Source organism: Pelophylax lessonae, assembly GCF_965119305.1.
Source record: "Pelophylax lessonae genome assembly, chromosome: 11".
Taxonomy (NCBI): Eukaryota; Metazoa; Chordata; class Amphibia; order Anura; family Ranidae; genus Pelophylax; species Pelophylax lessonae.
The window spans coordinates 168126544-168187491 of NC_138778.1; the positions used below are offsets into that span (position 1 = coordinate 168126544).

Sequence of the window (60948 nt, forward strand, 5' to 3'; positions counted from 1 at the left end):
ACAGTTCCCCACAAATGTTTACTGTACAAACTAAGCTACATAGGTATGGATCATAGGGTGAGTACCTGGATTGAAAACTGGCTTCAGGGGCGAGTCCAAAGGGTGGTGATAAATGGCGATGTACTGGGAATGGTCTGGTGTGGAAAGTGGGGTCCCCCAAGGATCTGTCCTGGGACCAATCCTGTTTAATTTTTTTCATTAAATGATCTGTTGGATGGGAGAAACAGCTTAATCTCAGTATTTGCGGACAATACTAAGCTAAGCAGGGCAATAACTTCTACGCAAGATGTGGAAACCTTTCATGAACCTTGCAAGAAGACCTGAACAAAATAGTTGGGTGGGCAACCACATGGCAAATGAGGTTTAATGTTGAAAAATGTAAGGTAATGCAATTTGGTGCCAAAAAATGTGAACGCAAGTTACTTACTGGGATGAAAACCTCTGGGGGAATCTAGGATGGAAAAGGACCTGGGGGTCCTAGTAGATGAGCAAGCTCAGCAATGGCATGCAATGGCAAGTGGCTGCAAACAAAGCCAACAGAATACTGACATGTATAAAAAAGGGGATTCACTCAAGAGATAAAATAAAAATTCTTCCACTCTACAAGACTTTGGTCCAGCCAATCTTGAGTATGCCGTCCAGTTCTGGGCATCGGTCCTCCGAAAGGATGTGCTGGAATTGGAGAGAGTCCAGAGAAGGGCAACAAAGCTAATAAAGGAACTGGAGGACTTTAGCAATGGAGAAAGACTACAAGCATCTGGAGAGGAGACGCTTTAGAGGGGATATGATATAAATGTACAAATACCGTACTGGCGACAAACTTTTTAGTGAAAGTGAAAGGAATTTAAAAAGACACGTGGCCATTTACTAAAATTAGAAGAGAAACAGTTTAAGCTTAAACTGTGTAAAGGGTTCTTTACTGTCGGAGTGGTAAGAATGTGGAATTTTCTTCCACAAGCAGTGGTATAAGCAGGGAGTATCGATAGTTTCAAAAACTTATTAGATGGGCACCTTAACGACCACAACATACAATGTACTATTCACACAAACACACACATCATAGGTTGAACTGGATGGACTAGTGTCTTTTTTTAACCTTACTAACTATGTAACTATGTAACCTCCAGCCAGGAATTGTAGTGGCCTCTATCTGACTTGCTGATGCTGCTAGTGCACCCTGAGAGACACTCACAGTTTTCACAAAAATAAATATTTTCAGTACAGGAGATAAGCCACTATAACTCTTCAGAACTTAAAATGGTTGAAAAACCCTACATATACCCAGTGAAGTGACTGCCCTCAGGTGATACATAGAGATGAAACTAATTATTCTGCATATGTTGTACCTGTCTATCTTCAACCCTCTCTTCTCTACATTTGTTCAAAGTGCTGAATTATAAAGCTTGTCTAAGAGTTCAGAAAAAAGTAGGCGGAGAACTGAAGTTTAACTGTGCAGAGCTCAGTGAGGAGAGCTCTGAGAGCTGATTGGAGGGAAGGGACACACCCCCTCCACACAGCACACAGGAACAGAGCTGAGGCTGTCAATCTGCTGGAGGTCCCTCCCCTGTCACCATGTTTCTCTTGGTGTCAGGAAAACTTTTCAGAAGGGATTCATGCTGATAGATAGCAGAGGAACGCAGCAGCAGACAAAAGTGACAGTTGGTGCTCTTAATTGAGACCATAGAGGGACATGCTTTGTTCATATTTCATGTTTGAGGTTTACAAGCACTTTAAGGTAAGACAGGAATTTGCTTTGTTTTTATCCCTTTTGCATAATAATAAAGACTTGACTTTTTTTTTTTTTAACCTCATATTACAGTGGGTTGAGCTGTTCCTTTTTTGAAGGTTTATTTCATGTTGTACGTGTTTGCATGTTTCAGCTTTTCAGAAGCATGATATTTACAACAGATACTCTAAAACATACAACTATGGGTACAATCATCCAAATAGGAAAGTACAGTATGTGTTAAGACCAGTAATAAAATTTAAAGAAACACTACAAACAGTAAAAGTATAAAAGGAAAAATATTCTCCTTGTATAATGTTTGCTGACATTCTAAGCCAAGTTTACGTGGATAATATTTTAGTAAATGTATAATTTTGTAGCAATATACTGGGTCAGTCTAAATTGTTCCCATAATATAACCCCCAACCTCCTCTGCTTCAAAGAGGATGTGAAAAATAATATGTTCATTTTTGCTTCTTAGTGTAATCTCACTCCACTTGAATGGGGGAGGCAAAAACTACTATGAGTACAACTACTGGTCGCTTTTATTAATACCAAAGAAAACCAGTATGTTTTTGTGATCCCCACCAGAGCCTACATAACAATGGATTTTTACCCACACCCTATTTAACAATATATCATTAGTCAAGCCATCTGGATAAAACTAAAACAAAATGTTATTTATACATAACAAAACACATTTTAAAAACATATGTAAAAAGTATTGGCCTCTCGTCCTGCATGTGGGGGGTACCTTTTACCTGGGACCAGGTGGGGACCGCTTTCATGTGAGAATAAAACAGTATAGTTCCCCAGCTTAGAGGTGAGACTTACATAGTGTGCAGCAATGAAAGTACAGAGTCCTTCTGCAAGAGACCTGTCCTCTATCACTACACACCTTCACTTGTTGTATGTTGCATTTAGGAGGGACACCGCTGAGCCTATGACCTCTCCCCCTGTCCAGCGTACCTCTGTCACCTTGCTCCGAGTGACAGAATGGGGTCCCATCATTCATCCAGCACAGACCTCATGCGTGCACTTAATTAACTCCTTCCATTCTCCTGTACCATGCAGTCAGCTTCATGAGGTCTCTGTGCTGCGAGTGAGGTCTCTGCTACTTTTGGGCAACCGACCAATCCATTAAGGGAGGGAACCAGAACACTGAACACCAGAGAACCTGTCACCTAGCCTAGGTACCACACTTCATGACTGGTTTTAAAGGGGGCAGATGGTGACGGGATAATCACAGAGTCAGCTCTCCGCACTGTGACACTCTGCGTCCATGTCCCCCTCATTAGAGGTCCCCCATCAGTGTCCCCATCATTAGAGGTCCAACCATTAGTGTTCCAATCATTAGAGGTCCCTCCATCACTGTCCTCCTCATTCAAAGGCTCCCCATTAGTGTCCCCATCATTAGAGTTCCCACCATCAGTGCCCCCCTCATTAAAGGTCCATCTATCAGTGTCCTCTTCATTAGAGATCCCTTCATCAGTGTCACCCTTATTAGTGTCCTCCACGTTGAATTCCCTTACCGAGGGCTGGATAGGAAGCTGGGAGCCAGGACTCAGGAACATAGTATAGCAGCTAGGTCTGAAGGAGAAAGTTTGGTTGAATGCTGGGGGCAGACCAACCACGTGGTGGGTTGCTAGATGCCAGGGGGCCCTAGCTACCAAACACTAATGCTGGCAGCGGCGGGTGGGAGGTGGGACTGCAGTAGCAGAGCCACAGAAGAATCATTGGCTCGTGGCGCCCAGGCCCCCTACATGTGGCTGTCCCGTCTTATGGCAGCCATGCATGCGGTATGCCCTATAGGGGCCTAACTTAACCGATTCTTCCTTATGCACATTATACATGAACAGACACATGGTCATAATAGACAGCCTTTTAACCATATACAGTGCATTGCGAAAGTATTCGGCCCCCTTGAACTTTTTGACCTTTTGCTACATTTCAGGCTTCAAACATAAAGATATAAAACTGTAATTTTTTTTGAAGAATCAACAACAAGTGGGACACAATCATGAAGTGGAATGAAATTTATTGGATATTTCAAACTTTTTTAACAAATAAAAAACTGAAAAATTTGGCGTGCAAAATTATTCAGCCCCCTTAATTTAATACGTTGTAGCGCCACCTTTTGCTGCGATTACAGCTGTAAGTCGCTTGGGGTATGTCTCTATCAGTTTTGCACATTGAGAGACTGAAATTTTTGCCCATTCCTCCTTGCAAAACAGCTCAAGCTCAGGGAGGTTGGATGGAGAGCATTTGTGAACAGCAGTTTTCAGTTATTTCCACAGATTCTCGATTGGATTCAGGTCTGGACTTTGACTTGGCCATTCTAACACCTGGATATGTTTATTTGTGAACCATTCCATGGTAGATTTTGCTTTATGTTTTGGATCATTGTCTTGTTGGAAGACAAATGTCCGTCCCAGTTTCAGGTCTTTTGCAGACTCCATCAGGTTTTCTTCTAGAATGGTCCTGTATTTGGCTCCATCCATCTTCCCATCAATTTTAACCATCATCCCTGTCCCTGCTGAAGAAAAGCAGGCCCAAACCATGATGCTGCCACCACCATGTTTGACAGTGGGGATGGTGTGTTCAGGGTGATGAGCTGTGTTGCTTTTACGCCAAACATAACGTTTTGCATTGTTGCAAAAAGGTCGATTTTGGTTTCATCTGACCAGAGCACCTTCTTCCATATGTTTGGTGTGTCTCCCAGGTGGCTTGTGGCAAACTTTAAACAACACTTTTTATGGATATCTTTAAGAAATGGCTTTCTTCTTGCCACTCTTCCATAAAGGCCAGATTTGTGCAGTATATGACTGATTGTTGTAATATGGAAGGAGTCTCCCACCTCAGCTGTAGATCTCTGCAGTTCATCCAGAGTGATCATGGGCCTCTTGGCTGCATCTCTGATCAGTCTTCTCCTTGTATGAGCTGAAAGTTTAGAGGGACGGCCAGGTCTGCGTAGATTTGCAGTGGTCTGATACTCCTTCCATTTCAATATTATCGCTTGCACAGTGCTCCTTGGGATGTTTAAAGCTTGCGAAATCTTTTTGTATCCAAATCCGGCTTTAAACATCTCCACAACAGTATCTCGGACCTGCCTGGTGTGCTCCTTGTTCTTCATGATGCTCTATGTGCGTTAAACGGACCTCTGAGACTATCACAGTGCAGGTGCATTTATACGGAGACTTGATTACACACAGGTGGATTCTATTTATCATCATTAGTCATTTAGGTCAACATTGGATCATTCAGAGATCCTCACAGAACTTCTGGAGAGAGTTTGCTGCACTGAAAATAAAGGGGCTGAATAATTTTGCACGCCTGATTTTTCAGTTTTTTATTTGTTAACAAAGTTTAAAATATCCAATAAATTTCGTTCCACTTCATGATTGTGTCCAACTTGTTGTTGATTCTTCAAAAAAAATTACAGTTTTATATCTTTATGTTTGAAGCCTGAAATGTGGCAAAAGGTCGAAAAGTTCAAGGGGGCCGAATACTTTCGCAATGCACTGTATTTTAACAACAATCACATGGAGCAAGTGTTTTTACTGTGTCGTGTTATATTTATTGTATATCATTATAATTCCCATTCCCAACATCAGAAACATACGTGTAACTGATGTAATGTGAACTATTTGTATACCACTGCGGTTACATTCATCTGGTCCTCTTCTGTCTCTTCCCGTAGAATGGGGATAAATGTGAAATGAGTTGGCTTTATAGTCATATGCATTATATTCCATTAAAATCACGATGCCTTTATAAGTAAAGGTTTAGGACTTTTGATTACTACCATACTTAAGGTAGCCTCAAACAGTCCCGCAGAGGATGGCGCTCCTCATAGGAATGAATGGGATTGTGGTGTGCATACACAGACTGAAAAAGACTCAGATGGGCTACTTTATGAAGAGAGGTCATGCTCCTCTAGGCAGGGCAGCATAGTGAAGTTTACTAGAACTAGAAGAGGTAAGTATCAGACCAGATGTGTGTGTGGGGGCATGCCAAAGGGTCAGCTGTCCTTTAAAAATATTATCTCATAACTGTGTCTACTACTAGGTATTGCATTGTAAATGAAAGGCCTAGAGCAAAAAAAAAAAAAAAGTAAAGACAGGCATAACAGGGTGAATAGCAGAGACAACGGGGAATGGGTTAAAAGGGTCAGTTTAGCTTTGAAAGATTGTAGTTTCTTACCTGATTGGTAGTAACCATAAGCTGGGAGGGGTCTCAGAAGGTTAATGAGGAAGTGGTGAGCTGCAAGGGATCCGGTCCGCAATTTTTCAGAGGAGAAGAAACTTCCCCCCTCCCTCCAAATTGTTGGTTGCGGTTATTGTTATGTGGTCATGGCTGCCTGGCGGTGCTTGGTCTTTGGAGGATGTAAAAATTTAGGATAATAGAATGGTTTGGGACCCATTGGTGGTATGGGGTCCTCGTGTACTTTCCTGTTAACAAGGGGTTAGCTCAGAATATGTAAAATGGAGGTCACTGCGGATAAATAGGATTGTCTCCGAGCCGATGTGTTGTGGCTGTGGGCCTAAGTTTAAGCAAAGATTTTCCACAGTGAATAATGGAATGTGTTTAAAAAAAGAGAATAAATCAGCGCAAACACTCTAGAATTGGTGAACCATACACTAGATAATAAATATCAATCTTCACAAATGTGCTGAAGGTACCAAAGTGAACGTGAATAAATAAATATAAAACAGAAAAATTCAAAAATTCGTAAACCTAAGAAAAGGCTTAAAAGATGATAAGCACTAATGAGAATAAATAATACAAATTGCTGGATAATAAATATATATATATATATATATATATATATATATATATATATATATATATATATATATATATATATATCTTCAAATGGTGAAGGAAAAGTGACATGTGCAGGAAATGTGGATGTCCAAGAATGATAACGTAATAACATGTTAAAGTGATCTATAAAGTGATCAAAGATTAGCTGAATACAAATAAAGTGAATATCCTGTGCTGAAATGATCTATACAGTGATCAAGGATAGCTTGAATCGATATAAAGTGAATATTCTGTGCAGAAACGAGCAATTGTAAACAGTTCTATAGATAAAGAACTGATCAAAAGCTCCAACTGAGACAATTATTGTGAAGAAAAGAAAAAAAAAAAAAAACTAAATTTTGGCAATATGCCCTATGAAACATAGAAACATAGAAACATAGAATGTGTCGGCAGATAAGAACCATTTGGCCCATCTAGTCTGCCCAATATATCTGAATCCTATGAATAGTCCCTGGCCCTATCTTATATGAAGGATAGCCTTATGCCTATCCCATGCATGCTTAAACTCCTTCACTGTATTTGCAGCTACCACTTCTGCAGGAAGGTTATTCCATGCATCCACTACTCTCTCAGTAAAGTAATACTTCCTCATATTACTTTTAAACCTTTGCCCCTCTAGTTTAAAATGGTGTCCTCTTGTGGTAGTTTTTCTTCTTTTAAATATGCAGAGTAAACCAACTCCTCGCAAACATATGGCCCAATACCCAAGTGAGAGCTCTTCTCTTTTACGCAAACAACACCTTTCGAGATAGACTATCTATCAAATCAAGCACTGATGGGTCTCCGATTCCCCTATGGCAATATTTTCAAGTACGTCACTTCTTGACATCACTAAACAGGAATGGAGCACTTGCCAGAACCCCAACACCCTTTGAGACATTATGCATGGAGAAGTCTCCACAGAGACACTTGATTTCGACCACCTATAATATGATCTTCTCCAATTCACAAGCATTGACTAACAGAATCACATCTGCATGGGAATCAGATCTTAACCTATCCATAACGGAGGAACAATGGGGTAACATCTGCCACATCACTCATAAAAGCTCCTTAAACGTCTCCATGCAGGAAAGTTGTTATAAAGTGTTGACCAGATGGTATAAAACACCCACCCTCCTACACAAAATCTACCCTGACATTCCTCCAGTATGCTGGAGATGTACCAACCATCTGGGCACTCTCCTTCATATTCTTTGGTCATGCCCCAAAATCCAGCCGTTCTGGAAACAGATACATGATATAATCCCCAAAATTTCTAATACTCGTATAGAATTCTCTCCAGCTGCCTACTTACTTCACCTCTCAGACCTCCCCTCTCATAGGTACAGAAAGACCCTCATCCCCCATTTAATCAATGCAGCAAAATCCTGTATACCTATCCGGTGGAAATCGCAATCCCCCCCGGTAATATCCAGAGATGTATAGTAACGAAGTAGAACTACTTAAGTACTGTACTTAAGTACCGAAATGCGGTATCTGTACTTTCCTAGAGTAGATTTTTTTTCTCCTACTTCTACTTTTACTTCACTACATTTTTTCGATGATTTCGATACTTCTACTCAAGTATTTTTTTTTTGTGCTGCATAGTTACTCGTTACTTTTAAAAAAATTACCACTGCCAGAACAGTAGATGGCAGGTTACATAAAGCTCAAAAAAATGTGTATAATGTCATTTGTAAATCAGCGCATACGAAAATAAAGGCTGTGTATAATAAAAGCTGCTATACCAAATCTTTCCAATAAAAAGAAAATATGAAACAAACAAATAAATTGTGCTACAGCGCTTAAAGTGCATCAAGAAACTACTAACAAACACAACTTGGCTGTGCGAATAAAGTGCCTGTGCAATCGATATAATATCATTGTTGCCCCCAGTGCCCTGCCCACACTCCACACAGTATCAAAAATAAAGTGACATGAATGTGCTAAAGCCTAAATGCAGTGAAAATAATTATTCCCACAATGTAACAGTAAATTCAATTCATATAAAATATGACAATAAATCACAATAAAATAAGTTATGAAATAAGTTAGGTCAGATGCGTGCAACAAGTTGAAGTGTGTAAACCTATCTATAACGAAAAGTCCATAAATGAATTCCAGTGTGCAAATCTAAAGGGTCACTTCACTTGTCAGATGCTTCCACCTCCTTCAGTGCTCGAGTGACCGACCAACACACTTAATGGTGGTGGCACTGGTGGATAGCGTCTGGGTGGCACTGTGGCACTGGCACTGACTGCACTGGTTCAAAAAGCCATATATATTTAATTATTTCAATTCTCAATCCCATAGGTCCTCTCCTCATAAGATATTAATAACTTAAGATTAGGTGATGAACTTCTTGGCGGCCCTGGCAGGATGACGGGGACACCCGCCACTTCTGGAGCCGAGCCGCTGTGATTCCTCAACAAGTGACAGCCAGGAGATCTAGTGGCTAGTAGTGCTCAACAATACCGCTTTTATATATAAAAATGAAATAAAATATACTGACTCACAATTTAGTAGTAGGTAGCGTGTAGCAGTAGGCAGCACAACTCAATTCAATCAATCCCACAGCCTCGCTCGCGCCGCGGCCCGCGGAATCACTGTCATGATCATCAAGTTAAGACCACACTGGAGGAGCCATGCTGCCATTTTCCCGCTCGAGGTCTCTGCCTCTAGACATGTTGTGTGTCACTCAGACTCCACCCCTTAGGGCCTTACTGAGAGGAGTTGTGACACGAGCGGCGGGACTCGGAGCATTTTCTCCGTTATCTCATCTTCTTCTCTATGAGGTGAGTGAGGTGGACCGTGGAGAGGGCCTAATCCTTGACATGGCAAATGTGCCATTTGAGAATCAAATAATCAATATAAAATATTAATATATTATATACACACGGGTCATGGGTGGCTTTTTTGAACCAAGAAGAGTGAGACTGACGGCTATGATGATTTTCCGACCATCCATGGTCCATGGACCATAAGTGTTGCGTTGTGTTGTGGTGCCTGTGCTTCCTGTGGCCTGCCTCTGCCTGTGCGGCTGTGCCTGCACTGCAGTGGCCACTGGCAGTGGCACTTGACTTGAGCAAAGCAAATGAGCACTACTAGTGTGAAGGACAGGTGGTGGAAGCATGTTCTGACAAGTTCTTATAATGAAAATAATATAGACAGCTTTTTGAACCAGTGCAGTGCCAGTGCTACTAAGGTGAGAGGCAGAAAGAGAGGCTATCCAGTCCACCACTTTACTTCAGCAGATCACAGAAGAAAGGTGGAAGCATCTGACAGCAAGTGACAAGCACTTCTTAGATTGCACACTGGAATTCAGTTATGGACTTTTCGTTATAAAGTTTAGTTTACACACTTAAACTTGCACCTAACTTATTCACAATCACAACTTATTTTATTGTGGTATTGTGATATATATTTTATATGAATTAAATTTACATTGTGGGAATAATTTGCACTGCATTTAGCACAGACATGTCACTTTATTTTTGATACTGTGGGCGATGATTTTGAATACAAGAAGAATATATATAATTGCAGGCACTTTATTAGCATTTTTAGCACAGCCACTTTGTTAGTAGTTTTTGATGCATTTTTCACTTTAAGCGTTGTAGGTTTGATGAAGCTGGCCTGGCACATCATCATCATTTGAGCAAATCAAATCAAACCACGATTAAGAAGACTGCGCATTCTCCTGTTCTGCCTTTTGATCAGCTGAAAAGATGCACGAACCAAAAACACCACCTTCCACCCCTGGCCCTTCAACTTCAAGTGATCTGCCTGGCTGTGAGAGTGAGGAAGCTCAGGAAGGAGACCACCCCTGGCTTTAAAAGGGGAAGGGAGGGACATACTTTATCTGTTTTTTGTTTACAAAAAGTTACAGCCTAAGGAATTGTGATTGTCCTTTAGGTTAATCATTTGAATAAATCATTTGAAATAATAAAAAACAATATGATGTTCAAACTTTTGAATAAAAAAAAACAATGTCGCTCTTCAAAGTGCGGTAAAAATATGATTCACCCAATCATAACAAAAGTTATAATCATAAGAAAAAACTTGTTGAAGAGAAAGTGAGAAATAAAAAATGATAAAAGAACAATGCCCTATGAAGGGCGAACCACTGTCGACTCTTCAATGGTGTGAAAAAATAAACAAAGGCAGAAGAAGTGATAGTGAACAATATCACAATGTGACCGATAAATAAAGAAAATGCGTGGTCATCAAAAAAGTCCAATCCAATCAGTGCTGATAGATGAAAGAAAAATCAAGTTCATATCAGGTGAAATAACAAAACGTTTCCGGTGATTCCCAGTGCGGGCTTTAGTGAGCTAGGGTTCCACAAAATAGGTGTAATGGCCGCTCACCTCCATTAACACTCATACGAGCATTTCAGGTGTCACACGTCAACCTGTGGACCTTTGTGGGGTGTCTCCTTGGATATTATCCTCAAAGATATGGATGTGGTATGTGTATCAGAATCCAGGTCTTCTGGGTTGGCTTCAAACAGGGACTTGCTATAAGGCTCGTTTTTAGGCACTCATTTACCAGGAAACAAGATAGGAAGGAGATCTCATGGTGCAGTATGTTCAAAGAGTATTTAATAAGCAAATTAAAGGTTACACTTACAATTAGGAAGACAATCAAAAGCTTTTCAGTACAAAAAACTACGCGTAGGCACGTCAGTTCCGCCCTTTGAAACGCATATCCGGTTGCTGATACGCACGGCGTCCGGAAGTACCGCTATACGAGGGGTTTGCGGTCCCTACCTGCTTACGGACACTGTATCGTTATTTTAAATGTGAGTACTTTATGTTATATGCCTAATAAACAGACACATTTTGCAGTACATCACTATATTAGTGTTTTCTATCCATATAATCTCGGACATCATTGATAATACTTTGGAGTGCTGCCCAAGATCCCATGCTACATCGCTTGCCTAAATTACATTATTACTGGAAGGAGGAAGTGCATTTGATCCCAGAAGGAGTGGAGAGGCTCACCGCAGTTTTCCGGGGAACACCCCATTAATCCAACGCTGGTTACCCCTGTAGGGGTGCCGCTCTCTGGTGAGTGCGGGCTATATAGGAAGGGGAGCACGGAAATTCCCTCACCCGACACCTACAACCTGATCCATCACTGGGAAGCACCCCCTCCATCCATGAAAACCTTCGCTGGCACTTTATAGCACATTATCATTGCACCTTTTTGGAAGATCATTATATTGATCAATAATTGTGGACTTCTTTCACTCTTTTGGACTATCTAATTATCTGTGTATATTTATTCTCGGAATTTCTATAAGTGTTTTTATAGATTTCAAACTATTTCACTTGGCACGATATTTAATTTTTAGTATTTATTTTATATATTAATTTTTCACCTGGATATCCATTATTTCACTTTTTTAGCATTGACTGTTTTTTCTTCTGATATTAACATACCACTTGGCACATTTTATCACTTTACAACTGTCTTTTACTTGGATATCCACACTTTACATTTTTTTATCAATACTGCCACCTAGTGTTTAAACTATTTATTACACCAGTCACGACAATTACTTTTAGATTCACTTATTTTCCACTGGTTGAAATATATTTATTGTTTGTTGGCACTGCACATATTTTATTTATTTATGTTGTTTCATTTTACTGGTTTATGATTAATATTTATTAATGATATAATTATATCCTCTGTTGATTAAGATACATACTGTGAGATTACATTGAAACCATTGGGTATATATAAGGACCTTTAGTTACACCATTGTTATCACAATTTTTTTACACATTTTTTTACATCGTTTTTGCATTTGTCAGATATACCACTCCCTTGTATATATATATATATATATATATATATATATATACACATTTTTTAATACTATTGGCAACGCCAATTACCCTATCATACTTCTTTTACCAATTCTAGAGTGTTTGCGCTGATTTATTCTCTTTATTTACATTTTATTGTATGTGATGACACTACAGAATTAGCTGCAGACTTCTGGTGCTCCATTCATATATCTTCATTTCCTCCTCTTTATCCGTCCCCTTTTTCTCCTTTGGTAGCGCATAGGTCCACTTTTACAATGGAATGTGTTTGTTGCCTTCAGGGACCACCAAGCTTCCTTTCTCTGTTTTAACCACTTCTGGATCAAAAGATTTCCCCCCCCTTAATGACCAGGCCATTTTTTTGTGATTCGGCACTGCGTTATTTTAACAGACAATTGCGCGGTCGTGCAACGCTGTACCCAAATACAATTGATGTCCTTTTTTTCCCCACAAATAGAGCTTCCTTTTGGTGGTATATGATCACCTCTGCAATTTTTTTTTTTTTTGCTCTATAAACAAAAGAAGAGCGTATAACTGTGGCGGCTGGTTGGCAAGTGGTTAAGGAATATTATGTATTTTACCTTTAGTTCATTTATTTGTTACATTTTAACTCCAAACCTTGGTGGTACTTAGATGGGGTTTGGGAGGGATGGCCTAGCAGGCTTGGGTTAAAGTTGGGGGTCATCTTTTCTACACTTTCATGAGAAGAAGGTTTTATCTCACTCTCCTGACTTAGAAAGCCATGGGAAAGGATCTCTCTTGATATCCTTTTATCTCACTGATAAGTAACTCTTTGTCCAATACAGTTGCCCTGTTTGTAAATAGTTTCTAGCCTAGTGCTTATTAACACTGTTGTTGATACATCGAACATTTTACACAAAACAGCCCAGAACAAGGAAATAGTATACAGTATTTTGTGTTGATGTATCATTTTTTAAACGATGATTCTACAGTATATGTGTATAGCACCCTCTAGTGTGCTACTAGCAGTAGTGCAGATACATTTTAGTCTGGACCGGGGGTAAACCTGAGTCATGGAATCTGGGTTTAGGGTTATAAGAGTTGAATGACTCATCCTAACAGCTTTCTGGTGTGTCCCCCTGTTTCTAGAATATTGGAGAATAGTGATGAACCGAACACTGTTCGGTTCACACCAGAACATCTCAAACAGGGGAAATGTTCTAGTGAACATGTGAACTATGGGACACAAACATGAAAAATCAAAGGTCCTAATTTTAAAGGCTTAAATACAAGTTATTGGACCAAAAAAGTGTATGGGGACCTTGGTACTACCCTGGGGGACATGAATCAATGCAAAGTTTTTTTTTTAAAAAACAATCGTTTTTACAGGAGCAGTGATTTTAATAATGCTTAAAGTGAAACAATAAAAATGAAAAATTCCTTTAAATATCATGCCTGGGGGCCCCCCTTAATGTGCCTGTAAAGCAGCACATTTGTGCGATGTTTGTAGCCTGCTGCAGCAATACTGACATTTCAAAAGGAAAAAATGTCATTTAAACTTGCTCACGGCTGTAATGTATTGTCGGCTCCCGGCAATACAGATAAAAAAATGAAAAAAAAAAATGGCATGCCCCCCCCCCCCCCCCCCCCCAAAATCCATACCAGGCCCCTTGGGTCTGGTATGGATTTTTTTTTTTTCAAATAAATTTTATTGAAAATTTTCACAGTACAATAACTACAATCAAAACAACAGGTAATGAATGAATGAAGGTACAGTCGTATACCGACATTCGCGTTAATGCACCAATAATAAACTGAGAACAGGTAAATAGCAGTATTACTGCATGAAGGTGAGGGGGCGGGTGAAAAGTAGGGAACGTGGGGGGAGGGGTAAAGAATACGGAGGGCGGCCATGAGTAGTTTGAGGACACCTAAAGTAGGGATAAAATATGCAAATATTCAGATAGTAAAATGGGACCAACAATAGTGCCATAGGTAACATGGGCAGATGGATGGACTGACAAAACAACATAAGCAAGTCAGAAGTGATGTTACATTGATCCCGTCCTTTGCAGCTTAGCAAGATGACCAGTATGGTACGCTGGCCGATTATGAAGGGGTATAGATTTTAAGGGGAACCCCACGCCAAATTTTTAAAAAATGGCGTGGGGTTCCCCCTAAAATAAATACCAGACCCTTATACGAGCACACAGTCTGGCTGGCCAGGATGGGGGTGGGGGAGAGTGAGTGCCCCCCCCTGAACCATACCAGGCCACATGCCCACAACATGGGGGGCTCTGCCCCCCACCCCAAATCACCTTGCCCCCATGTTGATGGGGACAGGGGTCTCTTCCTGACAACCGTGGGCTGTGGTTGTGGGGGTCTGTGGGGGATCAGAATCTGGAACATGTGAATGGATATCGGGTACATCATACCCTTACCCATTCACCAAAAAAGTGTACAAAAAAAATAAAGACAAAAGCCAGTTTTGTAAAAGTCGTTTATTAAAAGATAAAAATAAAAAAATAGTGTCCCCCGATGATCAGTCACCCGCCCGCCCGAAAAAAAAAAAGCTCCAGCTGCTCCGGATGACAGAGCCCCCCTGCCCCCAAAGCACCCACCTTAAGGGTCTGGTATGGACTGTAGGGGGAACCCCACGCCATTTATTTTTTTTTGGCGTGTATTATTAACTATAGAATTCCACTTATAAATCACCTGCTGGCCAAGGGAATCAAACCCACATCCTCGCAATTGCAAGCCTGGTATTCTACCACCTATGCCACCGTCAAGCACACTTAGGCTAAACACACTCTCCCTGCCTAACTAACTACCTCCTATCTCACCCTACACACAGTGAATGAGATAAAAGTTTGGGAGAGTGTGTTTAGCTTAAGCAGGCTTAACGGTGGTGTAGGTGGTAGAATACCAGGCTTGCAATTGAGATGGCTGTGGGTTTGAATCCCCTGGCCAGCAGGTGATTTATTGGAATTAGAGGTCTGAGTCCATGATAATGTGGGAACTCGAAGTTCCCGCGAAGAAGCCTATTTGTTCTTCATTCGTGTAAGTTCAACTCAAACTCGAAGCTCATCACTATTGGAGAATATTCCAAAAATGAGTGGGTGGAAGCTAGAAGGGTTGACGTTCACATTTAGAGGCCCTTAGCCAATCCCCAGGAAGTGGCCCTTAGCCAATCCCCAGGAAGTGGCCCTTGCAGAGAGCTAAGAAGCCATTAAATAGACTTAAGCCATGCCGACAGGAAGTTGGATGGAAGATGGAGAAGCAGTGCTGAGGGAGTCTGTCAGTGGCCCTTGAGGGACCCCTGCCAGGGAGGGTGGCCTGGAAGGTTCCTACCACAGGAAGCAGTTGGAGGAAAGCTTTCTGGAGAGGCAGTCGGAGCAAAGAGAGACAGAGTGAGTAGATCAGCATGGTGCAGGGACAGACTGCCATCTGTAGCAGGTCTCACTTGAAGACAGCGGTGTGCTTAAGTCTTCATCTAACCTTGCCCTGGGAGGTCTCCATAGTGTGTCAATCGGGTAGACTGGGAAGAAGAAGCAGCCAGGTGGGCTAGCATTTCCTGCAAGTAGTAGAGCTGGGACCAGGGTCTTCAGGAAAGCAGATGGTGTTGCAGGAAGCAATTCACTCCACATGTTCTACTGTACCCAAAGGACTGAGAGTTCCTAGCCTGTAAGGGGCTGTTTCTGAACTAACTAAAAAGACTGTTAGCTCCTAAGGAGTGAGCCCAGTGGAGTTGTGGAAAGGATCAAGATTTGTGCAGGAGGAAGAAGTGGGAGTTGTAAAGAGGGAGGAAGTTGTCCCTGGTTTTGTTTATCATAGTCAAGTTGGGCATTCCATAATCCCTAACCCCATTCAAGTTATCATCCTCTAATAAAAACAACAAAAACAAGCCCAAGGACCGTTTTCTGTGTCTGGATGCAAGCAGGAAATGCTGTGTGACTAGCAGCAGTGGGGAACCCTGACATCTGCAACTCTTACGGGGTAGCGCTACATGTGTTCTGCCCAAAAAGTGGCAATGTAACAATGAGGTGTACTGGTTTACCTATATTACATCAGTTTATGTGCTTTTTTATTTTTTGCTAACCATGAAGTAACCTCACATTCTAATAACAAACACATGATGTGCTCATGACTAATAAGGCAAAAGAATACAACAGGACATTAACCATCAAAAGGTAATTAGCATGAAAGCTGTTTAAACATTGGATTAGTCATTGTTTTTAAGACCTCCCTATAATTGTACACCTCACTTGTGTTTCAGGAGACCAATAAAATGTTCAAATCAACCAGAAAAGGTTATATGATCATTTTGTGTTGTACAGTTACCGTTTTGGTGGTGTTTAGCTACATCGTTCACCTTAACTCCAGACAGGTAGGTTTTCTGTTGTAGACCTTACACCTAAATTGTGTTTGTGGATAAGTGTGTAACACTAGAAATGTTGATGATTTCCCATTAGCTTTCAGACTTTTACTTTCTCAATGCAAAAAATAATCTGGCACCTGCCTGTGGACACATTGGGTACACGGCAACAGAATCCAAAACCATCGACCAACAAATAGCAGAGATAATGACTATGATCAACTGTACAATTCCCCAAAAGGATACCATGTATTATAATGAAACCACCAGTGCAATGAATAGCATAGCAATAATATTGAACTATAAGCCTAATTATTGTGTTGGAGAAACCTTGCTTGTTCAGGTTGAGATGTTCAATTATTTGGGGAAAAGGAAAATGTATGGAGGAGACTTCTTACTGGCCCGGATCTTTTCACCAAAGCTTGGAGCTGGAGCTTCTGGAAAAATTGAGGATTTTAATAATGGAACTTACAATATTTATTTTACATTATTTTGGGAAGGACAAGTACAAATATCTATTCTCCTAATGCATCCCAGTGAAGGGGTATCTCTATTGTGGAAAGCGAGGAATATGGGATCCAGTTATGTCAGCTACACAGGAAAATTTCTTGATAAAAACAAGGAAGTGCATACAGAATGTGGCTTTTACTTGAATTCCCAACAGGAAAAATGTAAATATGTGGACAGAAAATATAGAGAAGTTTTCTACTGTATCAAGTTACCAGCAGTACCTTGTGAGGCTTTCATATCATTAAAAAGTGTGAACACACGTTATACATACCTCACCAACACAAACAAGACTCTGTTTTCCAAGTAAGTACTTGTTAAGATTACTTTTTATGTCACATAACTCCTCCCTGCTCCCTCTCCCCTGACAACCTCAGCAGGAGGGGCCGAGAATCCCCCACTGACATCAATCGGGAAGAGAGGAAGAGAGGAGGAGAGCGCCAGGGAGGAGAGCAGCGAGGAATCATGTGAGCGCCGAGCGGCGCTGTGAAATGAGGTAGCAATGGGCATATTTTTTACAAAGCACAGACACTGCAGCATAGGAAATTTTCTAACAGAGTGGATTGCATGTACAATACACAGTTATTTCAGCAGCAGCAGGAGGGGGGGGGGGGGGTTCCCTGGCAAAGAGCAGACAGGCAGGGAGGGAGGAGTGAGAGAGGACAGAGGAGAGCTGCAGATAGCTGCAGATGATGGAGGCATGTAAACTGACCACGGGGTCAGGGCTCAGCAGCCATGATAAACCGTGGTCAGTTTACAGGGAGGAGGGCAGAACCAGGCAGGATCAGCCAGGTATTTCAGGTGATACAGGGGGCAAAATTACACAGCACAAGCACTGTGCTGTTTAATAGTGATGAGCCGAACACACCCTTCGGTTCGCACCAGAACATCTCAAACAGGGGAAATGTTCTAGCGAACATGCGAACTCCATTAACCACTTACCGCATATCAACGTACCGATACGTCGGTACACTTTGCGGGTTTATACCGGGTTACTGTGCCGCGAAAGGCGGCAAATTAAAAAAACGGCTGTATGCAAAAATGCCGTTTTCGGCGTTTTGCATACAGGGAAGTGTAGTGGAGGGGTCTAGGGTCTTTTAGACCCTCGATCCCTCCATAAAGTGTACCTGTCACACATATTGCTGTCACAAGGGATGTTTACATTGCTTTTGACAGCAAAAAAAGTGATCAGATTTTTTTTTTTTAAAAAAAAACCTGTAATAAAGTTTAAAAAAAATAAAAAATAAATAGGAAAAAAAAAAAAAAAATTTTGCCGCCCCCGTCACCGTTAGCTCGCGCACAAAAAAAAACGTATACGCAAGTCGAGCCGCGAATGAAATCGCTGTTCAAACCCCACATGTGAGGTATCGCCGCGATCGCCAGAGCGTGCGCAATAATTAAAAAAAAAGATCTATACTCTACCTCTAAACTGGTAACCGTTAAATAAATTTAAAGCGTCGCAGATTGAGATCTCTATTGACCGTAGTTTGTCGCCATCCCACGGTGGGGCGCAATTTTAAACCGTAACATGTTGGGTATCTATTTACTCGGCGTGACATCATCTTTCACAATATACAAAAAAAATGGGCTAACTTTACTGTTTAGTATTTTTTAAATGCAGTAAAATGTGATTTTTCAATTTTTTTCCAAACAAATGGCGTTTTAAAGACCGCTGCGCAAATACCGCTTGACAAAAAGTTTTGCAATGACCGACATTTTATTCTCCAGAGTCTTTGATAAAAAAATATACATAATGTTTGGGGGTTCTAAGTAGTTTTCTAGGAAAAAATACTGCTTTTAACTTGTAAAAAAAAAGTGTCCGAAATAGGGCTGGGGCTTAAGTGGTTAAAGTCTATGGGACACGAACATGAAAAATAAAAAGTCCTAATTTTAAAGGCTTAAATGCAAGTTATTGCCCAAAAAAGTGTATGGGTATGGGTATGCAATCTGAAAGACAAATGGGAGCATCTACATTTGATACTGTAGTACAGTCAGGCTGCAGGAACAGTGCTAAATCTGCTCTTCTTTATGTGCTTTTCTACATACTAAGTGCTGCAGCAGGGGTTAAAATACACTGTGCTCGTAACATGCTATGTGAACAGGGCTGTTGACTGATCTAGACTGCAGGGGGAGTGTTGGAATACTGGAGTTCAAAGCCACTGCATTGCAGGTGAGAGTGCAGCTCTCCAGCATGCTGGAAGCACAGAATAGGATAATTAATTCTGTATATGCAGTCTCAATTGCCAATAAACTTTTTGGCTCTATTAGTCAATAAAGCCACTTATAACATTGAAAGACTAACAAGGAGATTTGAGAGACAAGAGCAAAATTAGACAAGCTGAATTATTTTAGGAAATGTTGAGATTTGCCTTGATCTTTATATTAACTGCCTGACATTTATATTTTTGGACCGAGTGTTCACACGTCTTTCTCAGTATGGGTTGAAACTGAAACCCAGCAAGTGCCACCTGTAGTATGGTAAGCAACGGGTTAAGTTGCTGTCTGTAAAATGTTACAATTATGTATATGTCTGGGAGCTGGGTGTGGCTGAAGTTAGTTGCATGCTGATGTGCAGTGAATAAAGAAGCAACCTGTACAGCTTGTCTGTGTTAATACACTACATTTTGGCGACGAGGATGGCTAGCTTTCTGGATTTACCGGCTATCGGACCGTTTGATGTGTCTGGAGACCACACTAGTCTCTCACAGCGCTGGGACAAGTGGAAGAAGGGATTTCAGCTCTATGTTATAGCCACAGGAGTGACTGCACCTGCTCAGAAGAGAGCCATGCTGCTGCATCTAGCTGGACCTCAAGTTCAGGACATTTTTGAAACCCTGGGAGCAACAGGGGAAGATTCAGACTATGAGACAGCTATGAATAGACTGAGTGAGTACTTTGAGCCAAAGAAAAATATTCCCTATGAAAGATATAAGTTTAGACAGGCTGTGCAAGAACTGGGAGAAACCACAGACAGTTATGTGACTAGGCTGAAATATCTGGCAAAGTCTTGTGATTTTGGGACTTTAACTGAGGAGATAATCAGAGATCAGGTCATAGAGAAATGCACATCTGTGCACCTCAGGAGGAGATTATTGAGAGAACCTAGTCTCCAACTTACTAGTCTGCAGGAGATTGCAAGAGCCATTGAACTGTCTGAGCTCCAGGCTCTGCATATTGAAACCAAGAACACTGCATCTGTCAATACAGTCTCCAAACCTACCTATAATAATAGGAATATCTGGAGTAGGAAAGAGAGTTTTCCAAAGAGGACTTTACATATCACCTGCAATAAATGTGGCAGGGCGGGACACACAAGTCAGGACTGCACTGTGGTACAGAATAAAATGTGCTATGCTTGTGGAAAGACAGGTCATTTTGCAGCTGTGTGTAGAAGTACAACCAGAGATAACAAAACCAAAGGACAATCTGCACAAGTAAATGTTATAGCTGAGGATAAAGAGAGTGCTCCTGACTGTGAATTTATATTCTCCCTGTGTTCTCTGCAAGCTGGGACATTAACCATTAAGATTGGAAATACAGATGTGTCAGTGTTGATTGACTCTGGAGCTACATGCAATGTTATGGACTTCTTGGCACAGTCTTAATGGCAGAGAAAATCACCTTAAATTGTGTAACACCACTAAACAGATTTATACTTATGGCTCCAGTACACCACTGCAACTTAAAGGCAAATTTTATACCTCTGTTCAAACATATGAGACTGGTCCTCCATTGCAGACCGAATTCTATGTTGTAGATGGCACAGGGTCGCCTCTGCTTGGTCGTCAAACCGCAATGGCACTAGGGGTGTTACAGATTGGCCGTGATGTAGGCAGTGCAAGAGTGAATATGGTGTCTCCTGCTATTTCTGCATTGAAAGAGGAATTTAAAGATTGCTTCTCTGGGTTTGGAAAATTAAAGGATTTTCAGTTGGAGCTTCACATTGATCCACATGTAAAGCCTATTGCACAGCCAGTACGCAGACTTCCTTATAGCCTGAGATCACCTGTTGAGCACAAACTGGCAGAGCTGCTAGACCTTGACATTATTGAACCTGTGGAAGGGCCCACTCCGTGGGTATCGCCGTTAGTTGTTGTACCAAAGGGCACAGATATTCGGATTTGTGTGGACATGAGATGTGCTAACCAAGCTGTGCAGAGAGAGAGACATCCAATTCCCACTATTGAAGATGTTCTACATGCAATGAATGGGGCAAGTGTCTTCAGTAAACTGGATTTGAAATGGGGTTATCATCAGATTGAATTGACCCCAGCATCTAGAGTCATCACTACATTTGCAAGCCATAAAGGTCTTTTTAGATACAAGAGGTTGATGTTTGGCGTATCGTCCGCACCGGAGGCCTATCAACATGTGATTCAGCAAGTGCTACATGGTTGTGAAGGCACGCATAACATTTCTGATGATATAATTGTGTGGGGAACAAACACACAGGAGCATGATGAACGTCTCCGTGCAGTGCTAAATCGCTTGAAGGAGAAAGGGTTAACATTAAATGAGAAGAAGTGCACATTTCAAATGAATAAAATGACTTTTATGGGCCATGTGCTGTCTGACAGGGGCATTGGTCCGGAGGACTGTAAAATTAAAGCTGTGTCTGATGCCAGAAATCCTGAAAACCCTGCAGAAGTACGCAGTTTTCTTGGGCTAGTGAATTACTGTGCCAAGTTTATTCCAGATATGGCGACTGTCAGTGAACCATTGAGAGTGTTGACTCGCAAAGCAGTCCCTTGGAAGTGGGGCTTTTTGGAACAAGGTGCATTTGATGAACTTAAGAGACGGCTGACTTGCGCCACAACTTTGGCTTATTTCAATCCTACTGCACACACCCAAGTTATTGTCGATGCTAGCCCTGTGGGGTTAGGCGCCATCTTGGTTCAGAGACAATGCACAGGCGATTACAGGCCTATTCAGTATGCAAGCAGATCCCTCACTGATGTAGAGAGACGTTATTCTCAGACCGAGAAAGAAGCTTTGGCTGTTGTTTGGGGATGTGAAAGGTTTCACACCTATCTCTACGGCCTTGATTTTGAAATCATCACAGACCACAAGCCTCTGGAAGTGATATATTCGCCACGCTCAAAACCATCCGCCAGAATTGAGAGATGGGTTCTCAGATTGTTACCATATCGCTTTACAGTGCGGTACAGACCTGGACCGACTAATGCGGCAGATGCACTTTCCAGATTGCCTCAGTCTTCTGCACCTGTTCATAACCTGGCAGAAGAGTACATTTGTTTTGTGGCTACTAACGCCATGCCTCAGGCATTGACACCGCGGGAGGTTGAAGAATTGTCATCTGTGGATCCGGAAATTGCTCGGTTGAGAAAATGTGTAAGACAAGGGGTTTGGGTGGATTGTGACCCAAGCTATCACAGAATCAAACAAGAGCTGAGTATTGCAGGACAACTAGTTCTACGTGGCAATCGTATTGTGATGCCTAAAGACTTACGGAAACGTACATTACATTTAGCCCATGAGGGCCATCAAGGCATTGTACGCACCAAACAAAGATTACGTGAGAAAGTCTGGTGGCCAGGAATTGACAAGGATGTGGAACGTTTGGTTTCTTCATGTCGAGCATGTCAGTTGGTGGGCAGCAAACCTAAACCAGAACCAGTAACTCACACTGTTCTACCTGAGGGACCATGGGAAGATTTAGCCATTGATCTGTGCGACATTCCATCTGGACACCATCTTTTAGTTGTTGTGGACTATTATTCAAGGTGGCAAGAGGTGGTAGTTCTCACTAAAGCTACATCATCAACTGTAATTGAGGGGTTGGAGAGCATTTTTGCATCTCATGGGTTGCCTAAACGGATTGTGAGTGATAATGGTGCCCAATTTACTTCTCAGGAATTTCAGGATTATCTGAAATCAAATGCTATTGAACATCATTGTACAACTCCATACTGGTCACAGGCTAACGGGGAAGTGGAATGCCAGAATCAAACCTTGCTGAAAGCTTTGCGGATTGCTCATTTAGAGAGAAGAGACTGGAAAAAGGAACTGTGGCGTTTTCTTTTGGCTTATCGCACAACTCCGCATACTGTCACTGGCGTTAGTCCTGCGGAACTTCTTTGTGGTCGCAAATTCAGGACAAAATTGCCAGACATTGGGGGTCCTCCTACAAGTCAGAAACCTTTTCGGCATATTGATGAGGAAAGGAAGATCCGGGCTGAACAGTATGCAAACCACCGCCACCATTGTCAACCTAGTGGCCTTCAACAGGGTGATAAGGTGTTGCTTCAAAGTGATCGGTTTAACAAACTGGCTCCGTCCTTTGAACCTGAGCCTTATGTTGTAAAGGAGAAAAGAGGTACTCAAGTGGTTTTAGAGGATTTAGATGGACACACAAAAGTGCGTAATTCCTCATTTGTGAAGAAATTTATTGAGTCAGAAGGTCAAGTATCGGAAGATGGCGAACAGGCAAAGAGTAGTGATGATACTGCCAGTGATCCAGACTTCAATCCACAACCATCCACATCGGAATGGCCAAGAGAAAAACGAGCAACAAATCCACCGGCCTACCTTAAGGACTATGTGTATAGTCAGGAGTTTATAGTTTAAATTTTTAGTTGTTCATCCATGCATTTTGTTAATCTTATTAATACGTTGTGCATGTTATGTTTTATTCAAAGAGAGGAGGGAATGTAGTATGGTAAGCAACGGGTTAAGTTGCTGTCTGCAAAATGTTACAATTATGTATATGTCTGGGAGCTGGGTGTGGCTGAAGTTAGTTGCATGCTGATGTGCAGTGAATAAAGAAGCAACCTGTACAGCTTGTCTGTGTTAATACACTACACCACCTGATGCAGCAGAAGATTCAGTGTACCTGTAATTAGAGACTTGCGGTTCGCGGCTAATTTTGCTTGTTCACTACCCGCCAATTTTGCGAACACATGGCATTGTTCGCGGCGGCCATATTCATTTACATTGGGGAAAATTTTGACCCATGACACAGCCGTCAGGTGGAATGGGACAGCCAATTGAAACATTTCAGCACATGGACATGCCCCCTACCTTATAAATAGACCAGAGCAGGCAGCCATTTCACATTCTGCTTTTTGTCAGCATAGGGAAAGGTCTTCTGTGTTCATGAGGGAGAGATTGCAAGACACAAATAGCTCTGTTAAGATCCACAAAAGTCCTTTTCAGGGCTGATATTTCCGTTTAGGTCTACTACAGTCTCTTTTAAGTTTAGGGACAGGTATCAAGTCTGTGCTTTAGGGACAGTTAGAGACCGGCAGTGACACAAATCGCTCTGTTAATGTCCACAAAAGTAATTTAAAGGGCTGGTATTTATTTGGTATAGGTGTACAGTTTCTGTTCAGTTTAGGGACAGGTATCCAGTGTGCTCTAGGGACAGATCTGCAGTGACACAAATCGATCTGTTAATGTCCACAAAAGTCATTTAAAAGGCTACAATTCTTTTGGTATTGGTGTGCAGTTTCTGTTCAGTTTAGGGACAGGTATCCAGTGTGCTCTAGGGACAGATCTGCAGTGACACAAATAGCTCTGTTAATGTCCACAAAAGTCATTTAAAGGGCTGGAATTTTTTGGTATTGGTGTGTAGTGCACTATATAGGGGTGTAATGCATGGTATAATATACTTTGTAATATAGAAAGCATATTATAGTGGATTTGTATTGTGCACTGTGCAGCATTGTGACTAGTGTGGTGACTGAGTGTTGCTGCAGCAATATTACAAACAGTGACAAAAGCACTTTTAATGTATTATAACTAGTGTGATAGACCAGTGCCCCCCCCCCCCCAATACCCCATATTGAAGTGGGGAGTTATCTGAGTATACTTTTACAAGTGTATTTGTGTCCTGCAACAATATTGCCTCTTTTGCTGTGTTAAGTCTGATACACACAGTGCCAAACTCCCTGGCCAATTTTTTTAACAACTGGTGTGATAGACCAGTGGCCCCCAATACCACATATTGAAGTGGGGTGTTATCTGAGTATACATTTACAAGTGTATTTGTGTCCTGCAACAATATTGCCTCTTTTGCTGTGTAAACTCTGATACACACTGTGCCAAACTCCCTGGCTAATTTTTTGAACAACTGGTGTGATAAACCAGTGGCCCCCCAATACCACATATTGAAGTGGGGTGTTATTTAATATTATACATTTCTAAGAGTATATTTTAGTCCTGCAAAAACTTGGCCTCTTTTGCTGTGTTAACTGTGCTACATACAGTGACAACAGTTACTGGCCAATTATTTGTAGAACTGGTGTGATAAAACTGTGGCCCCCCAATATCACATATTGAAGTGGGGTGTTATTTAGCAGCATACTTTTCTAAGATTGTATTTTAGTCCTGCAAAAATGTGGCCTCTTTTGCTGTGTTAACTGTGCTACACACAGTGACAACAGTTACTGGCCAATTATTTGTAGAACTGGTGTGATAAACCTGTGGCCCCCCAATACCACAGATTGAAGCCGGGTGTTATATACCTTTTTCCAGAGATAGTGAGATTCTCTAGAGACTTTTGTCACAGGGTAATTTAAAAACATGACAGGCAGAGGAAGAGGCAGACACTTACGCAGGGGTGGTAGGGGTAGGGCAGGAGCAGTAGGCCGGAGCCAAAGTGTAAAGTTCCAGAAGGCGCGTTCGATTACGTCAAAGGACGCACCAGACTTGGTTGAGTGGCTCACTCAGCCTTCCTCTTCTGCACCCTCCTCATCCTCTCTATCTGCACCCTCTTCACTCTCTGCTGTGTGCATCCCCAAAGACACCACCACAAACACCACCACATACCCTCCGCTTGAGTCACTGGAATTATTTTCCGATCCATCACAAGACATTTGCAATGTGCAGCCATTCTTGGCATCGGATCAGGAAGAGGAGGTAGCAACAGCCGCCACTCAGCAGTCTGACGGCAGTACCCAGATCAGCCCAAGGAGGTTGGTCCACGCTGTTGCTGCCTATTCCGAGATCTTGATTGTTAGTGGTGGGGAAGGTGACGTGGATGATGACGTGTCTATGGATGTCATGTGGGTGCCCACAAGAGAGGAAGAGGAGGGGAGTTCAGAGGGAGAGACGGACCGGCAGATAGGGAGGATAGGCAGACAGAACTTGCATTGCACAAGAGGTACAAAGCAGACTGCAAATGTATCAGGAGTGAGCCATCAACCATGTACAGTCATATCTGGTACTCCCAGGACGCCGGCACATGGCTCCGCAGGGTGGGCTTTTTTTTATGTGTCCGTTGCTGACAACAGTGTTGCCATCTGCAGCCTTTGCAGTCAACGCATAAGTCGCAGTAAGCCCAACACTCACCTAGGGACAACCACCTTAAGAAGGCATCTGAACTCCCATCACCGAGCCCAGTGGGAGCAACACCGTCAGAACCCACAAAGCCACACTCCAGGCTATCACCGTCCAGCCTCTTCTCCTTCTCCTTCTCCTCTCTCCTCACATTTGTCCTCCTCTCCACCTTCCATGATGCCGTCGTCACGTTGTTCTGGAAAAAGGCAGGCTTCTGTGGCCCAAATGTTGGGGTGGAAAAAAATGATGATGCCGGATAACCCTCTTGTCCAATGTTTGACTGCTGGCTTGTCGGAAACCAATAGCCCGCCAACTACTGCCATATCAACTGGTGGACTCAGAGGCCTTTTGTAAATTTGTGGCCATTGGAACACCACAATGGAAGGTCCCAGGCAGGAAATATTGCTCGCAGAAGGGCATTCCAGAGCTGTATGGCCATGTTCAGCGGCAAGTGAATATATCTCTGGCACACAGTGTTGGTGCCAAGATACATCTGACCACAGACTCATGGTCTAGCAAACACGAGGAGGGAAGGTAAATCACTTTTACTGCCCACTGGGTGAACCTTCTGATGGCCGTCAAGCATGTAACCCGTGGCACCCGTGTAGATTTGGTTGTACCGCCACAGATTGCATGCAGGCCTGCCTCTTCTTCTCCTCCTCCTCCTCCATCCTCCCTCTCCTCCTTGGCTGACTCCTCCTTTTCCACTGCTACTGTCTCTTCCACTGCGCCGCCCAAGATCCCCAGAACCTATTCCACATGCTAGATGAGACGTTTCCATGCTGTGCTGCGTCTGTTGTGCCTGGAAGCCAAGAGCCACACTGGTCCTGCACTTCTTTCAGCTTTGCGTTCACATGCAGATCAGTGGCTGATACCGCTGAATTTGACAGTTGGTAAAGTGGTGTGCGACAACGGTGCCAATCTGCTGAGTGCGCTGAAACAGGGCAAAATAACACACGTGCCATGCATTGCACACGTCCTGACCTTGGTTGTGCAGCGATACGATGCCAAATACCCTGGGGTCCAGGACTTCTTGCGGCAGGCCAGGAAAATCTCGGGCCATTTCAGAAGATCTTACACAGCCATGACTTGCCTTGCTGACATTCAGCGGAGACACAACCTGCCTTTCAGGTGTCTTATTTGTGGCTGCCCGACGCAATGGAACTCAACGTTGCATATGCTTGATAGGCTGCTCCAGCAAAAACGTGCAGTTAATGACTACCTGTACAAACTCTGCGGCAGGACAGGTTCTGGGGAGCTTGGGTTTTTTTCACTTCGCCAGTGACTGCTCATGCGGGACGCATGCAGACTTCTGCGGCCATTCGATGAGATCACCAAACTGGTCAGTCACGGCCAGGGTGCCATCAGTGACATCGTACCTTACGCCTTCTTTCTTCTGGAGCATGCATTGTGTCGTGTCATTGATCAAGCCGTCGAGGAGCAGGAAGATGAGGAAGTCGCAATGTTGGATGAATTCCCAGTGGGTGCTACTCCATCTGAGACAAGTCAACAGCAGGAGTCTAATGAGGAGTCAGAGGAGGATGGTGTTGGGGGGGGGGATGAGGAGGAGCAAGAAGAGCATGCTTTAAACCTTTCTGGGATCCCTGGTGTTATCCGTGGATGGGGGGAGGAGAATGAGAATGACATTATCCTGGATGATGAGCTGGAAGCAGGCCACTACACCGCTTCCAGTTTAGTGCGAATGGGGGCCTTCATGCTCCAGTGTTTTAAGGGGGACCCCCGTATAAAAAAACATAAAGGCCAAGGACCAGTACTGGGTGGCAACGTACTTAGACACAAACAAAAAATGCCGGAAATGTTACCACAATCACAGAGGGCGGTCAGAATGCAGCACTTCCAGGCCTTGCTGCGGGAAATGCTGCATTCTGCTTTTGCGTGCACTGGCAGAGGAATTTCCAGTCACAGAGAGACAGTTGCGGGTAGCAATCCAACAGCACTTGAAAGAAGCGGGAGGTTTGAAGATGTCTTGGTCACTTCAGATATGAGATCCTTCTTTCAGCCGAACCATCAACAGCTGTACTCCGGATCCAGCATCAGGGAATGCATAGACTGACAGGTGTCCGACTACATCGGGTTAACGGCCGATGTGGACGCTCTGAGGAGTGATGATGAACCCCTGGACTACTGGGTGGGCAGGCTTGACCTCTGGCCAGAGCTTGCACAATTTGCAATGGAAATGTTGGCTTGCCCCCTGTCCAGTGTCCTGTCCGAAAGGACGTTCAGCGCAGCAGGGGGGATCATGACCGATAAGCGCACTCGCCTAGCTCATGACAGTGTAGACTACCTCACATTTATAAAAATGAATGAGGCATGGATCTCTGAGGAATTCAACACATGTGACCAGTAGACCATGTTTCATTGAAATTCCTCATGCCAGGCCACAAATATCCACCAGACCTCCATCCACCCACAAAAATTCCTGGTCCTTGTCTTCGCTAAATACAGCGGAATAAAAGGCATTTCATGTCCATTGAATGGCAAATTTTTGGGGCCTTTCAGGGCCGACAATTTAATTTCTGTGAATGCTTAATGTAACCTCCAGCCACAGAATACAACTTTCTTTGCTGTCAGGTAAACCCATGTGGGCTAATTTTTGGGGCCTATATGGGCCGACACTTACTTTTGTATCCTGTGAATGCCTAATGTACCTTCAGCCACCAAATGCTACGTTCTTTGATGTCAGGTAAACCCATGTGGGCTAATTTTTGGGGCCTATACTGGCCGGCACTTACTTCTGTATCCTGTGAATGCCTAATGTACCTTCAGTCACAGAATACTACGTTCTTAGCTGTCAGGTAAACCCATGTGGGCTAATTTTTGGGGCCTTTCATGGCCGACACTTACTTCTTTATCCAGTGAATGCCTAATGTACCTCCAGCCACCAAATACTATGTTCTTAGTTGTCAGGTAAACCCATGTGGGCTAATTTTTGGGGCCTATACTGGCCGACACTTACTTCTGTATCCTGTGAATGCCTAATGTACCTCCAGCCACCAAATACTACGTTCTTAGCTGTCAGGTAAACCCATGTGGCCTTATTTTTTGGGGCCTATACAGGCCGACACTTACTTCTGTATCCTGTAAATGCCTAACGTATCTCCAGCCACCAAATACTACATTCTTTGCTCTCAGGTAAACCCATGTGGGCTAATTTTTGGGGCCTATACTGGCCGACACTTACTTCTGTATCCTGTGAATGCCAAATGTACCTCTAGCCACCAAATACTACATTCTTAGCTGTCAGGTAAACCCATGTGGGCTTATTTTTTGGGGCCTATACAGGCCGACACTTACCTCTGTATCCTATGAATGCCTAATGTACCTCCAGCCACCAAATACTACGTTCTTAGCTGTCAAGTAAACCCATGTGGGCTAATTTTTGGGGCCAATACTGGCCGAGAGTTACTTCTGTATCCTGTGAATGCCTAATGTACCTTCAGCCACAGAATATTACGTTCTTAGCTGTCAGGTAAACCCATGTGGGCTAATTTTTGGGGCCAATACTGGCCGACACTTACTTATTTATCCTGTGAATGCCTAATGTACCTTCAGCCACAGAATACTAAGTTCTTTGCTGTCAGGTAAATGCATGTGGGCTAATTTTTGGGGCCTGGAATGGCCGACACTTAATTCTGTATCCTGTGAATGCCTAATGTACCTTCAGCCACAGAATACAACGTTCTTAGCTGTCAGGAAAACGCATGTGGGCAAATTTTTGGGGCCTGGAATGGCCGACACTTACTTCTTTATCCTGTGAATGCCTCATTTTTCAGACTGGAATTGAAAATCAATGGGTCTGTAAGGGTTCTGCCAAATTGTGGAATGGATGCAGACCCATTTTACAGATGTGTGAATGGACCCTATATGTATTTGACATGTATTTAACGGCTGCTGTCAGTTCTGGCTGATCTATGAAAAAAAAAAATATATTTTTGCTGTAAAAAAACAAAAACAAAAACCTTTTAGGGCAACTTTTCCAATTGCAATACTTCTGTTATGACATTGTCCATGTGCTTGGACTATTTGTGCACAGCTAGTACATCTTTTGTGGCTGCAAATATGACCTAAAGTTTTTTAAAGTTTGCCTCCCATTAAAGTCAATGGGGCCCGCCGCGAACTTGCGTTTCGCGGACTTCTGAGAAAATTTGCGGCTGACGTTCGCGAACCGCCCCGGCCGATGTTTGTCCATCAATACCTGTAATGTGACAGCGCTGTGGCAATACTGTTACATTGTTTATATTTAGTTAATTATTGGATTGTATCAACTACATGTATAAAGACTCTTGTCAATACGTGAAACACCAATTATCCACATAAGAGTTACAATACTAAAGTACATTAAATTACCTGGGGCATGTCATGGATGCCAGAGGAGTCTCCTCAGACCCTACCAAAGTCCAAGCTATCCAAGAGTGGCAGGCTGAAAAGACATTCATGGAGCTGTGTTCCTTTTTTGGACTAGTAGGGGACTACAGACAATTTATCCCCAGATTTGCCCATATTGTAGCCCCCCTCACCCAACCGCTGAGTGGCTGCCTCCTCATCCTCCATCCAGGCTAAGTAGGGCATCAAACAAAAATTGTTTGATGCCCTAAAACACAGTCTAATATTGGCACCTCTCTTATCTTACACCAACTACTTGAAGCTCTTCAGAGTATACACCAATGACAGCTTGAAAGGTTTAGGTGTGGTACTCGCATAAGTACAAGACGGTTGTGAGAAAGTAATCATCTATGCAAGCTGCAGCCTACAGCCCTCTGAGCACAATACCCATAATAGCTAATTTAAACTGGAACTGTAAGCCCTGGTATGGGCCATCGCAGAAAAGTTTGCTGAGTGTCTCACTTGGGGCCGAAATTGAGATCTATACTGATAATAACCCTATTGCTTACTTGGAGACTGTGAAGCAGAGGAACAAAGGTAGGTTGCCCAGTTTGCCTGATTTAATTATGAAATACGCTGTAAGCCACAATAGCTCAATGGCTATGCGGACACCCTTTCCCGGTTCCTGGTTGAGAAGATGATGGCCATGTGAATGTGAGTCGAGAGGAGGCCCCATTCTTGCTCCCACAACCTGGTTCTATGCATTTCATGGGCAAACGGTAGGAAAAATTACAGGGGTTGGCTGAGATCCATACTCTGGCCGAGTGGGCCACTATCCAGCAAAAAGCATCTGACCTTTCTAAAATACCGCATCATGTTGTCAGCCTAAACCTACCTCACGTGAGTGCCAGGGGTTGACAGACATGTCTAGGGAATGAGGGATAACATTCTGTACCATGAAGCTTTCATCCTGAATGGGATATTCTCCAATTCATGGTCCCCTAGTCGCACATCCTGCTGCACATTTCGGGGTGGGTGCAATGAGCTTGCCAGGAGTGTATGGTCTGCACCCTGCATAAGGTCACCCCAGAACAAACGGCCCCTATCACCACCTCGGAACCCTATGAGCCTCCCCTTCCAGGTTCCGCTTTGCCTAAATATTTGTACCCACCAAAGTCCAAACTGCTGTAACCACTAGGGTTGAGCGGACACCTAGATGTCCGTGTTCGACGGGTTCGGCCGAACTTTAAAAAAAAGTCCGGGTCCGTGTCCCGGACTTTTACCGAACTTTTCCCGGACACCGAACCCCATTGAAGTCAATGGGGACCCGAACTTTAAGGCACTAAAATGGCTCTAAAACACCAAAGGAAAGGGCTAGAGTGCTGCAAATGGCAGCAAAACGTAATTAAGAGCATGGCAAGTGCTCTGCAAACAAATGTGGATAGGGAAATAACTTAAAACAACAAAAAAAAACAGAAAAATAAAACAATGTTCTTCTTCATCTCTGAAGGACGAGGCCCATATGGAGTAGGAGGGAGGTTGAGGTGGTGGTGGATGTGGCGGTGACATAGGCGTGCGCACAGGGTGTGCTGGGTGTGCCTGGGCACACCCTAATCACCTAGGGCACATAGCATTGCCAGTGAGGAGATGGGAAAGATCTCCCTGGGACCTGCTCTGCTCTATTTCTCCTTGCCTACAGGTACATGGCCCCGATACATTACTCTCCCTGCTGGCAAACACATGCATGTGTATTTCAACTTTGGGGTGCACACCTTAATGCAATAGGCTGCGCACACCTATGGGCGGTGTAGGTGGAAGCGGCGGTGGAGGAGGACCAGGGCCGGATTAACAGCATCATGGGCTTGGTGCTGAGGATTTTGAAGGGCCTTAGGGCCGTGCCTTGCCATGCACCCAGAGGAGGAAGGGTGCAGCCATGCATGCCTAATTCAACATGGGATGCTGTCTCTGAAGCCCATAAACACATCCATGCATCGCCAACTGTCCCTCCTTGTCCGGCCTTCACGCTGTGTGGGGAGGTTCTGAGGGTGCTGCCTGGGGAAGCGAGCATAGAAGCCAGACTTCTGTGTTTACAAGTGACAGAAGAGCGGTAACAGTGAATATGGCCAACCCGGGGCCTATATAAAAGGTAGGGGCCTGGAGCTGCAGCTCCAATAGACCCTACATTAATCTGGCCCTGAGGAGGAGGACGAGGTAGCCAACACTGCTTCTTTTCACAAATTTTAAATGAGGGTACACCCCAAAAGAGTGAGAAAGAGCAAAAATGGAACAATGGGTGGGTAAGGTCGGTATCCATTGCTATTCTGCATAAGGTACGGAAAAGTCCCGTGGGATCCATGCCTGGTTCATTTTAATGAACGTGAGCTTGTCCACATTGTCTCTGGACAGGCGGCTGCGCTTGTCTGTTATAACGCCCCCAGCCGTGCTAAATACCCGTTCAGATAATACACTGGCTGCAGGGCACGCCAGCACCTCCAAGGCGTAAAGGGCAAGCTCAGGCCATGTGCCCAATTTGGAGACCCAGAAGTTGAAGGGGGCAGACCCGTCATTCACTACATGTAGGCGTGTGCACACATACTGCTCCACCATGTTGGTAAAATGCTGCCTCCTGCTAAGACGTTCCATCTGAGCTGCTGGTGCTGCTGTTTGTTGTGGCGTGCTGACAAAGCTTTTCCACATTTCGGCCATGCTAACCCTGCCTTCTGAGGTGCTGGCGGTGCCCTGGTTGCGTTGGCGACCTCCTCCTCCTCCTCCTCTGCCTTGTGCTTCCACTGTGGCCCCGCTGTCAGATGGGAATGCCAGCAGCATGGCGTCTACCAGCGTGCGCTTGTACTCGCGCATCTTGCGATCGCGCTCCAGTGAGTGAATTAAGGACGGTACGTTGTCCTTGTAACGGGGATCCAGCAGCGTGGCCACCCAGTAATCAGCACAAGTTAGAATGTGGGCAACTCGGCGGTCGTTGTGGAGACACTGCAGCATGTAATCGCTCATGTGTGCCAGGCTGCCCAGAGGCAACGAAAGGCTGTCCTCTGTGGGAGGTGTATGGTCCGTGTCCTCTGTATCCCCCCAGCCACGCACCAGTGATGGCCATGAGCTGGCCTGGGTGCCACCCTGCTGTGAACATGGTTCCATCTCCTCCTCCAGCTCCTCCTCCTCCTCATCCTCCTCATCCTCCAGAACTGTGCCCCTGCTGGACAATTGCGTCCCTGGCGTTTGCGTGTGCAGGAACCCACCCTCGGAGCCCCTTGCGAATGACTGCCCTGAAAGCCTTGGAAATGTTACCTCTTCATCCTCCTCCTCCTCCTCATCCTGTGCCACATCCTCTTCCATCATCGCCCGAATTGTTTTTTCAAGGAGGCATAGAAGTGGGATAGTTAAGCTGAGAACGGCGTCATTGCCACTGGCCATGTTGGTGGAGTACTCAAAACAGCGCAACAAGGCACACAGGTCTCGCATGGAGGCCCAGTTATTGGTGGTGAAGTGGTGCTGTTCCGCAGAGCGACTCACGCGTGCGTGCTGCAGCTGAAACTCCACTATGGCCTGCTGCTGCTCGCACAGTCTTTCCAGCATGTGCAAGGTGGAGTTCCACCTTGTGGGCACGTCACATATGAGGCGGTGAGCGGGAAGGCCGAAGTTACGCTGCAGCGCTGCCAGGCGAGCAGCAGCAGGGTGAGAACGCCGAAAGTGCGCACAAACGGCCCGCACTTTCTGCAGCAGCTCTGACATATCGGGGTAGTTTTTAAGGAACCTCTGCACCACCAAATTCAGCACATGCGCCAGGCAAGGGATGTGCGTCAAACCGGCTAGGCCCAGAGCTGCTATGAGATTTCGCCCGTTATCACACACCACCAGGCCGGGCTTGAGGCTCGCTGGCAGCAACCACTCATTTGTCTGCTGTTCCATGCTCCTCCACAACTCCTGCGCGGTGTGTGGTTTGTCCCCCAAACAGGCAAGTTGTAAAACTGCCTGCTGTCGTTTACCCCTGGCCGTGCTGAAGTTGGTGGTGAAGGTGTTACGCTGTCCGGATGAGGAGGCGGTAGAGGATGAGGAAGCGGAGTAGGAGGAGTTAGGAACAGGAGGCAAACTGAAGCGCCCTGCAATCCTCGGTGGTGGAAGGACATGCGCCAAATTGCTATCCGCCTCAGGCCCATCCGCCACTGCATTTACCCAGTGCGCCGTTAGGGAGATATAACGCCCCTGACCGTGCTTACTGGTCCACGTATCCGTAGTTAGGTGGACCTTGGCACAGATGGCGTTGCGCAGTGCACACCTGATTTTTTCCCCCACTTGGTTGTGCAGGGAAGGGATGGCTTGCCTGGAAAAGTAGTGGCGGCTGGGCAGGACGTACTGTGGGACAGCCACCGACATAAGGTTTTTAAAACTGTGCGTCTCCACCAGACGGAATGACAGCATTTCAAAGGCCAATAATTTTGAAATGCTGGCATTCAGGGCCAGGGATCGCGGGTGGGTAGGGGGGTACTTCCTCTTCCTCTCAAGTGTTTGGGAGATGGAAAGCTGAACGCTTCCACGGGACATTGTGGAGATGGTTGTTGGTGACCCAGGTGGTGGTGTTGCTGACAGATCGTCTGTTTGCGGGGTGGCAGGTGCCGGTATCACTACAGATGTGGCTGGAGCGGCCGAGACTGCAGCAGAAGAGGAAGCAGGATGAGCCAGAGACGTTTCTTGGTTTTGAAGGTGTGTACTCCACTGCAGCTCGTGCTTTGCACTTAGATGCCTGATCATGCAGGTTGTGCTCAGGTTGAGAAGGTTCATGCCTCGCTTCAAGCTCTGATTGCACAGGGTGCAAACCACTCGTGTCCTGTCATCAGCACATTTTCTAAAGAACTTCCACGCTAGAGAACTCCTTTGAGCTGACTTTGGTGCGCTCGTTCCCTTGCTGCGTTGGGCAGTAGCGGGCGTAGTGTCTAGGGCACGGCCGCTCCGCTTCTGCACCCTGCTCCCTCTTCTGCTGTGCTGGTGGCTCTGTGCGACCACCGCCTCTTCCTCCAAACTACTCAGTTCACCTGCATGACGTTCATTCCATGTGGGGTCGAGGACCTCATCGTCCTCCACATCATCTTCCACCCAGTCTTCACCCCTGCCCTCCTTGTCGGTCTCCACAATGCTGAACGCCGCAGCAGTTGGCACCTGCGTTTCGTCATCATCGGAGACGTGCTGCGATGATCCTTGCATGTACTCATCTTGAGGAATAAGTGGTTGGGCATCGCTGCACTCAATCTCTTCCACTTCTGGGGCAGGGCTAGGTGGATGGCCCTGGGAAACCCTGCTGACAGAGTCCTCAAAAAGAATAAGAGACTGCTGTATGGCTTGGGGCTCAGACTGCTGGCCTGATTTGCAAGGGGGTGAGGTGAAAGACGGTTGGACATTGGCTGCAGGTGCCAACTCTGACCTTTCTGCAGTAGACTGGGTGGGAGACAATGTGAAGGAACTGGAGGCACTGTCAGCAGCAAACCAATCTACTATCGCCTCAACTTGTTCTGGCCTCATCACTTCTAGGGGCGTTTGATGCCCTACCAAATACTGATGCAGGTTCTGTCGCCTACTCACACTTGAGGAAGGTGTTTCACTTGTGCGTGTAGCTGGCACAGATCGACCATGTCCTCTCCTTGCAACAGGAGCTCTACCAGCAGCACCACGACCCAGGCCACGGCCCTTATTTGACGGTCTCCTCATATTTCTGTAATTTAAGATCTTGCCCTAGAAAGGTTTTTATTGAATAGCGGAATAGAAAATATGATCCAAAAAAAGTGTATGTATATCACACGTACACAACCACACTAGGCCCCAATTACTATTGTTTGTACCCCTAAAAGGCTAGATGAGGAGTAGGGGGAGTATGGAACAGGCAGCACCCTCAAACCTTCAGAAGTATGAGATGAACCCCAACAACTTGGAAAGGTGGATCTCTCTCACACGTACCGACACAGACTATCCCGCAATTCAATTGATCCTCAAAGGTTTTTATTGAATAGCGGAATAGGAAATATGATCAAAAAAAGTGTATGTATCTCGCACGTACACAACCACACTAGGCCCCAATTACTATTGTTTGTACCCCTAAAAGGCTAGATGAGGAGTAGGGGGGGTATGGAACAGGCAGCACCCTCAAACCTTCAGAAGTATGAGATGAACCCCAACAACTTGGAAAGGTGGATCTCTCTCACACGTACCGACACAGACTATCCCGCAATTCAATTGATCCCCAAAGGTTTTTATTGAATAGCGGAATAGGAAATATGATCAAAAAAAGTGTATGTATCTCACACGTACAGAAACACACTAGGCCCCAATTACTATTGTTTGTACACCTAAAAGGATGGATGAGGAGGAGGAGGAGTATGGAACAGGCAGCACCCTCAAAGCTTCAGAAGTATGAGATGAACCCCAAAAACTTGGAAAGGTGGATCTCACACGTACCGACACAGACTATTCCGCAATTTAATTGATCCCCAAAGGTTTTTATTGAATAGCGGAATAGGAAATATGATCAAAAAATGTGTATGTATCTCACACGTACAGAAGCACACTAGGCCCCAATTACTATTGTTTGTACCCCTAAAAGGCTAGGAGTAGGGGGGAGTATGGAACAGGCAGCACCCTCAAACCTTCAGAAGTATGAGATGAACCCCAACAACTTGGAAAGGTGGATCTCTCTCACACGTACCAACACAGACTATCCCCCAATTTAACTGATCCCCAGAGGTTTTTGATTAAATAGCGGAATAGAAAATATGATCCCAAAAAAGTGTATGTATATCACACGTACACAACCACACTAGGCCCCAATTACTATTGTTTGTACCCCTAAAAGGCTAGGAGTAGGGGGAGTATGGAACAGGCAGCACCCTCAAACCTTCAGAAGTATGAGATGAACCCCAACAACTTGGAAAGGTGGATCTCTCTCACACGTACCAACACAGACTATCCCCCAATTTAACTGATCCCCAGAGGTTTTTGATTAAATAGCGGAATAGAAAATATGATCCCAAAAAAGTGTATGTATATCACACGTACACAACCACACTAGGCCCCAATTACTATTGTTTGTACCCCTAAAAGGCTAGGAGTAGGGGGAGTATGGAACAGGCAGCACCCTCAAACCTTCAGAAGTATGAGATGAACCCCAACAACTTGGAAAGGTGGATCTCTCTCACACGTACCAACACAGACTATCCCCCAATTTAACTGATCCCCAGAGGTTTTTGATTAAATAGCGGAATAGAAAATATGATCCCAAAAAAGTGTATGTATATCACACGTACACAACCACACTAGGCCCCAATTACTATTGTTTGTACCCCTAAAAGGCTAGGAGTAGGGGGAGTATGGAACAGGCAGCACCCTCAAACCTTCAGAAGTATGAGATGAACCCCAACAACTTGGAAAGGTGGATCTCTCTCACACGTACCAACACAGACTATCCCCCAATTTAACTGATCCCCAGAGGTTTTTGATTAAATAGCGGAATAGAAAATATGATCCCAAAAAAGTGTATGAATATCACACGTACACAACCACACTAGGCCCCAATTACTATTGTTTGTACCCCTAAAAGGCTAGGAGTAGGGGGAGTATGGAACAGGCAGCACCCTCAAACCTTCAGAAGTATGAGATGAACCCCAACAACTTGGAAAGGTGGATCTCTCTCACACGTACCAACACAGACTATCCCCCAATTTAACTGATCCCCAGAGGTTTTTGATTAAATAGCGGAATAGAAAATATGATCCCAAAAAAGTGTATGTATATCACACGTACACAACCACACTAGGCCCCAATTACTATTGTTTGTACCCCTAAAAGGCTAGGAGTAGGGGGGAGTATGGAACAGGCAGCACCCTCAAACCTTCAGAAGTATGAGATGAACCCCAACAACTTGGAAAGGTGGATCTCTCTCACACGTACCAACACAGACTATCCCCCAATTTAACTGATCCCCAGAGGTTTTTGATTAAATAGCGGAATAGAAAATATGATCCCAAAAAAGTGTATGTATATCACACGTACACAACCACACTAGGCCCCAATTACTATTGTTTGTACCCCTAAAAGGCTAGGAGTAGGGGGGAGTATGGAACAGGCAGCACCCTCAAACCTTCAGAAGTATGAGATGAACCCCAACAACTTGGAAAGGTGGATCTCTCTCACACGTACCAACACAGACTATCCCCCAATTTAACTGATCCCCAGAGGTTTTTGATTAAATAGCGGAATAGAAAATATGATCCCAAAAAAGTGTATGTATATCACACGTACACAACCACACTAGGCCCCAATTACTATTGTTTGTACCCCTAAAAGGCTAGGAGTAGGGGGAGTATGGAACAGGCAGCACCCTCAAACCTTCAGAAGTATGAGATGAACCCCAACAACTTGGAAAGGTGGATCTCTCTCACACGTACCAACACAGACTATCCCCCAATTTAACTGATCCCCAGAGGTTTTTGATTAAATAGCGGAATAGAAAATATGATCCCAAAAAAGTGTATGTATATCACACGTACACAACCACACTAGGCCCCAATTACTATTGTTTGTACCCCTAAAAGGCTAGGAGTAGGGGGAGTATGGAACAGGCAGCACCCTCAAACCTTCAGAAGTATGAGATGAACCCCAACAACTTGGAAAGGTGGATCTCTCTCACACGTACCAACACAGACTATCCCCCAATTTAACTGATCCCCAGAGGTTTTTGATTAAATAGCGGAATAGAAAATATGATCCCAAAAAAGTGTATGTATATCACACGTACACAACCACACTAGGCCCCAATTACTATTGTTTGTACCCCTAAAAGGCTAGGAGTAGGGGGAGTATGGAACAGGCAGCACCCTCAAACCTTCAGAAGTATGAGATGAACCCCAACAACTTGGAAAGGTGGATCTCTCTCACACGTACCAACACAGACTATCCCCCAATTTAACTGATCCCCAGAGGTTTTTGATTAAATAGCGGAATAGAAAATATGATCCCAAAAAAGTGTATGTATATCACACGTACACAACCACACTAGGCCCCAATTACTATTGTTTGTACCCCTAAAAGGCTAGGAGTAGGGGGGAGTATGGAACAGGCAGCACCCTCAAACCTTCAGAAGTATGAGATGAACCCCAACAACTTGGAAAGGTGGATCTCTCTCACACGTACCAACACAGACTATCCCCCAATTTAACTGATCCCCAGAGGTTTTTGATTAAATAGCGGAATAGAAAATATGATCCCAAAAAAGTGTATGTATATCACACGTACACAACCACACTAGGCCCCAATTACTATTGTTTGTACCCCTAAAAGGCTAGGAGTAGGGGGGAGTATGGAACAGGCAGCACCCTCAAACCTTCAGAAGTATGAGATGAACCCCAACAACTTGGAAAGGTGGATCTCTCTCACACGTACCAACACAGACTATCCCCCAATTTAACTGATCCCCAGAGGTTTTTGATTAAATAGCGGAATAGAAAATATGATCCCAAAAAAGTGTATGTATATCACACGTACACAACCACACTAGGCCCCAATTACTATTGTTTGTACCCCTAAAAGGCTAGGAGTAGGGGGAGTATGGAACAGGCAGCACCCTCAAACCTTCAGAAGTATGAGATGAACCCCAACAACTTGGAAAGGTGGATCTCTCTCACACGTACCAACACAGACTATCCCCCAATTTAACTGATCCCCAAAGGTTTTTGATTAAATAGCGGAATAGAAAATATGATCCCAAAAAAGTGTATGTATATCACACGTACACAACCACACTAGGCCCCAATTACTATTGTTTGTAACCCTAAAAGGCTAGGAGTAGGGGGAGTATGGAACAGGCAGCACCCTCAAACCTTCAGAAGTATGAGATGAACCCCAACAACTTGGAAAGGTGGATCTCTCTCACACGTACCAACACAGACTATCCCCCAATTTCACTGATCCCCAGAGGTTTTTGATTAAATAGCGGAATAGAAAATATGATCCCAAAAAAGTGTATGTATATCACACGTACACAACCACACTAGGCCCCAATTACTATTGTTTGTACCCCTAAAAGGCTAGGAGTAGGGGGAGTATGGAACAGGCAGCACCCTCAAACCTTCAGAAGTATGAGATGAACCCCAACAACTTGGAAAGGTGGATCTCTCTCACACGTACCAACACAGACTATCCCCCAATTTAACTGATCCCCAGAGGTTTTTGATTAAATAGCGGAATAGAAAATATGATCCCAAAAAAGTGTATGTATATCACACGTACACAACCACACTAGGCCCCAATTACTATTGTTTGTACCCCTAAAAGGCTAGGAGTAGGGGGAGTATGGAACAGGCAGCACCCTCAAACCTTCAGAAGTATGAGATGAACCCCAACAACTTGGAAAGGTGGATCTCTCTCACACGTACCAACACAGACTATCCCCCAATTTAACTGATCCCCAAAGGTTTTTGATTAAATAGCGGAATAGAAAATATGATCCCAAAAAAGTGTATGTATATCACACGTACACAACCACACTAGGCCCCAATTACTATTGTTTGTACCCCTAAAAGGCTAGATGAGGAGTAGGGGGAGTATGGAACAGGCAGCACCCTCAAACCTTCAGTATGAGATTGTGTTCACTGTACCCCACAAAGATTGAGTTCACTGCACCCCACAATGATTGTGTTCACTGCACCCCACAAAGATTGTGTTCACTGCACCTCACAAAGATTGTGTTCACTGTACCCCCCAAAGATTGTGTTCACTGCACCCCACAAAGATTCTGTTCACTGTACCCCACAAAGATTGTGTTCACTGCACCCCAAAAAGATTGTGTTCACTGCACCCCAAAAAGGATGTTGTTCACTGCACCCCAAAAAGGATGTTGTTCACTCCACCCCAAAAAGATTGTGTTCACTGCACCCCACAAAGATTGTGTTCACTGCACCCCAAAAAGATTGTGTTCACTGCACCCCAAAAATGATTTTGTTCACTGCACCCCAAAAAGGATTTTGTTCACTGCACCCCAAAAAGGATGTTGTTCACTCCACCCCAAAAAGATTGTGTTCACTGCACCCCAAAAAGATTGTGTTCACTGCACCCCACAAAGGATTTTGTTCACTGCACCCCAAAAAGATTGTGTTCACTGCACCCCAAAAAGGATGTTGTTCACTGCACCCCAAAAAGGATTTTGTTCACTGCACCCCAAAAAGATTGTGTTCACTGCACCCCACAAAGGATTTTGTTCACTGCACCCCACAAAGATTGTGTTCACTGCACACCAAAAAGGATTGTGTTCACTGCACCCCAAAAAGATTTTGTTCACTGCACCCCAAAAAGATTGTGTTCACTGCAGCCCAAAAAGATTGTGTTCACTGCAGCCCAAAAAGATTGTGTTCACTGCAGCCCAAAAAGATTGTGTTCACTGCAGCCCAAAAAGATTGTGTTCACTGCAGCTCACACACAGAAAAATGGATGTGGATCACTGACACCTGCCTATCTCCAATCCCACACCACACAGCAATATCGATTGTAGTTTGTAGAACACAGTTTCCCTAAAATTCAGCAGACTCTGTCCCTAACAGGATTGAGAAGAGATCGTAGATCAGGATTGAGTGCAGATTCACCCCACCCCCCACACAGCAATATCGATTGTAGTTTGTAGAACACAGTTTCCCTAAAATTCAGCAGACTCTGTCCCTAACAGGATTGAGAAGAGATCGTAGATCAGGATTGAGTGCAGATTCACCCCACCCCCCACACAGCAATATCGATTGTAGTTTGTAGAACACAGTTTCCCTAAAATTCAGCAGACTCTGTCCCTAACAGGATTGAGAAGAGATCGTAGATCAGGATTGAGTGCAGATTCACCCCACCCCCCACACAGCAATATCGATTGTAGTTTGTAGAAGACACTGACCCTATATAATTCAGCAGACTCTATCCCTAAAATGCCTACAACTCGCCCTGCCTAAACACTCCGACCTGTCCCTCAATTCTATCCGGACACAAATGGTTTTTTCCTGCCTATCTTTCCCTAATCAGCAGCCAGCACGTTGATGTGTGCTCTGTCCCTGAATCTAAGCAGCATAATGACGCCGCTGCGGCTGCCTCGAACTTATAAAGACTTGGTCACATGCTTCAGACGGCCAATCACAGCTACTGAGACATTTGCAGGCATGGCTGGGATGGCTTAAGGCACACCAGTTAAACGATTGTTGATTGGCTGTTGAAAGCCCGCCATGAAAAGAGCGCCAAAGCATGCAAAACCCGGAAATAAAACGACCGAACACGGATTTTTACCCGAACATACAGTAAAGTGTCCGTGTCCGTGTTCGGGTACAAAAAATCCAATTATTCGGTACGAACACGAATAATACAGTCCGTGTTCGCTCAACACTAGTAACCACAGCTAGGCTATTCTGGAGTCATGTGGTCCAGCCCTACGGATGTCCCAATCACATTCTATCGGACCAAGGACCTGCCTTTGAGTCGTTTAAGCAGAATCTGTAAATTACACACTCCCCTGTACTATCTGCAGGACAATAGGGTCTGTGAGAGCTTTAAACTCACAATTCTAGGAATGCTGAAACATGGGCACCAAGACTGTTGGAACCAACATGTGGTGGATGTCGTATTGGCCAACAATAATACTGTACGCAGGGCCAAGGGGCTCATACCATTTTTCCTAATGTTTGGGTAGCTTCCTGTGGATTTAATTCCACACACTCCTGAACAAATCACCCCCTGAACCGCCAATGAATGGGTACAAGAGCAATGGGAATGGCTGAAGAAGGCTCAACAGCTAGTTCTTGAGCCTTCTAGTTCTTGAGCGCCATCGAGATGTGGCCGAGGAAACTGCTCTGGCTCTGACCTGATACCACTGTGGCAAAGGGACCACGCATTAGTAAAAAATCCCAAAGGATGAAAGGAGAAGCAAGCTGGAGCCCTGGTAGGGAAACACCTGTAACGGGTGAAAAAACAGACATTTCTACCACTCCCTGTATAAGACAGGTGAAGATAAGATAAGGTGTCTGAGGACCCTGAAGTCAATAGGAAGTGCATCCATCAATCCCTATTGAGGCCCTGTGTGCTCAGCAGTAGACATGTGAAATTCATTTCAGTCCGAATATAAATTCGGACAAATTTTTGGTTATTCGGAGATTTGGATGTATCCAAATTTCTGAATGAAAGAGTAAGGAATTTCATTGAAATGTATTTAATTTTGTTGTGTATGTTCATTATCTATCAAATCCCAAACTTTCCAAACGATTCAAATTTGGAAAAAAAAAAACAATAAATCTTTCCCGTAGTTAGTAGATGCGATAACCTTTTTGCAAATCAATCAAAATACGCTTATTGTGATTTTTTTTACCGAAAATATGTAGCAGAAATAAAATTGGCATTAAATGTTAAAAAATTTAGATTTTTAAATTTTTTTTGGGAATGTTATATATTGTAGCAGAAAGTGAAAAATATTGTTTTTTTTTTTTCAAAATTTACGCTCTTTTTTAGTTTATAACGCAAAAAATAAAAATCGCACAGGTGATCAAATACCACCAAGAGAAAGCTCTATTTGTGGGGAAAAAAAGGACTTACATTTTGTTTGGGTACAGCGTCGCACGACCGCACAATTGTCCAATAAAATAATGCAGTGCCGAATCGCAAAATAGGGCCTGGTCATTAAGGGGGCAAATCCTTCCGGGCCAGAACTGGTTAAAGACAGAGAGCAGTGCCATGTCAAGCTGACCAATATTTCCCATAGAAGCCAATGAGTACTGAAAGCTGAAAATTGGTATGGGCAGGAAGGGGGTGAAAGTGCCCTGTACTTAAGTGGTTAAGGGGAACCCTATGACAGAATTAAAAAAAAAATGGGGTGGGGTCCCCCCAAAATCTGTACCAGGCCCTTTGGGTCTGGTATAGATTTTAAGTCAAACTCCATGCCAAATTTTTTAAAAAAACAGCGTGGGGTCCCCCCAAAATTTATACCAGGCCCTTTGGCTCTGGTACAGATTTTAACAGTAACTCCATGGCAAAATTTAGAAAAAAACTACGTCGGGTCCCCCCCAAAATCCATATCAGACCCTTATCTGGGCATGCAGGCCAGGAAAAGGGGGGACAAGCGAGCGCGCCTCCCCCCCTCCTGAACCGTACCAGGCCGCTTGCCCTCAACATGGGAGGGTGATTTATGGTGCCTCTTCCTGACAACCCTGGGCTGTGGTTGTGGGGAGTCTGCGGGTGGGGGGGGGGCTTTTCAGAATCTGGAATTAAAAGAACTGTCAAAGCTGAAGATCCGGCATATGGCAGGTAGCCTCTGGTGTTTTTGAAGTTTTTTTCTATTTTTCAGGTCCGGCTGGCATCGTGACTGACGATTGATTTACATCCAGGGACATTATTTTTTTTCTTTTTAATAAAGGACTTGTCAAAAACTGTGTTTTGTGGTTTTTACTTTTTTATACTTTTTTGGTGAATGGGTAGGGGTACGATGTACCTGATACCCATTCACATGGGGGGGAGGTTGGGATTCTGATAAGCCCCCCACCTGCAGACCCTGAAAACCACAGCCCAGGGTTGTCGGGAAGAGGCCCTTGTCCCCATCAACATGGGGACAAGGGGCTTTGGGGTGGGGGTGGCAGAGCCCCCCTGCCCCAAAGCACCCATCCCCCCATGTTGAATGCATGTTGCCACCCTTTCCTGACCTGGCAGGCTGCGTACTCGGATAAGGGTGGTCTGATATGGACTTGGGGGGACCCCACACCATTTAAAAAAAAAAAAATTGGCATGGGGTTACCCTTAAAATCCATACCAGAGCCAAAGGGCCTGGTATGGACTGGGGGAACCCTACGCCGTTGTTTTCATTTTTTTTATATCTGTATTGCCGGGAGCCAGCAATACATTATAGCCGCAAGCAATTTTAAATTACATTTTTTTCTTTAGAAATGTCAGCATTGCTGCAGCAGGCTCTATACATCATACAGATGCGCCACTTTACAGGCACATTAAGGGAACCATCACTTTAAGCATCATTAAAATTGCTGCTCCTGTAAAAATGATCGTTATAACATTTTTTTTTTCCATTGATACATGTCCCCCACGGCAGTACCCAGGTCCCCATATGCTTTTTATGGCAATAACTTGCATATAAGCCTATAAAATTAGGACTTTTGATTTTTCATGTTCGTGTCCCATAGTCTTTAATAGAGTTCACAGGTTCGCTACTATCGCTAGAACTTTTTCCCTGTTTGAGATGTTCTGGTGTGAACATCACTAGTGTCAAGTCTAGTGTGGCTGTGGCTGCAAAGTTTGCCGTTCTCTCACAACATTGCGTTAAAATAAATTGCTGCATCAACCAATGTGATTTCTCTTCCCCTGCGAGCAGTGAGCCCAGCCAACCTGTTGTTTCTTTGACAACTCTAAAATATTGCCTGTGATGAAGGTATAGTGAATGTGGACCTTGTTCTGGTCTGAGGCTTCTACCTCTCTGATCATCACAAAAATAGTGCTCAGCATGTAAGGGGTAGGGTGATGGGGTGGTTGTCATGTCTTTCACGTTCCCCTCCTCATTGGGCACTAAGTAAGGGACACATAGGAGGATTACTAGGGAGTGGGTTTTTCTGGGCTACGCTAGGCACTTTGGATAGGGTCACTGCCTTATACATAGGGTACAGAACTTTTACTTGCACAGACGACTGATCTCTAATAAACCCTCTTGATGTTAACATACACCAACAAGGTCACCGATGCATTTAGGAGGGACATGCTGAGTCAATGCCCTCTACACCTGTCCAGCGTATCTCTGCTACCGCACTGTTAGTAATGAAATGTGGTCCCACTATGCACCTAGCATGGACTTCATGCGTGCATTCACTTAACTCTGACACTTCCGTGCAGGCTGAATACCTCTGTAGTGCTGAAAGAGTGCCAACAACAACTTCTCCTGCAAGAGGCTATCCCACCTGTCACATGGCTGCTAGATAAACTTTTGTTCCCTTTTGTAACCACTTGTATGTTTTACAATGTATTAACACTTACACTGTTGTCTTCATACCCCAATGTGCCTAGCAGACCCGAGCAACAGGCTATGTGTACCGGTTACTTGCTTTACACCCCTTGAGTAACCAGGCAAAGACAAAGTTTCAAGAGTTGTATTCAAATAATGTGACATGACAGTAGAACAAAAGCAACAATCTTTCCCTAAACCAATCCCTAACTCAGGCTTGTGGCTGCCCCAGCATACCTGCACAGGATAGAGTTCATGACTGGTTGAGTGCATGATAGTAGTATCCAGGATTGACATCTTCAAGACAGACTGCAGGTCCCAGCAATCCCCCATGCTGTAGAAGGCTCTTGAAGCCAGATGTTCCCTAACAGGCACTCTGCAGTGACCGTTTTCTCAGGTCCTTGTCCCTTTTATAATACACATAACTAGTGGGTCGGACTCAAAAAAGCTATCCAAGAAAGAACCTGGAAACACAATTCACAATAACCTTCCTGGGTGGGACAGCATAAAACTCTACCTGCTTACAAGCAGACACTAAACTCTTGGCTTAGGGTCTTTTTGTAATTATTTTTTGCTTACGAGCATCAAATACAGCCAAAGAGTTTTGCGGGGGGTGGGGTCGGGGGTTAAAGACTCCACCTTCTTTGGGACTACTGTGCACAAAAACAATGAAAGGTAAAAAATAGCATAAATATCTTGCATAAATATTACTTAGTAGTATTTGTTAAAAAAAAAAAAAATCTATATAACAATATAGTATGTAATACCCATAAAATATTCATGTAGTTACTGTAAATATGTCAGTGAATCCAATTAATCAATCTAAGTGAATCAATGTTTATTTAAATATATTATAATCAGTAGAGCCCATATTTATGTCCAGCATATAATTATTTTTTTAGACTGAAAGTAGCATTAAACCCACAGCCAAAAATGTAATATATTGCAGCTTACCAATCATTAGATGTGGGGGCTACATTGGTTTTCATTTTTTAGACTTTTTTCCCTTTCTGTTTTCACCTGGTGATCAGCTCCTCCCGAATGGATAACTAAGATGAGACCACTTATACGCTAACCAAGCGAGTAATCCAAAGAAATATACATCTTCAACAATCCAGGAAGCTGTCAACACTCAAAATTGTGTCCCGACAAACAATGAATAAATCAAGAGAAAAAAAAATGTGACGCTACCATTAACAGCCAGCAGAATTCTCAAATAATAGATAATGTGATAACAATCAACTCATAAAGACAATAAATAAAAAACAAAACATGCACGCTTGCCCAAAATATCAAAGTTACAATGACAACTATTCCTTTAGGATGAAGGCACCCCCCTTTAAAGTAAAAGTAAACTGGTACTAAACAGGGCAAACGTACCAGATTGACAGCGCTCACGACCTATACATGTAGCTACGTTTAATACAGTTCCACAAAGAGTGAATAGCAAGATGCCCTTGTAGGAGGTATAAAGTAATTTATTTAGCTTCTAGACGTGCAATTTGTTTCATTACGGATACAAATTCAGATACATTTTTGGTGAAAGAATCCAAATGAAATAGTAACGGATTTTGTTGAAATTCGTTAAAATTAGTTTTGTTTATTTGTTTTTTATCAAATTCCAAATTTTCAGAACAATTTGCCTTCGGATCCTTTGAAAAATGATTAACTGACTCAAATTCTGTGTGAAGAATAGCTGGTTGTTAGGCTTAGGTTGTGGGCCGGGAAGCCGGCAGCCGCCTTCTTAAAGCAGAGCTCCACCCAAAAGGGGATTCCCATTTAATGCCTCCTTCTCCTCCTGTTTATGAAAAGGGGGGGAGCGGCTACCCAATTTTGACAGGTACCCACTCCCACTTCTGTTTCGGTCATTTTAGACGATTGGAAGCAGAAGTTCTCCTTCCCGAAGTCTTCTGGGAAGACTTCAGGACCAGTCACAGAGGACAATGCAGCGCCGCTTGCGCATGCGTAGTGGGCACCCAGCTGTGAAGCCGCAAGCTGTCACAGCCGGGTGCCCATAGTGAAGTTGCCGGTGCCACCGAGGGAAGACACAGGGTGAAAAGGCAGGACAGGTGAGTGGCTGTTTATTAAAAGTCAGCAGCTACACTTTTTGTAAATGTAAACAAAAGAATACCGGCATTATAAAATTCCGAAAAACAAAAATGCCATGGGGTTCCCCCATCCATACCACTCCCTTTGGGTCTGGTATTGATTGTTAAGGGAATCCCATGCCAAAAGAAAAAACGGTGTGGCCCCCCCCCCCCCCAAAATCCATACCAGTCCCTTATCCCAGCATGCAGCCCGGCAGGATAAATAATGAGGGGGACAAGTGAGCCCCTCCTCCTAAACAATACCAGGCCACATGCCCTCAACATGGGGGGATGCTTTGGGGCAGGGGGGGAATATGGAGTACCCATTCACCAAAAAAGTGTACAAAGTGAATAAAGACAGTACACAAGTAAAAGAGCTTTTGACAATTCCTTTTTTCAAAAATAAAAAACAATACCCCAATGTAGATCTATCTCACACTGCCGCAGTGCTCCTGGACCTGAACAAAGGGAAAAGAATGTCTGGTCTCTTTGAAGAGTCTCCACCAACTGTCTGCTCCTCCATCTGACATTTCTTAAACAAATAAGGGGTGGAGTCAATCGATGGCATTAGCGGAGGACCCCGCCCTTTGTCACGTCCCCAATCAGGGCCTACTGGGTTGAGGATGTCACAAGGAGGCAGTGTTGCTCGCTGACGTCATGGGGTGACTCCCCCCCTTACCTATTTAAGAAATGTCAAATGGAGGAGCAGACAGTCAGCAGGGAGCCTTCAACGAGACCAAAGGTTTTTTTTTTCGGGTCCAGTGGTGCGGTGGGTGGCGTGAGAGGGATCTACATCGGGGGACATTGTTTTTTATTTTTTAATAAAGCAATAGCCAAAAACTCATGTACTGTCTTTATTACCTTTGTACACTTTTTTAGTGAATGGGTAGGGGTTATATGTACCCCATACTTATTCACATAGGGGTGGGGGCCGGGATCTGGGGGCCCCCTTGTTAAAGAAGGGTTTCCAGATTACGATAAGCCCCCACCCGCAGACCCTCACAACCACCACCCAGGGTTGTGGGGAAGAGGCCCTTGTCCCCATTAACACCCACACCATGTCGAGGGTATGTGGCCTGGTATGGTTCAGGAGGAGGGGGTGCTCGCTCGCCCCACCCCTTTCCTGACCAGTTGGGCTGCAAGCTCGGATAAGGGCACGGTATGGATTGGGAGGTACCCCATGCACTTTTTTTTTCGGAATTTTCTATTGCCACCATTGTTTTGTTTAAATTTCAGCTGTCAGGGGGGAAGTCCTCTGACAGCTTATTAATTATCGGTTGTTAAGGAGCAGCAGTCAGCTTCCCGACCCGCTGCTTAAATAGATATTTTTCACACAGAATTCAAACTGGTCGATAATTTTTCCACCAATCCGAATTCAAATTGTTCCAAAAATTAATAAACAAAACAAAATTATAAGAAAACAAAACTAAACGAATTCCGAAATGAATCAACAAAACAAAATCTATCCAAAACTAAACTAATTTTTCCATTCTGCACATGTCTATTAGCTTCAAAAGCATAAAGTTTTAAAAGCAATAAAATAATAGTAACAGAAGCCAGCTATTTCCAATAACCATACCAGGTGGCAATGATGGAAGATCAACAGCTCCACATTTGGTGAAGTCCAAAGAACCAGAGAGCCCCGGATAAAGGAGTCCTGGTTGAACCAAACCTTGGGTTGCTACTAAACAGGGACTTTTGAACAGGAGTATAGTTCTGGATGTACAAAGAACAAGGTCTACCAAATCAAGTTAAAGAAACTCTCTGGGAGTTTGGTGTTTACTGTTTCCTGAATACTGTGTAGCCCCCTGTAGTATCAGTCTGTTTCTTACTAGATTTGCCTGTTTCCTGGATCTTTAGATAAGCTCTCTGGAATATTCAGGTGGCTAGGTCAGGGGTGCCCCAGCCAAAGCAGAAGTCAAGACACCAAAGAGGATTCCTTCAGCTGCAGGTAGACTCCCAGGGATGCCAAAGCCCTCAGGCTGGGTCTTACTCCTCCAGGAACAAAAGGCCCTCTTTTCTGGATCCTAGCCTATTTATATCTCTCGTAGCCCCTTGCTGGTCACTCATTCCCCTGACCAGGGATTGGCTGGAGAAGTGTTAATATGCAGGCCAGGGTTTGGGTTCTTCCATCCACTATATCTTATCGTTCAGTGGGATGCAGGGGAAAGTAACAGAGCCTGCACCAACAGGACCCACAACAGACATTATCAAATAACCATTGCTCTCCTTGACTACAGTGAGGCAAAGTGTAAATAGGTTAGATCTGGGGCGTGGCTGAACCGTTCATGTGAGCAGAAGTGCTTCACACCGGCTCTGACTACAGTGAGGCAAAAAAACCCCCCGAAAATTTAAACTCTAGTAGCCTACTGGGGCGCTAAAATTACATACATTACGGCATGGCTGCTATGGGTCCATCCCCTTTTCCTTCTTAGCCCAGCGGGGGAGTGGGGAGTAGGGAGGGATGCAGTTTCCTATCTTCATCCTGGGCACTGGGTGACCTTCCCCTGACACTGCTGAGAGAAGGAGTTTTAGGAGTCAGTCTAGAAAATCAGCTTGCAGGTAGCAAGGTATAATGGTATATGTAGTCCTTAGAAATTGAGGAGAAACTGCAAAGCATGCAGGGAATACAGACATTTGTGGAAAAGAATGGCCAGTAGATAGGCAGCACAAACAAAAACGGGGCCTAAAGAACATGTTCATTTTAGAATGTATTCTTCCTACCCCTTCCCAACCCCAATAACGCAGAACATGTGACGTACTTTTGGGTGCAATTATTCTTTAATGGCAACCCAAACGGACTGCTATTCTGCCGTAATCATTGTACAATGTGACCGCGGCAAAACATGAGTTTTCAAAAAGCGCTACACTTGCCGCCCAAAAAAGAAGCATAAGCTTATTTTCGGGTAACAAACGAGCATGGACCAGCCCACAATGTGCCCTACGTGTGACATTCTAAATCAAGTGCAGATCACTCAATTGTTCCCACTACGCAAAAGTGTGAATGCAGTTTAACCGCTTGCTGGCCGCCAACAGTAAAATTACTGCGGCGGTGCGGCTCCCCTGGGTCCAGCGACATAGACCTACGTCACTGGCCTGCTAGTGATTCCGGGGGCGCACCGTGTTCGGACACAGCGGGAGTCGGGCCGGGGGAGGAGCGGCTCCGATGTCTGCCTTCCTCCCCTGATCATCGGGGAAACGGTGAGAAGACCCGCCTGCTTATGTAAACAAAGCAGGCGGATCTTCTCAGTGACAGACAGGAAGAGATCAGCAGATTCAGCATAGCTTAAACTTCGATCTCTGTGTCTGTCATAGAACCCCCCGACGTCAGTAAGCATGAGGCATACATTTAACCTCTTGATCACCCACAGTATTAACCGCTTCCCTGCCAGTGTCATTATTACAGTAACAGTGCATATTTTTAGCACTGATTACTGTAGTAATGTCACTGGTCCCCCAAAAAGTGTCAAAAATGTCAGTTAGGGGTCCGCTTATTGCGATTTTTTTTACCAAAAATATTTAGCAGAAAATAAATTGGTCTAAAATGTTAAAAAAAAATTTACATTTTTTTTTTTTGGGAATGTCATACAGCAGAATGTGAAAAATATATATTTTTTTTTTTTTTTTTCAAAATTGTCGCTCTTTATTTTGTTTATAGTGCAAAAATTAAAAATTGCACAGGTTATCAAATACCACCAAATACCACCAAAAGAAAGCTCTATTTGTGGGGAAAAAAAGGATGTAAATTTAATTTGCGGTACGCGCAATTATCCGTTAAAATAACGCAGTGCCGAATCGCAAAATTGGGCCTGGTCAGGAAGGGGGCAAATCCTTCTGGAGCTAAAGTGGTTAAGGGAGACAACTTACCCCTGCTGGTCCTGACTGGGCCTCCCTCTGCCCCAGGCCCTACAGAGGTTGTGTGGCTGGCTAATTTTATACAAACGTGTAGGTCTGCCACTGCTTGGGGGACTCGGGAGTAGAGATGAAAAGATTTATTTTTAAACTTAACCTGTTCTTTAACATCCACATCCAAGAACAAAAAAGGAATAAAGTACGGTTTACCAGTCTTCAGATCTGCTGGCAACATTATTTTTCTTTTTTTAGCCTAAAAACATTTTTGGCATTTTCAGATTATACTTGATGACCCTGCTAGAAATCTCTTGTGCTTATAAATTCCTGTGCACTGAATAGAAATCTCATTAGCGATTCTCTTCTGTAAACTACAAGACCCCTCCACTTTGTAATGGAGATAAGGGGGTGTCTGTAGTCTGTATCATGAGAGCAGCCTAGGTTGACAATAGATACAGTGCAGTGAATGAGCTTTTTCCCCCTAGGACAGGAAATTTGTTACTGGCAGGTTTACCAGGTGAAAAATAAAATAATAAAAAGGGAAATTAATGCAGCCACCACATACAGTATAAGGACCAGCAAGCTGCAATATATTACATGTTTTCTACCTGGGTTTAGATAAACTTTTTTTGGGGGGGATCACATAAACATACAAATAAAGTATATCAGCACAACTGAAATAGTAAATGTATTTCTTGTTTTTTCATTATCTATATTTAAAGGTCCAAAATTGGCATAGAAATTCCCAAACAAGTTGGAAGTATTAATGTTTTAAAATGCCCAAGTAAGTCTAAATTTTTATTTTATTTTTATTGTTGGTAAATAAAAAGTAGATTGTACAGTCAGATACAATATCTGTTGCCAGCTTTACACGTATGTGGGCAGACGTTTTGGGGTTCTTTTACTAAAATCAGTAAGTAAATTGCAATTGCACATTGCAAAGTGTATGTTAGTAAATAAGGTGAGGTGTTAACTTTGAATCACCCAATAAGGTGCAAGAGAAGTAATAAAAACAGGGTTTTTGTTAGCACAGTCAATTGGTTGCTCTGCAGCACTTGTGGTTATGCCCTTAGCGGGAACACACAATACAACCAACCACACGTAGGCAGCTAACTAACCACTCCTTCAACATATCTTAAAATGGAACTCCCACCAAAGTTATTGTATTTCTGTTTAGGATAGTGTGGGGAAAAGGCTACAACCTTTACCTGTCTTTTCATTAGCATTATAACTTTCTCTAAGGGAAGATCCATACGGGCAGAGCAGAGAGTGGGTTTAGAGTTTCTTGACTCTGTATCATTCAACTACCGTTGTTCAGCACTACAAGGCTATTCAGAGAAAAGCAGTATAGCCACAGAAGTGAACATGTATAGCAGTGGCTTATCTGCTCCTTGCAAGTGGTAGCTTATATTAAAGGGAAGGGTTAAGAAATAGGAAGGGTTAGGGTCCTGTTCATTTTTTATTGATATCTGAGTTCCCAACGGAGAGCTTTCCCTTCTCTATTTGTCCTTGTTGTACAGTTGCCACCAGAACAAGAGTAGATGAGAACAAATAAATGTCAAAGATCATATCCCCTCACCAGTGGAATAGCATGGGGGGGGGGTTGGTATATTTGCCCTGGGCACAACATTTTGGGGGGGGGGGGGGGATTAGACCTGTGGCCGCGCCGTCCTTGGGTCTGATGCCCCAAACCAACTGCAAGACTTTATTGACAGTACTTCCACTGCCTGCACTGAACAGTGAGGGGGATCTGTACAGTGGGGAACAATTACGGAAACCATGCCCTGTATCTGAGTCTGTCCCTCACCCCGGCTTTTAACGGGTGGAGGGATGGGCACAGATAAGGGGCATGGTTCCTATAACTATTCCGCGCTGCCGCGGGCTGCCCAATTCACTCCTGCACCCAGCACTCATCTCTACCTGACACATCACATAAAGTGCTGATACAGGAGAACAGGACCTGCAGGAAGATGTGGCAGGACTGAAAGGGATTGCCCTATTGTAGAGGGGAGTCTGTGGGACTACAAATTCCAGAATGTCTATGGAGGAAGAGCATTTAGTGTGAGGTTGGTGGTGGAACTTGGAAGCATGGTGTATCAGTCCCACTCCCAGTATAGGTGAGATCACATGGGTCTGAATGGCTTTGTAATGTGAGGAGGAGGAGCTCAAAACATCCTGATATATATCTGCAACTCTACAGAGGTACAACACCTCTTCCTCCTTCCCTCTCTCAGTCCTCTCTCTCACATTTAAATTGACACACAGTTGCAATCGCCAGCCCGACAATTTAAAAAAATAAAGAAAAAAAACGGCGTGGGGTCCCCCCTCCCCAGTCTATGCTAGGACCTTTTGGTCTTGTGTGGATTTTAAGGGGAACCCCACTGCAAAAAAAATGGCGTGGGGTCCCCCCCAAAATCCATACCAGACCCTTATCTGAGCATGGAGCCTGGTGGCAGGCCAGGAAAGGGGGGGGGGCAGCGAGTGCCCCTCCTCCTGAACAATACCAGGCCACATGCCCTTAACATGGGGAGAGATGCTTTGGGGCAGGGCGGGCTCTGTTGGTGGGAACAAGGGTCTCCTTCCTGACAACCCTGGGTGGTGGTTGTGGGGGTCTGAGGTATGTGACCATACAAGCACCAACAACAGATGGGACTTTGAAAACTATAGGTGATTTCACCGCTCCAGGCTTTACCGACCATTGTCAAGCACTCTCTCCTCTCCCCTGCATCCACCACTGACTGACACAGGGGATCATGTGACCAGATCTGAGCTAAAAGTCCATGAGTTAGGGGATGCAAATTACTTGCCTTACCCCGGGTGCTGACAACCCATGCTACACCACTGCGCCTCACTTCAGGGAGATGTCCACTCACTTCTTGTTGTGTCTTTGGAGCAGGAAGTATAGAGAACTCTGACCAATGGGGAGCAATCAGAATCTATCAGAGGACTTTTTGAACTTAACAAATAAAAAACATATTGTGTTAATGTAATTCTTTTTTCAGAAACTTCTATAAATGTGACTTCAAAATGCCAAATTGGGACCTCTCTTCCCTTCCCTAGCGGTTATTTCCTGAACAACCAATGGTTTCCCTTACATTGCAGTCTTTCTTCCTTTGAGCCCTTGTTGAATATAAATAAATGTTTGGCTGGCAAAATGATATATTTGATGGGTGATTCAACAATTCGCCAATGGATAGAGTTCTTCCCAAGTGTCATGAAGAGTAAGTATCCATGTTACAATCATTTAGATAAAGTGCTGCACTCCTTTCTATGACAAACACAATATATCTAAAAGCATATGTTTCCAAAGATAATCAAACAAACATGGTAATGTACAGTGATTAATAATAAATTGCTCATTACAGTGCTTCCCTTCTTAATTGTGATCCCTTATACTTCTGTAGCACCCTACAAGGTAAGTGTTAGGTAAAATATATATATATTGGGCCTTGGCTGCTTAACAGCAGGGCCATGATTTCAGCTGGGCTGTCATGTTTCCCAGGTGTGTCTGCTGAGAGGGGAGTCTCCCCACTGGCTCCATGAGAGGGTTCTCATTGGGCGGTGGAGGAAACCCAATCAGAGACACATTCAGGCCTGTATCTACTCCAGAAGGCAGATTATGCCGCAGAGGATTCTTGGAGTGGGTATAAGTTTGAGGGGAACACATGACGCAGCGTCTTTGGCGGGAAGCAGAGGCCCAGGAGGGAGAGTACAGCTGTCTCTCCTCTTGTCAGAAGGATCGGGTGTCTTGGGTGGCTGCCTGAGAATCCAGAGAGTGCTGAGCTGAGCTGCAGAGGGGATCCGGTGTGCCGAGGACCAGCGGAGGAAGAGGGGTTCAGTTCCAGGAAAGCCCTCCAAGGTCGTGAGTATCGTGAACTGCCCCTGGGGGTCTGCCTAGTGTAGAGGGGACCACTCCGGTGAAGGTCCCAGGGATCCAGGAGTCGGCTAGCGGTAAAGGGGGTGCCTAGTCAGAGGACCATGAAGTGTTAGAGGGGGTGCCTACTCAGAGGACCCTGAAGTGTTAAAGGGGGTGTCTAGTCAGAGGACCCTGAAGTGTTAGAGGGGGCGCCAGCAGTTGGGCCCTGAAGAGTCAGGGTACAGTGTACAAATTTAAGAGTTGCAGCAGCACAAGCAGTTATAGGAGCTACCTCAGTCAGTGAAGGGCTGGAGGGAAATGTTCGCAGGACTTTTGAGCTAAACAGAGTGTCAGGAGTCAAGTGCATCACCATCCTGGATCTGAGTTAACAATTGTGTTAAAGTCAAAGTTCTAGCACAAGTTCAGCATAACAGTATCTTCAAGCGCCAGGGAGCGTTGGTCAGCATTCAGCTGGCGTCAAGACAGCAGCAACGGGCATTTTTCTGTATAGTGTCCCAGTTAAACCTAGTTGAGCCAGAGGAGTATTCCACTCATTCCCTTCTCCCATCCCTATTATAAAATAAACAAAAACAAACCAAAGATGCCGGGATGGTCATTGTCTCAGTTCTAACACCTGGGTTCACAACTTAAATGTGTTGGAAGTGTTACCGGTAACAATGGCAGACCCATATCAGGCACAATGCCTGGAAATACTGCTACACTTCAATAAAGTGCTGATTATAATTAAAAGTCCATGAATTATCAGCAATTGGTTCTTGTATTGAAATACTCCATGCTAAACCCTTCACATGTCAGCAGTAACTTCTAATTCCAAACTGTGTAACCACACCACGTGTTTAGTCTCACAGAACTCTCACCTTAACCACAAATTAAAGAGGTTATAAACCTTGTGAAAAAAAAAAAAAAACAAAAACAAAAAAACCTGTAAGACAAAGGCATAATGAGCTAGTATGCTTCGCATAATTGGGCTTTTATCGCTATATTACATTAATTTCCTTTAAACTGGAATCTCTTATCCACAGATATCCCTCTCCGGATTACTCCTCCTTACTGTGCGGTGTGAGTAAGATGGCTCCTTATATTATTATTCCAGATGTCTTATGGCCACTCTGCATAACTCACAATGCAGACGAGAAAAACAAAGACGCACAGGCTCCCATAGTGTAGTATTAAACCATCAACTTGCTTATTTATTTAAAATTGATACACTCACATTTAATATGTTAAAATCACGCTTTGCAAATAAAACCTCAATATTCCAGCGTCTTCTCGCATTACTTCCGGTTCATGTCAGCCTCTCCTCTCTCCCTACGTGTTACGTCAAGCCACATGTGCCTTCATCAGAGAGGCTGAGAAGGGAGAGAGGAGAGGCTGAGGCTTGTCTTGCCCAAGAAGACCGATGCTAATGTTGGCTCTTGCAAAGCCAAAAAATCTCCTACTGTCGCAGGCTTGCAAGCTGCATATGCCAATGGGTAAATCTTGTTAAGGTCAGTGTCAGTTTCAGACCATGCTTGCAAGAAAAAGCATCCTCTAAAGGTAGCATTAAATGTCATTGTCAGCCGGTGTCATTAGTACAGTGACAGTTTATAGTATTATAACTGGTCACTGTATTAGTGTGGCTGGTGATGTCAGTGTCAGTTAGTCAGTTCCCACCCAGTGCCAGTTATTGTCAGATTGCCCGCTGCACTATCGCAGTCCCATTATAGGTTGCTGATCACCACCATTAGTAGTATAAAAAAATGAATAAAAAAAAAATGTCAGTATACATACCATAATTTGTAGGCGCTAAAACTTTCACGCAAACCAATCAATATACACGTATTGGATTTTTTTTTTTTTTTACCAAAGACCTGTAGCAAAATACATTTTAGCCTAAACTTAATAAGAAATTTGATTTTTAAATTGTTTTTATTTTATAGCAGAACGTAAAAAAGATTGTTTTGTTTTGTTTTTTTTTTTCAAAATTTTTGCTCTTTATACTATAAAGATTTTATTGGGTTGGGTTTAAATAGTACAAAAATTAAAAAAAAAACAGTGCTGAATAAAAAAAAAATGCCCTGGTTATGAAAGGGGTAAAATCTTTTGGAGGTTACACTGATACTATACACAAACTGTTCAATTTATATTGTCCCTTCTATTTCTGTATGTGGATGATGGCATTGTAATGATTTTAATAAAAACAATCGAAATACCTTTTTTCTAATACGATATGCAGCTGTCACATGACCCAGATCTTTCCCAGTCTGTTTGCAGGGAAACATAAGCAGGAGGATCTTCTAGTCCTCTGCTGCTGGTCACATGTTAAAAAAAAAAAAAAAACAGCCTTTGGAATACAGAGTACAAACAAAAAAAAAATATTAATAATATCAATACAACAAACTGTTTTAAATTGTCATACAACTATATTCTAAAGGAAATCTTTATTATTTTTTGGCAATAACATGGTGTGGGCAGATTTCTGCCAGTCACAGGCTGTGTCACTCCCCTCCAGCCTGCACAGATCAGGAAAGACATGTTTGTTATTTAAAAAGAAAAAAACGAAACAAAAACAAGACTTTACAATCACTTTAGGCCCCTTTCACACTAGTGCGACTTGTCCCGCCATTTTGGACCGCAAAATCGCATGACAAGTCGTTTTCCATTAATTTCAATGAGCCCTATTCATATCAGTGCATTTTGAAGTCGCACCGACTTCAAAGTAGTTCCTGCACTACTTTGCCACTTTGATTGCGTTTTGAGCCATAGCCATTGCTTTCAAAATCGCGTCAAAATCGCGACAAAGTCGCACCGCAAAATCATGGTAAAATTGCGTTGCATAAGTGTGAAAGGGGCCTTAAGGTTTTCTATAATGATTTGGTACTTTTTCTCAAAAGAAAGTTTGGAAATGTGTCTACCAATAAATAAAAAATTATGTCATTTTGGTGGATTTTAAAAAAAAATATGCTTTTATTTAAAATACATAATCATTTGCTTTTTGATCTTTTTCTTTAACAGATCTGAAATTTTATGAGACCCACATGGCTGGTTGGCATAAGACCTTCATGGCATTTGACATGCAAAACAGCATCTACATTCAATGGAAGAAACATGGACATCCATTTGTAACTATGAGCTTTTTTAATGTCAAAACTCACTCCTATGTTACCAATGAAATCGACCGGCTTGGTGGCGGCTCCAACACAATTGTTGTGTTATCTGTAGGACAGCACTTCCGGCCCTTTCCTTTGCCCATGTTTATCAAAAGGCTTCTCAGCATACGAAGGGCCATAGAGAGATTGTTTTTACGAAGTCCAGATACAAAAGTTATCATAAAGACTGAGAACACCAGGGATATTAGCCCTGATGTAGAGCGATTTAGTGACTTTCACGGATATATTCAGTACCTCTTAGCAAAGGACATCTTCAGTGGACTTAATGTTGGGATGATAGATGCTTGGGACATGACCATAGCATTTAACTCTAGAAATGTCCATCCATCGGTACATGTTGTTAGGAATCAGATCAACTTGTTTTTGTCTTATATCTGTTAAATAATTTTTAATATATGTTTACATTTATTATACTTTTAATATGAATTTAATTTTTTTTAAAGCTAAACCTCTGCAAACAATGAAATACCCAGTTATATAGTATGTATATGGCTGATTTTAGATGCTATAGGCATGTGCTTTGGCCAAGCCATTCTGGATTTACAAAGCTCTGTAACACAGCAAGGCCACATTAGTGTCATCAGTTTTCTCTACTGCAGATATGAACTACAGTTAGGTCACGTTCCCACCCCACCTTGATTATACTGTGAGTAGGAAAAGCAGACAGCATTGGCTTATCCTTCTGCTGACTCTCCCTATTTTTCAATATCAGCATGTTCCCTATCAGTAAATGCAGCATACCTGATTGACTTCTAGCATTGCCTTTCTGTCTCAGAGTTTGAAATCTACTGTGCAGTGGATGGGGGTGCATGCATGCAACTGATCTGAATGGCGACATTCTAGATCTGCTTCACCCACCTTGGGTCCCCTAAAAACCCCTGCTGCATCTAACACTATCCCCTAAAACACTTTGCCTTTTTGCACCCCAAACTTCTGACCATCTATCTCAGACATGGTGCTGGCTCCATCTGTTGATGAACCTACCGGACATTTGCTGGGAGAATCCAAGGGTTCCATAGAAAGCCTCATGCAGTTACCTTCAGCATAACAAACTCCCTGCCCTGAAGCAGAGAGGGAGGCCTGGATTCCTGAAGCCCTGAATTTGGGAGGAAATATAA

General features: G+C 43.7%; 1 protein-coding gene across 1 annotated transcript; it reads left to right on the forward strand.

The window, feature by feature from the left end:
* Nucleotides 1–16627: 16627 nt before the first annotated feature.
* On the forward strand, nt 16628–60211 carry LOC309566430 (NXPE family member 1-like; the record flags this gene model as incomplete). Its single annotated transcript, XM_082271572.1, has 5 exons — nt 16628–16726; nt 16812–17527; nt 53527–53588; nt 55807–56025; nt 59676–60211. The coding sequence occupies 5 exons, from the start codon at nt 16628–16630 to the stop codon at nt 60209–60211; spliced, it is 1632 nt and encodes a 543-aa protein (XP_082127698.1).
* Nucleotides 60212–60948: the final 737 nt, after the last annotated feature.